The sequence below is a fragment of the Zophobas morio genome, unplaced genomic scaffold, assembly GCF_036711695.1.
Source record: "Zophobas morio isolate AGI-343-1 ecotype UQ-CSIRO unplaced genomic scaffold, CSIRO_AGI_Zmor_V1 ptg000011l, whole genome shotgun sequence".
Lineage (NCBI taxonomy): Eukaryota > Metazoa > Arthropoda > Insecta > Coleoptera > Tenebrionidae > Zophobas > Zophobas morio.
In genome coordinates this window covers 25,469,155-25,541,243 of record NW_026972116.1, presented here as the reverse complement: position 1 = coordinate 25,541,243, position 72,089 = coordinate 25,469,155, and the positions used below count along the sequence as shown (strand labels likewise).

At 30.6% G+C, this 72,089-nt stretch overlaps 1 protein-coding gene across 1 annotated transcript; it reads right to left on the bottom strand.

Annotated features, from left to right (window-relative positions):
* Window positions 1-41,408: 41,408 nt before the first annotated feature.
* Window positions 41,409-71,192, bottom strand: LOC135127385 (uncharacterized). Its single transcript, XM_064053832.1, has 3 exons — window positions 70,202-71,192; window positions 68,091-68,789; window positions 41,409-41,527 (listed from the first exon to the last, which is right to left on the bottom strand). Exons 1-3 carry the CDS (start codon window positions 71,190-71,192, stop codon window positions 41,409-41,411), a joined length of 1,809 nt encoding a protein of 602 aa, XP_063909902.1.
* Window positions 71,193-72,089: the final 897 nt, after the last annotated feature.

The following is a 72,089-nucleotide window of genomic DNA, read 5'->3' as shown; positions in this document are numbered from 1 at the left end:
GAACTCGCCTGTGATGATAATACGAAGTAGGGGGTTTACCGCCGAGCTTTGTAATCAATACTTCCGGATGTGGAGGGTACAGATTGAATCCTAGATATTCAAATTGCGGGTTTTTAGTTAAGGCGGTGTTTAGTGGCATTCTGCGTTCACGGATTAAGCGAAACTTAATTCACTACACTTACAATTTTTTCGGAACTGAATCCTACCGACTGCGCCACTTTTGTTTCGATCGACCACTCCGTCATATTTAAATTTTTTGATAAATTTAAACAAATGAATGAGGCGTTCAAGGAGCTCCAGATGCGGCTGCCACTCCAGTAAAACTAGTGCGAAGGGTTGTGCCCGATTTACCCTTGTGTTTGACTTAGGGTTTACCCATCGCACCTTGTATTTTGTAAACAAAGGTCGCCCCCATTGATCAACATTTCTGGCGTGCCAGGATTAGAGATTTTTGAGAAAGCGATTACGACTAAGTTGTACCAGCCAAGAAACGACACGAGAATAATCCTGTTTTTTTGAACCTGATCCTGTAGTTGGGCAACGTATTCCAGAATTTTTTGTGCCCTTTCGGATTATTTCTGCGATCGTGTTTGCGTCTGCGATTTCGATTTCGTTCAATAAAGAATTTTTTTTGTTTCTAGTTTCAGGTCTGGAATAATCTGAAACCGAGACGGCTGAGAACTTATTTTCTTTGGATTTGAATTGTTTATGCAGAATTTTTTCCATTTAATAATATTAACAACACGATAAATATATTTATGCAAATTGTACAAATAATATATATTATTTATATTGCGACGGTTCTCACGTAGTACACATTTTAAAAATTTACATATTGTGTAAAATATGTCTTTTATATATTAAAAACGATTGCAGGAAAGTGTGAAATATGCAAAATATGCAGAGAACTTATCATCAATCGCTTCTTAAAGAATTTAGTTAGCATATGAATAATATTCGAATGCAAATTTCTAAATTCCGGATTCTAGTTATCACGCACGTCTTCATTTTCATCCAAAATTTCCCGCAGTCGAGATTTTTCGGGCAATTTTTTCTAAATTATGTTTCACTAAACTTGTAATTACCGGCCTCCTAAATCCGCTCCTTTAATATTCGCATAAAAGTCGTCCCATTCCCCGAAACCTAAAATATTAGGCCTTTTACCCCAGGCCGATAAATTATTTTAAGTGGAGAGGATAAAACCTGTATTAAAAGTAAGACAGATGGCTGATATTTCACTTTATCCAGTTTTGCCCGCCGAACTAATTCCGAAACTGCGAGACAGTTCCACTTTCCCCGTTTTTCAGACGACACGTCCGAGCCTGCACTCCAACTTCCTGCAGCATATCGCGAATTCGCAGGAATTTGTAATGCCGTCCTGCATGAAATATTCCCGCGGAACGGCCTTCCACTCGCAGTAATATATTTCTAGAGAAAACTTGTAGGTGTCCCGTTTGCCGCATTTGCAATTGAAATTAGCAATTCCTGAACTTTCGGAAAGTTCGCGCCTGTCATAAATCTGAAGAGATCAGTATGCGTTAACAGTATTGACGTTTACGAGAATTGCGAATGGCAAGGTAAATAAACGTTTAAATAAGACGTTGAAAAATAAGTATTCGGTTCACGGATTTTGTCGCTTCGTCGTTCGAACTTCCGCCGAAATATTAGCTTTTTCTCCCTTGTGATGTATGAACGTTATAAATTCAAACATTTCGGAATTTTATCGGGTCGATGCGAACAAGCAGGTTCGAAATGTCTTTAGTTAGGCATTAAGTGGTACGGCGAGCAATTGGGGAAATTGATACGAGCTGTGCATCAAAAACGAAAATTGGGCCGCTTTGTGCCAATTATTGTTTACTCAGGGAGGGAGAGAAATTTTTCGGGTCTAAGGAGGAATGTTATCGGGTTTTTTAAATAATGTTAAATTTGGTAGTCTGTTTGAAGCGAAGTGGAAGCTAATGCGGATTTGAATAAAATTAGTTCGGCTTTGTGTCATTTCCTGTTCAATTTTAATTTGTTCCAAAATTCAGGTTATTAAGAGTTGGATGCTTGGTCAGAACAAGAATAGTGACTAATTTCGTAATATTATGGGTCATATTCTTTATTCATCTGGGTTTAAAATTGTTTACTTTTTGGTGCCGAATTTAAAATTATTGTAAAAATGGTGGAGGCGCCGGGATAACAATTTATTTAAATTTGTTTATTTCTGTAACTTGGAGATGTTCTTCATGATATAAAGTGTTTTCGAACAAATTGAGTTTTTATACATATCTTGGTATCTGAAAATAATAACAAATAAAAGATAAATTTTAAACAAAATAAATTACTCGTTTCTAACCTACCTGATCTAATTTAATTACCTACTTTGGGCGCTTTTACTCATTATTTCGGTACATACGGCGAAAATAAGCACACAATTCTGATCCTAAGAGGATTTATGACAAGGATAATCCCTTATAAGACCGATTTGATTAATTTTTATTTTTCTTATCAAAATGGTGCAGGTGCCGGGATAATAAATTGTTTTAAATTTAATTAGTATGATAAGTTTGAAAATGTTTTACATGAAATAAAGGAATTTCGAAGAAACTGTGTTTTTTTTTAATTTGTTGGTATGCGAAGAAAATAACGAATAAAGGACAAATGTAAAACAATATGAATTACGCGTTTTTGACAAACCCCTGGTGTTTGTAAAGATTTCTAAAGAACCTTAGGGATCTTCGGTGTTCTATTGTTCCTTTTCTATTTCTTTTTTTTTTGAGAAATTAGGAAGAATTTTGGGGTCTGTGCATTTGAAAAAATCCCGAGGGCACCTACTGTTTTTTCAAGAGATCTGAAAGTACATATCATAGTCTCTGTCTTATTTCTCTTGAAGAAATTACAAACAATCTTCAGCGCTCCTTGTGTGCTTTCTTTTAAGAATTTCAAAGAATCTAGATGGTTCCTCGCGTCTTTGAAGCAATTTGGGAACTTCTGATAGTTTGTTTCGAACTGAATGAATTTGAGACAATTTTGAAGGCGCCTAATGCTTTGTTTTAATAATGTGAAAGAATTTTGGCAACTCTTGGTGTTTTGGTGAAAGAAAAACTATTCCTTGGTGTTTTATTTTTCAAGGAATTTAGGAACCCCTGGTGTCTTTAATTGTAGAAATTTGAATGGATCTTCAGGACTCTGATCTGGAAGAATTTGAATTAACGTTGGGGGTTCCTGGTGTTTTTCTCTTAAAGAAATTTGAAAGAATTAAGCAATTTTCGAAAGAGATACATTAAAAATCTAACGAATTTTCTTACTTATTTTTTTTTTAGTATAATTTTGAGCAGACACTTTCCAAAAATGTTTTGTTTATTTTCCTCAACAAAATTTTGAAATTCTTTACAGTTTAAGGAAACTCCTAATTTCCATGTTTTCAGAAAATTAAAGTCCGTAGAGTTCAAATAGTTTAAATAATCTAAATAGTCCAAAGAATTCATCAAGTCCAACGAGTCCAAAAAGTGTAAAAAATCCAAAGAGTCAAAAGAGTTGGAAGAGTTTAAAGAGCCTAAAGAGTGCAAAGAACCCAAATAACCCAAAAAATTCAAAAACTCTAAACACTGTCAAGGAAATCGAAATAACCTAGAGAGTTCATAGGATATGGAGGATACAAAAATGTATAGTCTAGAAAATTTAGACCGCTTAGAGTCCAAACAATTCAAAGAATGTAAAGGGTCCAAAAAGTCCAAGGAGTTCTAATACTTCTAAGATTTTCAAGAAGTCCTAAGAATCCGTAGAGTCCAAATAGTCCATAGATTTCGAAAAGTCTAAAGAGCCTAAGAAGTTCAAAAAGTCCCAAGTCAAATAATCCATAGAGTCCATAGAGTCCAAACAGTCCAAAGGGTACAAAAAGTCCAAAAAATACGAGTAGTTTAAGAAGCCCAAGGAGTCCGTTGAGGTCAAGGAATCCAAGGAAACTCCACTAAGATTATTTCAAATTTCCTCAACAATAAAAATACGAGGGACTTGCAAAATTTTTTCATATATAAAACGCCAAGAGCTCTCAAAATTCTTCTAAATTCCCCTACGAAAAAACATCAAAATTCCATCACGTCATCTAAAAGATATGTAAAATTATTCACCTAACATCAGGGACTGCTAAAATGCGTCCAGAAATAAAACACCAGGAGTTCCACATTTTTTGAAATTCCTTCAAGAAAAAAATTACCACTAGAGATTACAAGATTCTTTTAAATTCTTTTATGAAAGAAAAACACAGCAGAGTCCCGAGATCATTTCCAATTCTTTCAAGAAAAACGAACAAGAGAGTCCAGGAACAAAAAACACCGAGAGATCTCAAGAATCTCTCAAATTCCTTCAAGAAAAAACGTCCTCTCTAAAAATTCTTTCAAATTAAAAAAAAGGTACCAGGAAACTCTTAAGATTCCTTATAATTTTTTCTAGAAAAAATAAAAACCAGAAACCTCCTAGATCCTTCAAATTCCTTCAAAAAAAAAAAGAAAATCGGGGACCTCCGAAATTCTTATAATTTTTTCTAGAAAAAATAAAAACCAGAAACCTCCTAGATCCTTCAAATTCCTTCAAAAAAAAAAAGAAAATCGGGGACCTCCGAAATTCTTTCAAAATCCTTGAAAACACCAGGACTTCCATGATCTTTTCAAATTCCTTCATGAAAAAAAATTAACATCAGGAACTAAAAAATTCTTTAAATTCCTTTAAGAAAGAAAAACACCGCACACCTGAGACCATTCCTAATTCCTTCAAGAAAAAAAACAGTCTTCAAAGATTCTTTAAATTTTTTAAAAAATTAAGCACCAGAAATCCCCAAGCTTCTTTCTATTCTTTTCTAGAAAAAATAAACACCAAAGATTCTTCAAATTCCTTTAAGAAAAAAGAACACTAGGGACCTCCAAGATTCTTTCAAAATCCTTAAAACACCAAGAGTTCCACAGATCTTTTCAAATTCCTTCAAGAAAGAAAAACACCGTATACCCTCGAGATCATTTCTAATTCCTTTAAGAAAAAAGAAAATCATGGTTAAAAAAAAATTCAGATTTCTCGAAGAACAAAAAATGTCGAGGGTTCCCAAGGTTCTTTCAAATTCCACTAAAAAAACACCGTCCCTAAAGATTCTTTCAAATTTTTCAAAAATAAAACACCAGGAATCTCTGATACGATTTTGGTTGATTTTGTTTGTATACATGAAATTGGCCCGTTAGTTGACAGTTCTCATTGATTCGGGGTATCGATATTTTCCCCTCCCTCAATCGATTTGGGTATTTCAGACCGCGCATGCCACAGAAAGGAAAAAAAAACCAGGAGGGACTCCATTTTTGATTTTTCGAGTCGTTGGGAACGGGTGCAAGTGTTTTCAGGGTATCCAGTGCGAAGGGGCCATTTTTGGAGGTAGAGCCCTTATTTTAGCCAGTTGTGGCATTACTCTTCTCCAAATTGCGTTAGAGACGATTTGAGGCCACCGCATTTGGGAACGAGGACCTGTGTCCTGTGGTTTTGAGACCCCCGAAAATTCACTTTAAGGCCGCACACCATCAGAGGCCTTTTTCTTTTTCGTCTTCGCTTTACTTTTATCGTTGTTTTTTTTTTTCTCCTCTTCTCTACGTGTTGCCATCTTTTTGCGCTCTTGGCGTGGAAAGGTTTTTCTGTGTGAAGTTTGGACGAAGGTCAACTAGCCGCCCCGCCCCACCCCATTTTCTAAGTGAGGACGCCGTGTTGGACTCCGGAAAGAAGGAGAGGCGTTAGTTATAGGGTATTAGGTATTATTTTATTTTCTTGTATTTTTTTTTATTATTTAAGTATATTCGCGTTCGGCATCTTCGCCACCGCCAGGAACGGCACTGTTGCGGTACGGACGCGAAGTACTCATAGGGTTAGAATAGTAACTTATTTAGGTTCTTTTTTTATATTTAGATCGATAGTTTGTACTCAGTCACACAGTCACTCACCTCCCCCCGTTCTAAATAAATTTAATTAATTGTAGGCTCCAATTTTCTTTTATTTTTTTTTTTGTACCATCACCCACGGCCTTCCCGGTTGAGCCTAGTCGCGGTCGAGAGCCACGTAACATCTCTAAGATTCTTCATAATTTTTCTAGAAAAAAAAAAACACCAGAGACCTCCTAGATTCTTCAAATTCCTTCAAGAAAAAAGAACACCAGGGACCTCCGAGATTCTTTCAGAATCCTTAAAAGTACCAGGAGTTCCACAGACCCTTTCAAATGCCTTCAAGAAAAAAAATGAACCCTAGGAACTCCAAGATTCTATTAAATTCTTTAAGAAAGAGAAACACCACGGACCTCCCAGATCATTTCTAATACCCTCAAGTAAAAAGAACACCAGAATCCCAAAAAATTCTTTCAAATTACTCCAAGAACAAAAAAATGACGAGGGCTCTAAAGATTCTTTCAAATTCCACTAAAAAAAACACCGCTCCTAAAGATTCTTTCAAATTTTTCAAAAATAAAACACCAGGAATCTCTAAGATTTTTTACAATTTTTCTAGAAAATAAAACACCAGAGACCTCCTAGATTCTTCAAATTCCTTCAAGAAAAAAGAACACCTCCGAGATTCTTTCAGAATCCTTAAAAGTACCAGGAGTTCCACAGACCCTTTCAAATTCCTTCGAGAAAAAAAATGAACCCTAGGAACTCCAAGGTTCTATTAAATTCTTTAAGAAAGAGAAACACCACAGACCCCCCAGATCATTTCTAATACCCTCAAGTAAAAAGAACACCAGAATCCCAAAAAATTCTTTCAAATTCCATCAAGAAAGAGAATGAACACCAGGAGCTTCGAGATTCTTTTAAATTCTTTTAAGAAAGAAGAACACCGTAGACCTCCGACATCATTTCTAATTCCGTCAAAAAAGCAGAACATCAGAGTCACAAAATTTTTTTCAAATTCTATCAAGAAAAAACACCGCAGACCCGAGATCATTTCAATTATTTTCAAAAATAAAACACAAGGAATCTTTAAGATTCTTTCTAATATTTTCAAAAAAAAATAAACATTAGAAATTGCTTCAAGCAAAAAAAAACAGAGACCAGCGAAATTCTTTCAAAACCCTTAAAAACACCAGAAGTTCCACAGATTTTTTTCAAATTCCTTCAAGAAAAAAATGAATCCCAAGAACTCCAAGATTCTTTTAAATTCCTTTAAGTAAGAAAAAAACCGCAGACCCCCGAGAACATTTCTAATTCCTTCAAGAAAAAGAACACCAGAGTCCTAAAAATTTTTCAAATTCCTCCAAGAAGAAAAAACACCAAAGGGTCTCAAGATCCTTTCAAATTTTTCAAAAATGAAGCACAAGGATCTCTAAGACTAATTCTATTTTTTTCTAGAAAAAATATACACCAGAGACCTCTTAGACTCTTCCAATTCCTTCAAGAAAAGAAACAGCAGGAACCTTCAATATTCTTTCAAAATCCTGAAAAACACCAGGAGTTCCACATATTTTTTTAAATCCTTCAAGAATAAAAATGAACACCAGGAATGTACAGATTCTTTATAATTTTTTCTAAAAAAGATGAACACCAGGGACCTCCTAGACTCTTCCAATTCCTTCAAGAAAAAATGAACACCAAGAACCCCAAGATTATTTTAAATCCCTTTAAGAAAGAAAAACACCGCAGACCCCCGAAATCATTTCTAATTCTTTCAAGAAACAAGAACACCAGGGTTCCAAAAATTCTTTCAAATTCCTCTAAGAACAAAAACTACCGAGAGCTTTCAAGATCATTTCAAATTGCATCAAGAAAAACACCATCTCTAAAGATTCTTTCAAATATTTTCAAAAATAGAACACCAGTGACCTACAACATTCTTTCAAAATCCTTAAAACACCAGGAGTTCCACATATTTTTTTAACTCCTTCAAGAATAAAAATGAACACCAGGAACTTACAGATTCTTTATATTTTTTTCTAAAAAAGATGAACACCAGGGACCTCCTAGACTATTCCAATTCCTTCAAGAATAAAGAACACCAGAGACCTCCAAAATTCTTTCAAAAGTCTTTAAAACAGCAGGAGTTCCACAGATTTTTTCAAATTTCTTAGAGAAAAAAAAAATTAACACTAAGAACCCCAAGATTGTTTTAAATTCCTTTAAGAAAGAAAAACACCGCAGAACCCCGAGATTATTTCTAATTCCTTCGAAAAACAAGAACACCAGGGTTCCAAAAATTCTTTCAAATTCCTCTAAGAACAAAAAATACCGAGAGCTTTCAAGATCATTTCAAATTGCATCAAGAAAAACACCATCTCTAAAGATTCTTTCAAATATTTTCAAAAATAGAACACCAGTGACCTACAACATTCTTTCAAAATCCTTAAAACACCAGGAGTTCCACATATTTTTTTAACTCTTTCAAGAATAAAAATGAACACCAGGAACTTACAGATTCTTTATAATTTTTTCTAAAAAAGATGAACACCAGGGTCCTCCTAGACTCTTCCAATTCCTTCAAGAATAAAGAACACCAGAGACCTCCAAAATTCTCTCAAAAGTCTTTAAAACAGCAGGAGTTCCACAGATTTTTTCAAATTTCTTAGAGAAAAAAAAAATTAACACCAAGAACCCAAAGATTCTTTTAAATTTTATTATGATTCAAATAGAACCAACACACTTGTAAGATCACCAATTACGATCATGTCGTACAATTATAATAGAATATCGAATGAATTTGATGTTTATTTTCACTCACATAGAAATATTTTAAAATATGTTACTGCAGTGTTCGGTTTATAATAGATATGCATTTTATTTTGTTACAGCCTATTTAGTTTTTATATGTAGAATTTTACTTATGTTGTACCTTTATACTTTATGTTGTTATTATAATTTTCCTGTAATTGGGCTTGTCCCGTTGGAGAATAAACCTTATTATTATTATTATTATTATTATTAAATTCCTTTAAGAAAGAAAAACACCGCAGAACCCCGAGATCATTTCTAATTCCTTCAAGAAACAAGAACACCAAAGTCCCAAAAATTCATTCAAATTCCTCCAAGAACAGAAAAACACCGACAGCTTTCAAGATTCTTTTAAATTCCATCAATTTTTCAATCCTGTTTAAAACAGCAGGAGTTCCACAGATTTTTTCAAATTTCTTAGAGAAAAAAAAATGAGCACCAAGAACCCCAACATTCTTTTAAATTCCTTTAAGAAAGAAAAACACCGCAGACCCCCCAAGATCATCTTTAGTTCCTTCAAGGAAAAAGAACACCAAAGTCACAAAAATTCTTTCAAGTAACTTCAAGAACAAAAAACACCTACAGCTTTCAGGATTCTTTCAAATTCCATCAAGAGAAACACCGCCTCTAAAGATTCTTCCAAATTTTGCAATCAGGAACATCTAACATTTTTTCTAATTTTTTCTAGAAAAAATAAGCACTAGAGACCTTCTAGACTCCTCAAAAGCGTTCAAGAAAAAGAACACCAGGGACCTGCGAGATTCTTTAAAAATCCTTAAAAACAACAGAAATTCCACAGATTTTTTTCAAATTCCTTCAAGAAAAAAAATGAACCCTAAGAACTCCAAGATTCTTTTAAATTCATTTAGAGAGTCCTAAAATTTTTCAAATTCCTCCAAGAAGAAAAAACACCAAAAGGTCTCAAGATTTTTTCAAATTTTTCCAAAATAAACCACCAGAATCTGTAAGACTAATTCTATTATTTTGTAGAAAAAATATACACCAGATACCTCTTAGACTCTTCAAATTCCTTCAAGAAAAAAAATGAACAGCAGGAACTTCAAGAATCTTATAAATTCCTTTAAGAAAGAAAAACACCGCAGACCCCCTAGATCATTTCTAATTCCTTCAAGTAAAAAGAACATCAGGGTCCCAAAAATTCTTTCAAATTCCGCCAACAACAAAAAACACCGAGGGCTCTCACGATTCTTTCAAATTCCATCAAGAAAAAACACCGCCTCTAAAGATTCTTCCAAATTTTTTCAAAAACAAAACGCCGGAAATCTCTAAGATTCTTTATAATTTTTCTAGAAAAAAAAACAGATACCTCCTAGATTCTTCAAATTCCTTCAAGAAAAATGAACACCAGAGACCTCCGCGATTTCTCAGAATCCTTAAAAGTACCAGGAGCTCCACAGATCTTTTCAAATTACTTCAAGAACAAAAAAAATACCGAGAGATCTCAAGATTTCTTCGAATTCTATCAAGAAAAAACACCGTCTCTAAAGATTTCTTCAATTACTTTCAAAAATAAAACACTAGGAACCTTTAATGTTTCAAAAGCCTTTAAAAGACTAGTAGTTTCACAGATCTTTTCAAATTCCTTCAAGCAAAAAAAAAATGAGCACCAAGAACACCAAGATTCTTTTAAATTCCTTTAAAAAAGAAAAATACCGCAGACCCCCAAGATCATTTTTAGTTCCTTGAAGGCAAAAGAACACGAGTCACAAAAATTCTTACAAATAACTACAAGAACAGAAAAACACCTACAGCTTTCAGGATTTTTACACATTCCATCAAGAGAAACACCGTCTCTAAAGATTCTTCCAAATTTTTCAACCAGGAACATCTAACATTTTTTCTAATTTTTTCTAGGAAAAATAAGCACTAGAAACCTAGTAGACTCCTCAAAATCGTTCAAGAGAAAAGAACACCAGGAACCAGCGAGATTCTTTCAAAATCCTTAAAAACACCAGAAGTTCCACAGATTTTTTCAAATTCCTTCAAGAAAAAAAATTAACCCTAAGAACTCCAACATTCTTTTAAATTCCTTTAAGTAAGAAAAACACCACAAACCCCCGAGAACATTTCTAATTCCTTCAAGAAAAAAGAACACCTAAAATTTTTCAAATTCCTCCAAGAAGAAAAAACACCAAAGGGTCTCATAGATACTTTCAAATTTTTCAAAAATAAAGTACCAGAATCTCTAAGACTAATTCTATTATTTTGTAGAAAAAATATACACCAGATACCTCTTAGACTCTTCAAATTCCTTCAAGAAAAAAAATGAACAGTAGGAACTTCAAGAATCGTATAAATTCCTTTAAGAAAGTAAAACACCGCAGACTCCTTAGATCATGTTTAATTCCTTCAAGAATAAAGAACATCGGGGTCCCATAAATTCTTTCAAATTCCGCCAACAACAAAAACAACGAGGGCTCTCACGATTCTTTCAAATTCAATCACGAAAAAACACCGCCTCTAAAGATTCTTTCAAATTTTTTCAAAAACAAAACGCCGGGAATCTCTAAGATTCTTTATAATTTTTTTAGAAAAAAAACACCAGAGACCTCCTAGATTCTTCAAATTCCTTCAAGAAAAAAGAAAACCAGGGACCTCCGAGATTCTTTCAGAATCCTTAAAAATACCAGGAGCTCCACAGATCTTTTCAAATTACTTCAAGAACAAAAAAATACTGAGAGTTCTCAGGATTTCTTCGAATTCTATCAAGAATAAACACCGTCGCTAAAGATTTCTTCAATTATTTTCAAAAATAGAACACCAAGATTCTTTAATGTTTCAAAAGTCTTTAAAACACTAGGAGTTTCACAGATTTTTTCAAATTCCTTCAAGCAAAAAAATGAGCACCAAGAACTCCAAGATTCTTTTAAATTCCTTTAATTAAGAAAAACACGGCAGACCCCCAAGATCATTTTTAGTTCCTTCAAGGAAAAAGAACACCAGAGTCACAAAAATTCTTTCAAATAACTCTAAGAACAAAAAAACACCTACAGTTTTCAGGATTCTTTCAAATTCCATCAAGAGAAACACCGTCTCTAAAGATTCTTCCAAATTTTTCAACCAGGAACATCTAAGATTTTTTCAATTTTTTTCTAGAGAAAATAAGCACTAGAAACCTTGTAGACTCCTCAAAATCGTTCAAGAAAAAGGAACACCAGGAACCAGCGAGATTCTTTCAAAATCCTTAAAAACACCAGAAATTCCACAGATTTTTTTCAAATTCCTTCAAGAAAAAAAATGAACCCTAAGAACTCCAAGATTCTTTTAAATTCATTTAGAGAGTCCTAAAATTTTTCAAATTCCTCCAAGAAGAAAAAACACCGAAAGGTCTCAAGATTTTTTCAAATTTTTCCAAAATAAACTACCAGAATCTGTAAGACTAATTCTATTATTTTGTGGAAAAAATATACACCAGATACCTCTTAGACTCTTCAAATTCCTTCAAGAAAAAAAAGGAACTGCAGGAACTTCAAGAATCTCATAAATTCCTTTAAGAAAGAAAAACACCGCAGACTCCCAAGGTCATTTCTAATTCCTTCAAGAAAAAAGAACATCAGGGTCCCATAAATTCTTTCAAATTCCGCCTACAACAAAAAACACCGAGGGCTCTCACGATTCTTTCAAATTCCATCAAGAAAAAACACCGCCTCTAAAGATTCTTCCAAATTTTTTCAAAAACAAAACGCCGGAAATCTCTAAGATTCTTTATAATTTTTCTAGAAAAAAAAAACAGATACCTCCTAGATTCTTCAAATTCCTTCAAGAAAAATGAACACCAGAGACCTCCGCGATTTCTCAGAATCCTTAAAAGTACCAGGAGCTCCACAGATCTTTTCAAATTACTTCAAGAACAAAAAAATACCGAGAGATCTCAAGATTTCTTCGAATTCTATCAAGAAAAAACACCGTCTCTAAAGATTTCTTCAATTATTTTAAAAAATAAAACACCAGGAATGTATAATGTTTCAAAAGTCTTTAAAACACTAGGAGTTTCACAGATCTTCAAATTTCTTCAAGCAAAAAAAAATGAACACCAAGAACTCCAAGATTCTTTTAAATTCCTTTAAGAAAAAAAACACCGCAGACCTCCAAGTTCATTTTTAGTTCCTTCAAGGAAAAAGAACACCAGAGTCATAAAAATTCTTTCAAATAACTCTAAGAACAAAAAAACACTTACAGCTTTCAGAATTCTTTCAAATTCCATCAAGAGAAACACCGTCTCTAAAGATTCTTTCAAATTTTTCAAAAACAAAACGATGGGAATCTCCAAGATTCTTTGTAATGTTTTATAGAACAAATAAACACCAGAGACCTCCCACATTCTTCAAATTCGTTCAAGAAAAAAGAACACTAGGGACCCACAAGAGTCTTTCAAAATCCTGAAAAACAAAATTAGTTCCACAAAACTTTTCAAATTCCTTCAAAAAAAAAAAATGAACAACAAAAACTCCAAGATTGCTTTAAATTCTTTTAGGAAAGAAAAACACCGCAGATCCCCGCAATCATTTCTAATTCCTTCAAGAAAAAAGAACACCAGAGTCCCAAAATTTCTTTCAAAATCCTCCAAGAACAAAAAATACAGAGTGCTCTCAAGATTCTTTGAAATTCCATCAAGAAAAAACACCGTCTCCAACGATTTTTCTAAATTTTTTCAAAAACAAAACACGAGAAATCTGTAAGATTCTTTATATTTTTTTTTTTAGAAAAAATAACACCAGAGACCTCCTAGACTCTCCAAAATCCTTCAACAAGAAAGAACACGAAGAATGTTCCAAATACCCTTTCCAATTCCTTAAAAAAAAAATGAACACCAGGAACTGCACTAGAGTCCTAAAATTTTTTCAAATTCCTCCAAGAACAAAAAACACCAAGGGCGCTCAAGATTCTTTCAAATCCCCTTAAAACAAAATAAAGCACGAGGCAATCTATTTTCTACTTTTTTCTAAAAAAAAAACACCATGGACGTCCAAGATTCTTTTAAATTCCTTCATGAAATAAAATCACCACAAAGAGAGATATTATGATCTGACCTGACCTGACCTGACCTGACCTGACCTGGCCTGACCTGATCAATATTTGTAGCATCTACAATACAATTAAAGTATTTATTGAACCATTTGATCTTAATTTTTTGAAAAAATTTGGATACGTTAATTTTTAATAAAATTCTATAAAATTCTCTAGAAGGTGTAGGCACTCAAAGTATATTTAAGCTGCACCGTGAAACTTGTAATGTATTATTAAAAACATGTGTTATGTATGGGACACTCTGTATCGTAGAAATTCTAAATAATGATGAGATCTCGGGGCCACTGGTGTGTAGCAAATTGACTTTGTCGGTGCACGCGAATGTATTTATTTCAGGGAGTAAGAACTGAAGGAAATATTACGGGCGTGTTTGCAAAGTTGTTTTTTTAGGGAATTTCCCATCACAAAGCTCTCCGCTTTTCCCATTTTCGCGACCCAAAACGGAGATTTGGGACAGGACATTGTGTTGGAGCGATGTAAATAATAGACTTAAATAATTTAGTGCCGTGTAAGTAAATACGGTTACGAAATGGACGCGTGTAACGCTAGTGTAGAATTTATTTTTTGCTTTATTTTACTTCGGCGACAGTACAAAAACAGTAAACTTCCCTTCGGAGACTGAGATAACACAACTCCAGACATATCGCGTGTAAGGAGAAGAAAAAAGCAATTTATTATTGATAACTTATCTCCTGGAGTGATCTTGAGAGAAACTAATACGTGCCATCCGACAATATTTTATCGGAGTTGTTTATTTTGACAAAAACCCCCGAACATATTCAAAAGTCTGAAATCTTGCTAGATTTAATAAAATTAGCTTTATCGCTGTGTTTTCATGCGTTCCTCATTCATTGGAATCATAAATCACGCGAACCACCGCATTAAACTCGGGTATAAAGATATTCGAGCTGTATCAAGGGAGACCCTTTGGAGTTTTTTCGAATGAGGGTTTTTGTGTCCATTTCTGCGCCCGACGAGATTTCCTGCAGAGAAGGGTAGGTGACAACTGTTGGGATTCAATCTATATTCATATTTCCATCTCACCTTCAATTGAAAATTCATTTTCGCGGAACTCTACAGTTGCGGAGATGCGATTCGAGTTGATGTGATAGAAACAAATTTTGCTTTGCATGTTATTTTTGTATTTGGCGCGAAAATAACCCACCAGGAACTGACGGATCGCTTTGAAAGGCGAAAAGACGGAAATTTATTTCTCACTTATAGGAGGAGCTTAACCGGTTTCGACTCGAATTTTCTCGAAATGCATATGTAGCGAATTGGGGATTTTTAAAGCTGAAAATGCTCAAGAAATGTATCTCACACGAATTTTTTGTAAATTTTGTTGTATATGTTTTTTGTATGTTGGTGGATATTTGGACCGTGTTCGATTTATTTGGTTTACAACCGAAACGCCCAGAAGTCGTAAAAGTGGAAAGTGTGTTGGTAACAGAAATTCATTTCAAATTTGGGGTGGGAAATGAAATGTCAATGTGAGTTATCGATAAGTGATGAACAGACACACGTTGGTCACCTCAATTCACGAACATTTGTATTCCAGATGATAATTTTATGTATTATTGTTTACCCTCCATTCAACTGATGATTTATGGTAATGAATGGGATCGATTTTATGAATAGTAAATTAACGTCACGTAGGAGCAATCGTGGATGGACGTAGGCGCAACTCGTGGACAACATTAAATTTGACGGCAGGTTAAGCCAAAATTTCGAAAAATTTAAACACCTGTTCAAAAAATTATAATTATTGAAGTAACTTAGTTGTGTAAATGAAATTTTGTCATTAGCTGCTTTATTATTTGCACAGACAAAAAACTGCCAACTTTCAAATTTTTGTTTTGTGACTTTTTTTTAATTCGTTGTCTGATTGATCATTACAAATTTGAAATAAATTTCAGCAAAAGCTCCAAACAAAAAATATTTAACGAATGCTTTTGAATCAAATCACGACCTTTATGGTATTGATTATACATTCAGAGACCAGTGGTTTTCAATATATTTTTTAATTGAACAGTTTTTGCTTCCCGAGGGAGTACAGGTATCGAGGCTATCGGACGAATGGCCACTTTTATATTTTCTCGACGTTTGTCTGTCTGGTGTGTGTATTTCGATTTCTCGATTTTTCGACTTTAGATGTTTCATTTTTTCAATATTTCAATTTTGAACTTTTTCAATTTTTCCATTCTTCACATTTTCGATTCCTCGATTTTTTATTTTCCAATTTCTCAATTTTCCGATCTTTCATTAATACGATTTCTCAATTTTTTTCCTCTTCAATTTTACGATTTTTAAAATTCTCGATTTTTACTAAATTTTCAGTTTTCCGATTTCTGAAGTATTTCTTTATTTTACCAGTTCTCGACTTCCCAAAGTTTTATTTTTTCGATTCTTCAATTTTTCGATTTTTCAGATTTTTGATTTTCCAGTGTTTTAATTTCTCATTTTTTTGGATATTTCTTTCAGTTTTGAGATTTTTTCAATATTCCCATTTTTGGACTTATCAATTTTTGCACTTTTGGATTTTTTTATTTCGCGATGTTTTACCTTTTGGATTTTCAATTTTTCGTTAAATTTTCATTTTTCAATTTTTTGGAAGTTTTTCGATTTCTCGAGTTTTCAAATGTTTGGATGTTTCAATTGCTCTATTTCATTCATCAATTTTTCTATTTTTAACTTATCTTCTCGGCTTTCGACACCTCGATTTCTCGATCCCCTGATTTTTCGTTTTCTCTATGTCTCAGATTTTGAATTTTTTGATGTTTCTATTTTTGGATTTCTTGGTTTTTTGATTTTTTATGGGCTTTTAAATTTTTCGATTTTCCAATTTTCAGAAGTTCGATTTTTCAGTTACCTATCCGATTTTTCAATTTTTCAAGTTTTTAAATTCTGGAATTTCGACTTTTTAGTTTCTGGATTGTAAAATTTTTGATTTTCGAATGTTTATTTTTTGATTTTGCGATATTTTAATTCTTCAATATTTCTCGATTTTTTATTTTTCAGTATTTTTATTTTTCAATTTTTCAAATTTTGACGTTGCTAAATCTTCAGTTTTCCGATTTCTCAATTAACCTATTTTTGATTTTTCTATTTCTCGACTTTTCTATTTCGATTTTTCAGTTCTTCAATTCTGTGATTTTTCGATTTCTCAATTCTCCAAATTTTAATTTCCCAATTTTTGGATAAGTCTTTCAGTTTTGGGATTTTTCAGTATTTCGTTTCTTCGACTTGGATTTCTCGGTTTTTCGATTTTTACTTTTGGGCTTTTCAGTCATCCGATTTTTCAATTTTTCAGTTTTTAAATCATGGAGTTTCGATTTCTCGATTTGTCGATTTATCAGTTATTAGATTATTAAATTTTAAATTTTCGAATTTTAATTTTTTGATTTTGCGATATTTTAATTGTTCAATGTTTTAAATTTTAAATTTTACACTACGATTTCTCGATTTTTTGATTTTTCAGTTCTTCAATATTTTTATTTTTCAATTTTTCAAATTTTGACGTTGCTAAATTTACAGTTTTCCGACTTCACATTTAATCTATTTTTAATTTTCCCATTTCTCGACTTCTGAAAGTTTCTATTTTTCAGTTCTTCAATTCTTCGATTTTTCGATTTTGCTTTTTGGTTTTTCGATTTCTCAATTTACCAATCTTTTAATTTCTCAATTTTTGGATGTTTCTTTCAATTTTACGATATTTTAATTTCTCAGTGTTTTAAATTTTAGATTTTTCGATTTTTCAGTTATTCAATATTTTTTCATTCTACAAATATTGACGTTTCTGAATTTTCACTTTCCCCTTTGCTCAATTAATCTATTTTTTTTTCTCATTTCTAGACTTCTCATTCATTTTTTCAATTTTTTAGTTCTCCAATTTTTGGATATTTCATTCAATTTTGTGATTTTTCAGTTTTTTGATTCTTAAATTTTTCTCTTATTTTTCAATTTCTCGATATTTGAGTTTAGGGATTTTTTAGTATTTCAACTTTTCGACTTTTCGAGTTTTAGATTTTTCGATTTCCCAACATTTTACCTTTTGATTTTCAATTTTTCAAATTTTGACGTTTCTACATTTTCAGTTTTCCGATTTTTGAAGTAATTTTTTTTATTTTGCAATTTCTCGATTTTCTAAAGCTTTGATATTTTTAAATTCTTCAATTTTTCGATTTTTTAGATTTTTGATTCTTCAATTATTAAATTTTTTTAAGCTTACGATTTTTCGACTTTTTTTATTTTTACGATTTCTCAATCTTCCAATTTTTTAATTTCTCATTTTTTTGGACATTTCTTTCAGTTTTGGAATTTTTCAATACCTATTTCTATTTTTCGACTTTTCAATTTTTGCACTCCTGGATTTTTTTATTTCTGGATGGATTTTCAGTTTTACCAATTTTTCGTTAAATTTTAGATTTTTCAATTTATCGACTGTTTTATATTTCGATTTCTCAATTGTTCAACTTTTTAATGTTTTAATTTTTCAATTTTTAAAATTCTAGATTTATCGATTTCTCGAGTTTTCAGATGTTTGGATGTTTCAATTGCTCTATTTCTCGATTCATCAATTTTTCAATTTTTAACTTTTCTTCTCGCTTTTCGACACCTCGATTTTTCGATGTCTCAGTTTTTGAATTTTTCGAAGTTTCTATTTTTGGATTTCTCGGTTTTTTGATTTTTTACTTTTTTTCAGTTTTTCGATTGTCCAATTTTCAGCTGTTCGATTCTTCAGTTATTCGACTTCAATTTTTCAAGTTTTTAAATTCTGAAATTTCGATTTTTCAGTTTCTAGATTTTTAAATTTTAGATTTTCGAATTTTTATTTTTTGATTTTGGGATATTTTAATTGTTCAATGTTTCTCGATTCTTTGATTTTTCAGTTCTCCAGTATTTCTATTTTTCAATTTTTCAAATTTTGACATTTCTGAATTTTCAGTTTCCCGATTTTTCAATTAATTTATTTTTGATTTTTTTATTTCTCGACTTCTCAGTTTCAGTTCTTCAATTCTTGATTTTTCGATTTTGCTCTTTTGGTTTTCCGATTTCTCAATTTTTTAAATTTTAATTCCTCAATTATTAGATATTTCTTGCAGTTTTGGGATTTTTCAATATTTCGTCTCTTCAACTCTTCAATTTTTCGATTTTTCAGGTTTTTGATTTTTCAATTTTTTAATGTTCCAATTTTTGGATATTTCGTTGAATTTTGTGATTTTTCAGTTTTTTGATTCTTCAATTTTCCTCCTGTTTTCCAATTACTCGATATTTGAGTTTAGGGATTTCTTAGTATTTCAAGGTTTCGATTTTTCGAGTTCTGGATTTTTCGATTTCTCGACTTTTTACCTTTTGAATTTTTCAATTCTTCGATTGTTTTATACTTCGATTTCTCAATTTTTCAATTTTCGAAATTCGAAAATTTTAGATTTTCCAATTTTTATTTTTATGATTTTTTCATGTTTGGATTTCTCGATTTTACAATTTTACGATATTTGAATTTTTCAATGTTTTACATTTTAGATTTTTATATTTCCCAATTTTTCAAGTTTTCTGTTTCTCAATTGTTTCAACATTGTCAGTTTTGGGAACTTTTCAATTTCCGGTTTTTTAAATTTTTCGATATTTAAAATTTTTGAGTCTTAGATAATTCAATTTTTCAGTTTTTCGATCACTCAAAGCTTTTTAACTATGTATCATTAGTGCTAAAATTAAAAGTAAAAAAAAACTACCAAAATTGTGGCCAAAAATAAGTAAAAATTAATACAAAATAGAACACAATACTTCTATTCTAAAATTAAAAACTTTTCGAAGATTTAACACAAAATTTGTTAGGTTTATAATTACTTTAAATTCGGTAGGTTTTTAACAACATTTTTCATGGACAAAATTATTTTCGTAATATCTATGGATTTTCAAACTTTTTGGCTCGAGATTGAGATTGACACTGAAAAAATCTGGTGGTATAGAAAATTTCTAAATAATTGGAAAATTACAAACTTTTCATGTTTTAATAATCATGAAAACATCAAAATATTCAGGTTTACAGGAATTTCAACAGGTTTTGGAAAATCTGAATTTGTGATTGATTATATATTTTCCCATATTTTTTTGAAACCTCTGAACACAAACTTATTTGTCCTATTTCAGTGATTGTTCAGCTTCAAATAACGAGAACAGGCAAAAAGTTGTTGAAAATTGTAGATAGGTAAAGTCTTACAGAAAAAGAAAATTTGAAATGTTTTCAACGATAATTCTAATTTTCTTTAAGAGAATATTTGTTGATTTTTTGTTGAAGAGATACATACTCAACCTTGCAAATGTTCTTAAGATCTGTGAAAATGGATCGACCGAATATGCGATTCCATTACAATTATTTCTATTAGCTTATTTTTAAAGATTTAAGAATGATCCACCATTAACGACAGGACAAAAATAATAAATATTAAAATTTGACATAACAGGAAAATCACAACACTCCCACTAAAAAGTAAAAAATACCTGAAAAGTAGTAACTATGTCGGACTACCAATAGCAACTTTCTTCTTTTCGATATTTGTCATTGTTACTTTTTCAAGTAATTTCCAACCTGTCAAGGACCTGCGACAAAAAACCATCAATACCTTTTTATTTTCATTAAAATGGTCGCTGGCTTTCCACTTTAGCTCTAATATTACTTTTTTGTATACATTTTCCCTGCATAAAAGAGTATTAATTTGTTCAAAAAACTTTAAATGAAAAATTAAAAAACTGATTGATGCTGCAAATTGCCTCATCAATTTTTTTGGACTTCGAACAAAAATCTACAATAAATTGAAAATTAACACCGCACGCTTTCCTATTTCCATGTTCAGCTCCACTTATAAATTAAAAATGTTTCAACCATTCGGTAACTGCATACCTCACTGCGTCAGGTATTCAATTTTTAAATAACTGTGATTTCATTGTTCCGCAAAGGCAACAGTGATAATGAAAATTTAAAAATTTTGCAGCACCGCCAAGCATAAATTTAATCTTATAAAGAATGCACTATTTTGTTCCCAGGAAAATTGCATGCAATTTTTGCAAGTGGCTTAGCAAAAGTTACTCGCAAATTCGACATAATCCACATTAACTGTTTAATTTATCATCATTTGATGTCTAAAACATGGAATCCCTTTGACAACTATAAAGGGACCTTTGTTCTAATCCTACTTTGGCCGTGTATCTGCAAGGGACTAATTTGAATTAGAGCTAATCGTCAGGTTAAGATAGAGAAGAGATAATTTTATCCGCTTTATAGTACACAATATTAATTAGCTAACTTTGTATCAACCACTGAATTCCTAATGCCAACGTTATTTTACACTCACTTTTCCTACCTCAAATCGATGCACTTCTCCAACAATATCGCCCCGATTAATCAAAAAGCACATACACCGTCGTAAAGTCTTGTATACCAGGGCGTCCTTCCTTTTTGCGGCCGCTTCAGGGCTTGACTGCAGAATTTTGCCGAATTTATCGCAACATGGGGAGTGCAAATCCGATGTTTTGACTCGTTCGGTGCCAAGTTTTTTGCTCTTTGTATAGAAAGTTATTCACCAATTGGTGTACACAATAGTTCTGCTTTTGACACTGTCGAGAAATATAATAAATTTTTGCCATTTCGGCGCCATTCACACGGAATACAGTAGACCTGATTTATCGCCTTTTACACACAAGCGCCACTTTTTACCTTTTTCCCAAATTAATTCGCCGGGCAGGGGCGAACGACGTCAAGATCGACCTGATTTTAATTACAAAGCAACAAAAAATTAGATTAACGAAGGCGTTGTGTTGCTTCTTTCGCCCCAAGACGGTCAAAACTGAACTCTACTTCAAGCTAGTTAAAAGAAAAAAATATTTCGTGATGTGGTGGCCACTTTTTACTTTCAGGTAGGGAGTATTGTGGCGGACCATTCTCGAAAATTTTGAAAATTTTTTCGTGTCGATCGCAAAAAGATAATTCCGGGCATGAAAATCCATTTTCGCGCATTTTATAATTCAAATAGCGGCAGCACATGACAGTCGTGCTCGAGTTCGTGTGATTAATGGACACATGTACATAAAGATAACAATACAGTTTTGATTGATGGAATAAAAATCGACGCCTGATAAGCGCACGAGTCCGGTTAATTAAAATTAATACATGCGTGAACAAACCTTCGGCGTTTCGTTTTGTGTCAACCTGTAATTAAAGGAAGAGCATCGATCGGATCTTCCGGGCAAAAACTCCGAATGGACTTTGTGAATAGGGAGTCGGGAAGTTTATCGCACGGTTTTACATTCATCCTTTCTTTGTTTGAAAGCAAGTAGAAACCAGGACAAATGTGCTTGAAATAATAAAGCGGGCTTTAATTTATGGCCGTAATAAATTATGCAGGGAAAAGAAGTGTATGAAACGGTGTAAGCAGCTGCTTTCCTTACTACTCGATATTGCGGAATTATGGTGCGTTAGTGTTTCGGGATGTCGGCGGCACTCCCTTAATAATTAATTTTTGTCAGATGTAGCAGAACACGAATCGGGGAGAGTTTAATTGAAGACGTCTGATTTATGGACGGAGATTCATGAGAAAAATCTACACGTGGAACGGAGGAGGATTAAGAGGGATGGAGGTTTAGCGACCGATAAGAGGAAGACAAGCCGCTGAATACTTTACTTAATACTTTAATAATGACATTTAACAGTTTTAGTGCGCGGAGAATATTAATAATCCCTTTCCCGAGCACACAAAAAATACTAATTCAGGTGCAAATTTCCATACTCGGGGTATATAATAATAATAATAATAATGTATGCAAAATTCTGGAATTATACAAAATTGATACTAAAATCTGCACTTTTCTCAAATGTTCCATGGAATTTTGGAAGACCACTCTCCAAATAACCTTAAATGAGCAAACAATTCAGTCAGATCCAATAATGATCCGAAGAGGAATTTTTCAAGGCGATTCTCTTAGTCCGTTATGGTTCTGCTTAGCAATAAATCCCCTCTCCGATATCCTGAACAGCTGCAATTATGGGTTCAATATAAGAATTAACAAACAAAGAGAAAACAAAATAAGTCACTTGCTGTATATGGATGACATAAAAATATATGAAAGTACACAAAATCAGTTAACAAACCTATTAAATCTGACTGAACAATTTTCCGGTGATATTGGTATGTCTTTTGGTATTGAGAAATGTAAGACCCAAGCAATCAGAAAAGGCGTCCAACACCAAGTACCACATATAACCCAGAATAAGGAAATAATCGAAGCCCAAGGACGAAACGATACATACAAATATCTGGGTTTCTGTCAATCCTCCCACATCAATCATACAAAAACGAAAACACAGTTGAAAGATCAATACCTAGTGAGATTAAAATTAATATTGAAGACACAGTTAAATGGAAAAAATTTAATGAAAGCAGTAAATACATTCTGCGTTCCACTGCTAACATATTCTTTTGGAGTCATTAAATGGTCCAAAACTGATCTTGAAAATTTAAACATCACAACAAGGAAAATCTTCACACAGTATAGAAGGTATCATCCAAAATCGTCGATTGAAAGATTCTCATTACCAAGACAGAATGGAGGAAGGGGTTTCCAGAACCTAGAAAACTTATGTCAGAGACAAATCTCAGATTTGAAGAAGTATTTCTTGAAACGAGCGGAAAGAAATGAAATGTTTCGCACAATCACAAGAGCAGATTTGAACCACACACCCTTAAATCTGTCGAACACCGAAGAAATCAACACCCCCCACACAATAGATAAAATAATAAGTGGGCTAAAACAAAAACAACTACATGGAAAATTCTACAAAGACTTAGAAGAAACTCATGTCAATAAGAAGATGTCATTGATTTGGTTAAAAAAAATCAGGTTTGTATGCCGAAACAGAAGGATTTGTGTTTGCTATTCAAGACCAAGTAATCAATACCAAGAATTACAAAAAATACATCATCAAAGATCCGAACATAAGAAACGACTGCTGTCGCCTCTGCAAAGCAAAACCTGAAACAATCCAGCACATAATCTCTTCCTGCAGCATCCTAGCACAAACTGACTACAAAGCTAGGGACGACAACGCCGCCAAAATCATCCACAAAGAATTAGCAACACTTATGAACTTAATCGAAGATACGACACCGTATTACACTTACATTCCATCTCCGTTCCTTGAAAATAACAAATACAAATTATACTGGGATCGCACAATACTTACAGACTTAAACATTACAGCTAACAGACCAGACATCATACTTATCAAGAAACACACGAACGAAGCCATTCTCATTGACATTGCTGTTCCTAACACAAACAACATTATTCAAACATACCACACCAAGATTTCAAAATATCTACAATTATCGATTGATATGAAATCCATGTTGAATCTTAAAAAAATTTCAATTCTACCCCTAGTTATCTCTAATGTAGGTGTAGTTCCAAATAGCTTAGTTGAGAATTTAACGTCTTTACATTTGAATGATTCAATAATTATCAAAATTCAAAAAGCTGTTTTGTTAGGAACATGTCATATTGTTCGTAAGTTTCTTGAACAGTCTGATCATGTCAGTCAGATTAGATTAGCACCAGTAGGTCAGAGTAGTGTAGGTCACTTTCCAAGTGATGCGCGGATAAATGGTCGGTAGTTACGCTAGACTTTTGGGGATGGGGTGAGAATAGAGAATAATAGCAGACTAATTTGTATGCTGTAATTCTAGAATCTCGAAAGTTGTTCTGTTAATCTAATCAATGCATATCATTACTTGGTCTTAGTACCCGTAATGATAGAAGTCTTGCCTGAATGCCGGTCATTTCCGGGTCAGTGGTGGGTCTTAATGTTTATTAGTACATATAACAAAAGTCGTTGTACAAGTCACAAATTCAATACAAGGCACATTACATACATATGGATTTTTGTAACTTTAAAATCAAGTCAAAACATTGGATGGGGGCACAATTACTGAGGTAGCACTGAGGAATTCATAATAATTGTAAAATGCATTTTTGATGAGATAATCTGATATTTGTCTCTTAAATTGCTTTATACCAAGATTTTGAGTACTTTCTGATAATTTATTGTAAAATTTGACAGAGTAATAATTGAATGACTGGTTTCTTTTTAACCTTACAAAATTTGGAAGAAGTGCCGCGTTGTGACGTGTATTATACGAGTGAATATCTTTGTGTCTCATATGATTATTGATGTTAAGTGTAAGATGTAGCAGTGAATTTAATATATATATATATATATATTGACGGTAGGGTTAATATTCTTAAGGATGTAAAATATGAGCGGCAATCATCCCTATAACCTATGCCAGCAAGAATTCTTATTGCTCTTCTTTGGAGCCTAAATATGCGATTACAGATGCTGGCATGACCCCATGTTAGGATACAGTATCTTAGATGCGATTCACATAAGGCAAAATATGCTGTTCTGAGCACTTGATATGACACTTTATTTTTAAGACTCCTTAACACAAATAAGTTTTTGCTAATTCTATTGGCCAGCTCGTCGCCGTGAACTTTCCAGGTTAGTTTTCCATCCAAATGTATCCCAAGGAATTGTGCTGAAGTGGTGAAATCGGGTGGAACATCGCTATTTTTTAAAGAAAATAACATAGTGGTAGTTTTATTTGCGTTCAAGCTGAGGTCGTTTTGTCTGAACCAGTCCTCAGCCCTCGATTGCGTCTCCTCTCTTTTGACGCAGATAGTCTCCGTCGATGTTGCTTGGTTTATTAGGGTTGTATCGTCTGCATACAGGATAATTTTTGAGTCTATACTAGAAGATAGGTCGTTAATAAAAATAATGAATAAGAGGGGCCCCAGGATGGACCCTTGTGGCACACCTTTTCTGACAGGAAGACAATCGGATAATTGTTCCTCATATTTGACAACCTGGTGTCTATCTTCCAGATATGATCTAATAAGTTGAATGCTAGACGGTACCAAGTTGTAGGCTGTCAGTTTTTTGAGGAGAAGTTTATGCGAGACGCAGTCGAAGGCTTTGGACAGGTCCAGAAAAGACGCAACTGCAATTTTACGATCTTCAAAGCACTGAGATATAAAATTAACTAACTCCTGAACAGCATTACCAGTGGAACAGTTTCTCCTAAAACCATATTGTGAGTCAGAAAGTAAAGCATGTGATTCAAGATAAGTACAAAGTTGCCCAAATAGAATTTTCTCTAATATTTTGCCAAATATGGGAAGTAATGAGATAGGTCGATAGTTAGATGGATTATTAGTATCACCCTTTTTGTATACTGGTACAGTGACCGCTGTTTTAAGACATTTGGAAAAGACGCAATATTTTATGCAAAAGTTAATAAGTTTTGCAAGTGGAGGTATCAGCAAGTCCTTTATATTTTTGACAATTTTCACATTAAGATTAAAGATATCAGAAGAATTACTATTTTTCAGGTTATCTATAGCTTCTCTCACTTTTATGTGTGACACTTCTTTAAAACTGAAACTAGGGCTATTAATCAAGGAGTGAGTAGACTAACTTGCTATATCACAGAGTTCAATATCACAGTCATTATTGCTTTGCGTTCCCAATTTTGAAATTTCATTTATAAAATAGTTGTTAAAATCATCACAGGTCATATCACAGCTTAATTTTTGACTACTAACACTTTTATTGCGAGTTTCGTTGATAATTTTCCACATAGCCTTGACTTTATTACTTGCAGTAGAGACGAATTTTTCATTACAAAGCATTTTCTTTTCATTTATTTTGTCACGATATACTTTCCTAAACGAGTTTTTTGCTGACTTGGTTTGTTCACTCCCAATTAGATTATTTATTTCACATAAATGTTGTAATGTTTCCCGCATTTGAATTAATTCACTATTAAACCACTTTACAGTTTTGTTGTTGTTAGGTTGACGCTTGACTACTTTTAGAGGGAAGGCTTGCCCTACATGACCTTCTATTAGATTTACAAATTTTGTGAACAAGTCGTCAACTGAATTATTACTGCATAGCTTAATGAAGTCCCAGTTGATATTGGACACCGACTCGTACAATTTGAATTTACCAAGAGCAGTAATTGGCCTATGTTTAATAAGCTGTGTTTTTTGTTTGTTTTTAGTAGACGAAATTAACACTTTAATTTTGATGCCTCTATGATCTGATTGGTGTAAATTCCATGGACTAATTTGAAAAAGTGCGTGATCTAGATTTGTAAAAACGTTATCCAGACAGTTGTTATTTCTAGTTGGAAATTCGACTAAGGCCCGCTTTTACAAATCGTGGATAAACATGGGAATAGTTATCCAAGGTATAAATATATCCCGTCATTTAACCCTTGGACAAATCTGTACTGGTTTTACAATACTTTTTATCTGATTGTTAGTTATCCCTCGGTTTACCTAATTTTGTTGTGATGTTGGTAACAAAATGATACGTAAAATGTCAAAAATATTGACACAACAGAAGTGTGTTATCCAAAAGTTTACAGAAATTTTAATAAATATGGGGAGAACAGGTGGAAGTTTTTGATTGTAGTAATGAAGAGATCAGGAGCCAGGTAGGACGAATGTGACGTCCAAAGGGACATTGATATAGTAATCAAAATTACAATTTTATTCCCATTTTTCTCGGTGATGAGATTCATGATTCATGCGTGAATGTGAATTACGCCCACAATGTTCATCTCCTCCTGGATCTTCTTTACAATAATATTACCAAAGCAATTTTTCTCTGATGAAGAAATTTTTCCTTGGATCTGCTTTGTGACAACATTACTCTCACAATTTTCCTCTACAATGTAGAAGTTTCTGATTCTATCATCTTTGCAGCGGCAATCGACAGCTAGGGTTTGGTGACGTAGCGAAGGCTAATGGATTAATAATAAATAATGTGCGTTAGCGATTGTAATACGACTTCAGAGTGTGTCTCGATTTTTTATTATGGTGATTAGAGTGATTAGGAATATTATAAATCTATATTCGTGAATAAAGCAATTTATGTACATGCAACCATCGTAGGTTAACATTTTGGAGGTTATGTTGTTCACTTTGATAAAACTGAAGAAACGAGAGAATAATGTGGATCTACACCTTCTAAAAGAAAAAATAGAGTCAATAGTTTCGAATCAGTTATCAAAATGATGTGGGATAGTGTTATTGTTAATTACTATTCCTTGGATAAAGTCTTATCCCATGTCCACAGCGCGGGTTAAGAAATACCGTTGTTTATCCCTAATTTTATCTATTCCGTAGTTATCCTATGATTGTAAAATCGCTATCCGACGTTTATCCAAGGAATAGAGTTATCCTTGGTTTATCCCTGGTTGGTAAAAGCGGGCCTAAGTGAAAAAGCCCATAAGTTCTCATAAAATCTAATAAGCAGTCTTTTAAGAGGTCTTCTTTGTCAAATTTTACATTAAAGTCACCAGTCAATATTATGTTGTTCTTTAATGTGTTAATTATACCAAAAACTTTTTCTAAAGTACTCAAAAATTTGTTCAGATCTCCAGAGGGTGATCTATAGACATTTATCACATAAATTTCTAGGTTATTCATATAAATTCCAGATATCTTACCATGTTTCTCAATTGAGAGTTGTTCTAGATTTTGGAGACGAGTGCAAGAAACCTCAGCGTTCCTCATAATCATTGTGCCCCCATGTTTCGTTGAGTTTCTGGAAAAATAAGACTCAGTTACAAAATTATTGACACGTATTTGGTCAGCTTCTACTGCCATCAACCAATGTTCACAAAGGGTAAGGAGGGAGAAGTCATCGTCTGCTACTGCTGCCTCAAATTCCACTAGTTTAGCCCTCAGTGATTGGATGTTGATTGACAGAATGTTCAAATAGCCTTCTACCTCTAAGGCAACGCGGTCTTCTTTAGTATCCGATGAAAAAAACGATTGACACAGCTGCCAGGAGGCCAGGTTTCAAGTTTCATAGCTACGTCTTGGTCTTTATGATCAATGGTCACTTTGAAGCTTGAATATAGGTCTGGATATCTTGACTGCAGCTTTTCAACTCCGAAAGTGCATATATTTGACATGCAGAGGTGATCTTCGATATCCTTTGTAGTCGTTGAAGGATTTAGTCGATACACGTGGATGAAGCTTCTTCGTGGGACTGCTTTGAGGGTACTATTATCCACCGAGCATCCAATTATCGGTTTGTTGGATTCTCTGCGATGTCTTTTTTTGATTTTGACTTTATTCCAGTTATCGTCTTCATTCTGCAGTGTCTTATTATTGTCCAAGTTTTCGTTATCGTCCTGAACTGGCTTCTGGAGTTCGCTATAACCACGAAGTGTCTTCTTTACTTTCTTATCTTTATCTCCTTGATTCGGTGTTTTGGCTTGATTAGATGGCGAGTCTTGCGTTTTTTTCTGTTGTTTATCGTTGGTGTTTTTGAGCGGGAGCAGCTTACTGTTTTTGACAATTTCATTAATTTCTTGTGATGTCGTTTCTGGATTATGATTATTGGAAATTCCTTCCTCCTGCTTAATTATGATGTTATTGAGCAAGGTTATTTGCTTGTGGAGTATGTCCAAGTTGGCACATAAACCTTTTATGTGCAAGTCTTTCTCCTTCAGCAGTTTTTTTAGATACTTATTTTCTACCTTTGCGGTGTCAGAATTCTCAATTGCAGAACTAAAGGATTCATCATCCAATTCGTTGTCGGGGTCATTAATTGAAGCAGCAACTTCTTCTTGGGCGATGCTGTTGGTCATTTTCTTCTCTGGCAATGTCGTCGGAGTCACCTTGGAGCCACAGCACATAACCTCACCAGGTGCAATTTCCACAACATCTTTAAGATATTTAATGCACCCTGGATGAAAAACTGCATTGCACTGTACACATTTTGGGCCTTGCGTTGGAATATTGCCACATTTTTTGCACATTTTTGTAGCGTTCGAGTTACTTTTGAGCTGCCCCGTCACGGTCGCCATCTTGATTTTTTATAAATTTTACTTCGAAGTAGATAGCTTATAAAATTGTATTTCCGTTTCCCCGATCCACTTTAGCTTTTCCAACAATGCACTTACCGCTGGCACTAATTAGAAACTGTAATTTCTCTTTTAGTTTTTTTGCTTAAAGCTAGGACGTAGTTCAAAAGAACGTTAGATTGCTTTATCAGCTTTACCAGTCCGGAGTTATACAACTTGTTTGACTCAAACAAGGAGTTTTTCATCGTTGTTCTGTTGCTTTGTTCCCACGCCTTTTACAGTAACCTAAACTGAATTTCCTAAATTTGTAATTAAATTGTGCGATGTACTCACTTTAAACTCGTGTTTTTTAAACTTTGTAAAAATGTGGATTTACGTTCCTACAGATAAGCCTGAAATGTGTGGTAGTTTATTATTATTATTGCAAAGCACGGTCCCTAAGGCATATTAGGATGCGTCCTTTTTCCGAGTCCATTTTCTCAAATTATTTATTCCAACCTCCACCAACTCACTCATTAAAATTTTTGCATTGTTCCCCGAACCCATCCAGTTTGCCCGCAGCAAGTTTGCATTATTAGTAACAGGAACTAGTATCTCAAAGACAAACTGTTTACGTGGTCTGGAAACCGAATCTGAATGGTCGGTTGTGTTGTCTTAGTGTTAAGTTCGGAGGAAGTTTTAAGGCCTCGTCTGGAATAGCGCAAATTGCGTAAGTTCTAAACTTTCCCTTTGCTACGTCGCAAGATAAAAAGACATTCACATAATTAACCCATCACGATAATTAGGGCGACTTTGTACGGTTATTTCAGTTCCTTGTTCGGGAAGCCGTGCTCGGGTCAACTTAACAATGAATAATTCATCTTATTTGTGAAAATAATGGGCGAATGAGCGCACCTGCTACGTCTATACACACCGAAAAACTGTATTATAAACGTGTTTCACAAACAAAGGAAACCAGGGCACGTAGAAATGTTTGTGTTTGGTTCTTTGTTTGCGTTTTTTTGGGAAAAAATTATTACCGGGAGACGGAAGTGCTCCGACATGGATTTTGTGGGGAAAGATTTTGCGCAGGGAGTTAATTCGGGGGTTGTTTTACTTGGAGTAACCCGGGTTGCGCGTATCGTGAATAAGTGCACAAATAAGCTCTTAATTCAGAGGAGAACACTTGCTTGTTTAGGTTTAGCGCATGCCGAAAAACAACATAGTTAACGAGACTTAAACAGCGTCTAGGAATTGTGTGTTATCCGGGAGGAGTTTGGAGGATGTTTAAAATTATGGATTAATTACGTGTTGATAGAGATTTTTGAAAAGAATTCAAAATCTAACACCACAAGATTTACTTTATTTTTATTCCTAGTTATTACGTTAATTGTTACTTTACAAGTGTTATTTTTTTGAGAGAGAGGGATTACGTTTAATTCATTCTAAGTAATCACTCTATAGTCCTTAGTTATCAAACTGATTGAAATTTTGTGATTTTTAGGCGTAAATTATGTCTTCCCCCATCCAAGGTGTTAGAAATTCAAACATCCGAATTTTCAATTTTTTTCTTCAATTATTAATCTCAAAATTTTTTTTAAATACTTTACAATATGTTGTAGATAGTACGAATATTAAAAAAATACAGTTGGGAGTACCGAGAAGGTTTAATTTTCTTAAAAAAGACAATTGGGAGCCCAGAGAAAGATTCACATTCTTAAAAAAATACATTTTGGCCCCCCGAGAAGGTTTTATATTTTTAGAAAAGACAGTCACGGCCCCCAAGAAGATTTCACATTCTTAAAAAAATACATTTCGTCGTGTGATCGAAAACTGAAAAATTGAATTATCGAGGAATCAAAAATTTTAAATATCGAAAAATGAAAAAAACCGGAAATTGAAAGGATCCCAAAACTGATAATGTTGAAAAAATTGAGAAATAAGAAACTTAAAAAGTCGGGAAATCTAAAAATCTAAAATTTAAAATATTGAAAAATTGTGTAATCGAGAAATCCGAACATGAAAAAATCAAAAAAATAAAAATTGGAGAATCTAAAATTTTAAAATTCCGAAAATTGAAAAATTGAAATATAGAAGAACTAAAAACTTGAGGAATCTAAAAACCTAAAATCTTAAAAACAGAAAAGATAAAATATCGAAAAGCATAAAACAATCGAAAAATTTTAAAATCTAAAGTTTGAAAAACGAAAAATCGAAAATCCAAAAAGTAAAAAGTCGAGAAATCGAAAAATCCAGAACTCGAAAAATCGAAACCTTGAAATACTAAGAAATCCCTAAACTCAAATATCGACAAATTGGAAAAGAGGAGAAAAATTGAAGAATCAAAAAACTGAAAAATCACAAAATTCAACGAAATATCCAAAAATTGTAACATTGTAGGTTTCACATTCTTAAAAAAAGACATTTCAGCCCCCGAGAATGTTTCACATTTCAAAAAAAAAAAAACATTTGGGGCCCCTGAGAAGGTTTTACATTTTTAAAATAGACAGCTGTGGCCTCTGAGAAGATTTAGGATTTAAAAAAAAATACATGTCGTCGGCTAAGAACTCGTTTGATCCACAGACCGGAGCGCATTCAGGCTAATATCGACTCTAAGCGTTCAGAATTTCTGCTAGCAATACTAGTGGAACCGTAATGATCCAACAGATTTTTTTCGGGAATGTGCAGTTATTTTTATGTTTTAGAATAGAAGCATTGTGTTCTATTTTGTATTAATTTTTACTTATTTTTGGGCACAATTTTGGTAGTTATTTTTTGCTTTTACATTTAGCATTGATGATACATACTTAAAAAGCTCTGAGTGATCGAAAAACTGAAAACTTGAATTATCTAAGAATCAAAAAGTTTAAACATCGAAAACTTTAAAAAACTGGAAATTGAAAAGTTCCCAAAACTGACAATGTTGAAAAAACTGAGAAATAGAAAACTTGAAAAATTGGGAAATCTAAAAATCTAAAATTTAAAACTTTGAAACATTCAAATATCGAGAAATCCAAACATGAAAAAATCAATAAAATAAAAATTGGAAAATCTAAAATTTTAAAATTCCGAAAATTGAAAAATTAAGAAATCGAAGTATAAAACAATCGAAGAATTGAAAAATCTAAAGTTTAAAAAACGAAAAATTGAAAATCCAAAAAGGAAAAAGTCAAGAAATCGAAAAATCCAGAACTAGAAAAATTGAAATCTTGAAATACTAAGAAATCCCTAAACTCAAATATCGAGAAATTGGAAAACAAGAGAAAAATTGAGGAACCAAAATACTGAAAAATCACAAAATTCAACGAAATATCCAAAAATTGGAACATTAAAAAATTGAAAAATCAAAAACCTGAGAAATCGCAAAAATTGAACTGAAAGATCGAAACTTTGGGAAGTCGAGAAATTGGAAAATTAAAAAATAGATTTATTGAGAAACGGGAAAAGTGGAAATTCAGGAACGTTAAAATTTGTAAAATTGAAAAATATTGAAGAACTGAAAGATCGAAAAATCTAAAATTTAAAACATTGGAAAATTAAAATATCGTAAAATTGAAAAATGGACAAATTCAAACATTAAAAACTCAAAATATTAAAATTCGAAAATCTTAAATTTAAAAGTCGAAAAACTGAAAATCCAAAAAATAAAAAATGTAAAAATCGAAAAATCCAGCAGTCGACGAATCGAAAAGTCGAAGAAACGAAATATTGAAAAATCCCAAAACTGCAAGAAATATCCTATAATTGAGGAACTAAAATTTAGAAAATTGAAAAATCGGAAAACCAAAAGAGCAAAATCGAAAAATCAAGAATTGAAGAACTGAAACTGAGAAGTCGAGAAATAAAAAAATCAAAAATAAATTAATTGAAAAATCGGGAAACTGAAAATTCAGAAACGTCAAAATTTGAAAAATTGAAAAATAAAAATACTGGAGAACTGAAAAATCAAAGAATCGAGAAACATTGAACAATTAAAATATCCCAAAATCAAAAAATAAAAATTCGAAAATCTAAAATTTAAAAATCTAGAAACTGAAAAATCGAAATTTCAGAATTTAAAAACTTGAAAAATTGAAGTCGAATAACTGAAAAATCGAACATCTGAAAATTGGACAATCGAAAAATTGCAAAGCCCAAAAGTAAAAAATCGAAAAACTGAGAAATCCAAAAATAGAAACATCAAAAAATTCAAAAACTGAGACATCGAGAAATCGAGGTGTCGAAAACCGAGAAGAAAAGTTAAAAATTGAACAATTGATGAATCGAGAAATAGAGCAATTGAAACATCCAAACATCTGAAAACTCGTTCAAAATTTCTGCTAGCAGTACTAGTGGAACCGTAATGACGCAACAGATTTTTTTCGGGAATGTGCAGTTATTTTTATGTTTTAAAATGGAAGAATTGTGTTCTATTTTGTATTAATTTTTACTTATTTTTGGACACAATTTTGCTGGTTATTTTTTGCTTTTAGATTTAACACCGATGATACATACTTAAAAAGCTCTGAGTGATCGAAAAATTGAAAACTTGAATTATCTAAGAATCAAAAATTTTAAATATCGAAAAATTTAAAAAATCAGAAATTGAAAAGTTCCCAAAACTGACAATGTTGAAAAAACTGAGAAGTAGAAAACTTGAAAAATTGGGAAATCTAAAAATCTAAAATTTAAAACTTTGAAACATTCAAATATCGAGAAATCCAAACATGAAAAAATCAAAAAAATAAAAATTGGAAAATCTAAAATTTTAAAATTCCGAAAATTGAATAATTAAGAAATCGAAGTATAAACAATCGAAGAATTGAAAAATTTTAAGTTTATAAAACGAAAAATTGAAAATCCAAAAAGTAAAAAGTCAAGAAATCGAAAAATCCAGAACTCGAAAAATTGAAACGTTGAAATATTAAAAAATCCCTAAACCTCAAATATCGAGAAATTGAAAAATAAGAGAAAAAATGAAGAATCAAAAAACTGAAAAATCACAAAATTCAACTAAATATCCAAAAATTGGAACATTAAAAAACTGAAAAATTGAAAAATCAAATACCCGAAAAATCGAAAAATTGAAGAGTTGAAGAACTGAAACATCGAAACTTTGGGAAGTCGAGAAATGGGAAAATTAACAAATAGATTAATTGAGAAACGGGAAAAATGGAAATTCAGAAACGTCAAAATTTACAAAATTAAAAAATATTGAAGAACTCAAAGATCGAAAAATCTAAAATATAAAACATTGAAAAATTAAAAATCCTAAAATTGAAACATGGACATTTCCAAACATCAAAAAATCAAAAAAATAAACATTCGAAAATCTTACATTTAATAATCCAACAACTGAAAATCTAAAAAATACAAAATATAAAAATCGAAAAATCCATCAGCAAAATTTGAAAAATTTGAAAAACAGAAATACTGAAGAACTGAAAAATAAAAAATCGAGAAACATTGAACAATTAAAATATCGCAAAATCAAAAAATAAAAATTCGAAAATCAAAAATTTTAAAATCTACAAACTAGAAAATCGAAATTCCAGAATTTAAAAACTTGAAAAATTGAAAAGTCGGATAACTGAAAACTGAAACATCTAAAAATTGGGCAATCGAAAAATTGAAAAACCCAAAAATAAAAAATCGAAAACCGAGAAATCCAAAAATAGAAACATCGAAAAATTCAAAAACTGAGACATCGAGAAATCGAGGTGTCGAAAACCGAGGAGAAAAGTTAAAAATTGAAAAATTGATGAATCGAGAAATAGAGCAATTGAAACATTCAAACATCTGAAAACTCGAGAAATCGAAAAACCTAGAATTTTAAAAATTGAAAAATTAAAGCATCGAAAAGTAGAAAATTGAGAAACCGAAGTATAAAACAGTCGATAAATTGAAAAATCTAAAATTTAACGAAAAATTGAAAATCCATCCAGGAGTGCAAAAATTGAAAAGTCCAAAAATAGAAATAGGTATTGAAAAATCACAATACTGAAAGAAATGTCCAAAAAATGAGAAATTAAAAAATTGGAAAATTGAGAAATCGTAAAAATAAAAAAGCAAAGTCGAAAAATCGTAAGCTTAAAAAAATTTAATAATTGAAATATCAAAAATCTAAACATCGAAAAATTGAAGAATTGAAAAAAAAAACAAAACTCTGGAGAGTTGAGAAATTGCAAAATAAAAAAAATTAGTTCAAAATTCGAATAACTGAAAATATAGAAACGTCAAAATTTGAAAAATTGAAAATCCAAAAAGTAAAAAGTTGAGAAATCGAAAAATCCAAAACTCGAAAAGTCGAAAAGTTGAAATACTAAAAAATCCCTAAACTCAAATATCGAGGAATTGAAAAATAGGAGAGAAATGGAAGAATCAAAAAACTGAAAAATCACAAAATTGAACGAAATATCCAAAAATTGAAAAATTAAAAAATTGAAAAATCGAAAAATTGAAGAACTGAAGAACTGAAAGATCGAACCTTTGGGAAGTCCAGAAATGGGAAAATGAAAAAATAGATTAATTGAACAAAGGTAAAAAATTAATAAATATTGAAAAATTCAAATATCGAAAAATTGTAAAATCGAGAAATCCAAACATGAAAAACATCAAAAAAATGAAATTGGAAAATCTAAAATTTTAAAATTTCGAAAATTGAAAAATTGAGAAATCGAAGCATAAAACAATCGAAGAATTGAAAAATCCAAAAAGTAAAAAGTTTAAAAATCGAAAAATCCAGAACTCGAAAAATCGAAACCTTGAAATACTAAGAAATCCCTAAACTCAAATATCGAGAAATTGGAAAACAGGAGAGAAATTGAAGAATCAAAAAACTGAAAAATCACAAAATTCAACGAAATATCCAAAAATTGGAACATTAAGAAATTGAAAAATCAAAAACCTGAAAAATCGAAAAATTGAACATTTGAAGAACTGAAAGATCGGAACTTTTGGGAAGTCGAGAAATGGGGAAATTAAAAAATAGATTAATTGAGAAACGAGAAAAGTGAAAATTCAGAAACGTCAAAATTTATAAAATTAAAAAAAACTGAAGAACTGAAAGATCGAAAAATCTTAAATATAAAACATTGAAAAATTAAAATATCGTAAAATTGAAAAATGGACATTTCCAAACATCAAAAAATCAAAAAAATAAACATTCGAAAATCTTAAATTTAAAAATCGAACAACTGAAAATCCAAAAAATACAAAATGGAAAAATCGAAAAATCCAGCAGTCGAAAAATCGAAAAGTCGGAGAAACGAAATATTGAAAAATCCCAAAACTGAAAAAAATAACCAAAAATTGAGAAATTAAAAGATTGGAAAATTGAGAAATCGAAAAATCAAAAAAGCAAAGTCGAAAAATCAAGAATTGAAGAACTGATAAATCAAAACTTTAAGAAGTCGAGAAATGGAAAAAACAAAAACAGATTAATTGGGCAACGGAAAAAGTGAAAATTCAGCACCGTCAAAATTTGTAAAATTAAAAAAATTGAATAACTGAAAAATCGGAAAATCGAAAATTTAAAACATTGAAAAATTAACATATCGTAAAATTGAAAAATGGAAAAATCGAAAAATCCAGCAGTCAAAACATCGAAAATTCGAAGAAACGAAATATTGAAAAATCCCAAAACTGAAAGAAATCTAAAAATTAAGAAATTAAAAAATTGGAAAATTCAGAAATCGAAAAACCAAAAACGCAACTTCAAAATTTGAAAAATTGAAAAATAAAACGACTGAAGAACTGAAAAATCAAAAAATTGAGAATTGGAAAAATCTAAAATTTAAAATCTAAAACAGTGAACAATTTAAAGTATCGCAAAATCAAAAAATTAAAATTTGAAATTCTAAAATTTAAAAATATAAAAATTGACAAATCGACAAATCGGAAAATCGAAACTCCATGATTTAAAATACTGAAAAATTGAAAAATCGGGTAATTGAAAAATCTTAACATCGAAAAACCGAGAAATCCAAGTCCAAGAAACGAAATACTGAAAAATTCCAAAACTGAAAGAAATCCAAAAATTTAATTAAAATTTGGAAAATTGAGAAATCGAAAAACCAAATGACCAAAATCGAAAAATCGAAGAATTGAAGAACTGAACAATCAAAAAATCGAGAAATCGAAAAATCTAAAATTAAATACAACACTAAACAATAAAATATCGCAAATTCAAAAAAATCAAAATACGAAAATCTAAAATTTAAAAACCTAAAAACTGCCAAATCGACACATCGAGAAATCGAAACTCAATGATTTAAAAAATTGAAAAATCGAAAAATCGGATAACTGAAAAATCGAAACATCGAAAAATTGGAAAATCGAAAAATTGAAAAGCCCAAAAGTAAAAAATCGAAATACCGAGGAATTCAGTTCGAAGGAACGAATTATTGAAAAATCCCAAAACTGAAAGAAATATCCAAAAATTGAGAAATTAAAAAACTGAAAAATTGAGAAATCGAAAAACCAAAAAAAGCAAAGTCGAAAAATCTAAGAATTGAAGGACTAAAAAATAGAAACTTTCAGAAGTCGAGAAAAGCGAAAATACAAAATAGATTAATTGAGAAATCGGAAAACTGAAAATTTGAAAAATTGAAAAATGAAAATACTGAAGAAAATTTAATATTTAAAACATTGAACAATTAAAATATTGCAAAATCAGAAAATTAAAATTCGAAAAGAAATCGAATCTGCTTGCTTTAAAAAATTGAAAAATCGAAAAATTGAAAACCCCTAAAGTAAAATTCGAAAAATCGAGAAATCCAAGTCGAAAGAAGTATCTAAAAATTGAGAAATTAAAATTTGGAAAAACCAAAAGAGCAAAATCGGAAAATTCAAGAATTGAAGAACTGAAAAATCGAAACTTTGAGAAGTCGAGCAAGGTCAAAATTTGAAAAACTGAAAAATAGAAATACTGAAGAACTGAAAAATCAAAATATCGCAAAATTAGAAAATCAAAAAACGAAAATCTAAAATTTAAAAGTCTAGAAACTGAAAAATGGAAATTCCACAATTTAAAAACTTGAAAAATTGAAAAGTCGGATAAATGAAAAATCGAACATCGAAAAATTGAAAACCCCAGAAGTAAAAAATTAAAAATCAGGGGATCGAGAAATCGAAGTGTTGAAAGCCGAGAAGAAAAGTTAAAAATTGAAAAATTGATGAATCGAGAAATAAAGCAATCGAAACATTCAAACATCTGAAAACTCGAGAAATCGAAAAACCTAGAACTTTGAAAACTGAAAAATTAAAACATCGAAAAGTTGAAAAAGTGAGAAATCGAAGTATAAAACAGTCGAACTGAAAAATCTAAAATTTAACGAAAAATTGAGAATTGAAAATCCAAAAGGTCGAGAAATAAAAAAGTCCAGGAGTGTAAAAATTGAAAAGTCCCAAAACTGAAAGAAATATCCAAAAAAAATTAAAAATTAAAAAATTGGAAAATTGAGAAATCAAAAATCTGACAAATCGAAAAATTGAAAAAAATCAAAACTTTGGAAAGTCGAAAAATGGGAAAGAAGTACTTCAGAAATCAGAAAACTGAAAGTTTAGAAACGTCAATATTTGAAAAATTGAAAAATCGAGGACAAAAATTGAGAAATCGTATCATAGAAACATCGGAAATTTGAGAAATTGAAAAATAAAAAATCTATAAATCGAAAATTTGAAGAATGGAAAAATTGAAAAAGTCCAAAATTGAAATATTGAAAAAGTGAAATATCTGAAGTCGAAAAATCGAGAAATCGAAAAGTCGAAAAATCTCAATAACCCGTTTATAAACCACATCAATAATAATTCCAATTTTTAAATTTTTCATATTTAAAATGAAAACTGGAAAAATGCAGAAAGAAAAAATTGAAAAACCGGAAAACTGAAAAATATAAAATTGAAAAACGTAATATTGTAATAAAAAATAAAAAAATCAGAACACTGAAAAACCAAAACATTCAATTCCAAAAATTGAAGAAAAATTATAAGGCGAAAAATCGAAAAATTGTAAAAATAAAGAAAACAAAACGAATCGAAAATTTTAAGAAATGAAACATTCAAAGAAGTTCGAAAAAGTTTTAAAATCCAATAACTGAATAATGAAAAAAATCTAAAATCGTAAAATTGAAAAACTGAAAAATTTTAAGTCATAGTTATTATTACGAATTTAAAATGAAAACTAGAAAAATAGCAAAGCAAAAGTTAAAGAAATAAAAAATTGGAAAATCGAGAAACTGAAAAATCAAAAATTGGAAAACGAAAAATTAAAACATCTAAAAGTAAAAAAAATCACATTGAGATACCGAAAAATTAAAAAAGCAAAGAAAAAAACTTAAAAAAAATTGAAATTGAAAAAACAAAAATTTGCAAAATCGATATATTGAAAAATCGAATAATGAAAAAATAAAGAAGATATAAAACCAGAACCAAAAATTATTGCAAATCGATAATTTGAAGAAATGATTAAAAATTGCTAGACTGTCTAAAATATCCAGACATAATACTGGAGGCGCATAGTCTGTCGATTCCACCTTAAAAATCTAAGGTTTTTTGTTTAAAAATTAATATAGTCGACAATTTTTTAAAAAGAACCCATTTTTGGTAGGTACAAATATTATTAATTCATCAATGCAATGGCTTACTGCAAATTTTATTAAAGCGTCAACCAGTTTTTTAATTTTTCACTTAAAGTTATTTTCAGTACTTACATGTTTATTTTTATAGCGTGTCCTTACAGGTTGAAATTACCTGAAAGGTAAGCAGAGATAATGCATATACGAAAATAAGAAAGTTGCTGTTGATAGTTCAACATGGTTATCACATTTCAGCTAATTTTTACTTTTTTGTAGGGAGTATTGTGGTGGATCACAAATTTTAAAAATGAGCAAAATCAGTGTTACCTTGGCAAAGTGCTAATTTTTAGTTCGTACAATACTACTTAAAAAAGTTCTTGTCACATCTGACAGTGAAAAACTAGATCTCGTATTGTTTAATGAATGAAACAACAACAAAAAATCAGAGCTTGTATCCCATTTCATTAAAAATTGTAATAGAATTTGCACGTTAAATCTAAAATTACCGATGATGATTAAGTTTCGTAATTCATTTCCACTGTATATTCATGAACGAAAATAAAATTTAGCTAAAATGGCGGATGCGCCGGGTTATTTTTAATCGCGCCGATGAAGTGATTCAATGTTTTTGCGCCACTTGCAAAAAAATAATTTAGGCTCCGAAATGAGATCGGGGCGCAAAATCAAATTTAATAAAACTCGATTCTGGCGATTTTTTGTGAGTTATTCCGTTCCGCGAGGTCCATGTTAATGAAAGGAAATTAAATTTGACGTCTTATTTAAACTCTTTGAGCGAATTTATAGTTTCCACGCAAATTCCCGTCTGAATATAAACAGCGAAATTTATGTAGACTTGTGAAACGAGTGATCTGTTGGTTTGATAATAATTATTTCTCAAAGTTCGGTACATGCACACAATTCTAATTAAAGTTTCCCTTTCTATTCACGCTTCAATGTAAACTGTGAGACGTATGAATATTCATAAAGTAATGGAACATGTTAAACGTACAGACACATTCCTCTTATTTAGGCGCACAATAACAAAACAACAAGTATTTGTTTGCAAATATTTGCGCAGCGCAAACGCGTCAGACGTTTAATATCTCGTGTGTGCTCCATGTAATTCCGAAAAATGAGTTCTCCGTCAAAACGGGATCAAAACGCACAAAAATAAATATCAATTACGCCGACCGGCGCATTCTGTTTACTCTGAATTTCATCGACATCCCGAATCCATTGTTGCAGATTTTGATTTCCACCGACAAACACGCCGAAGTTGGGTTGGAATAATGCAAAAACGCTGCAGCGGGTGCATTTTGGCCGAGTCGGGCCGTAAAAAGCGTTGATCGTTCGATCAGACGGGTTTATTCAGGAAACAAATAAATTGGAGCTAATAAAAAGTGGAATATCGAGCGGGACCTTTCAGTATGGAAAGTGAATTCGGTAAAAATCAAATCAACTGAAAATAAAACAGGACAGTTTAGTCATAAGCGGGGTACGAAACAAGCGCGCCTTTAGAGTGGCGACATAAAATTAAATGCCTCGTAGAAAATAATAAAAAGTGCGTGTTTTTGAAGAACGCGCGACTTCCGCGTACCATAAACTTATATGAATCGTATAAAGGCGATTCGTTTGCTTTTTTGGGCGCGAGTTGGGGCTGTGCTTGGGAAATGGGGGCGATAAAAGGGAAATTGTTATTCTGCAGACGAGCGATTTTCGATTGAGTTTGGTGGTCATTTACAACTAACTATAATTATTTTTTGGTCATTTCCCTAATTTTTATTTCCCGAGCGTAAGCTAAGGACGTATTGTAATCAAGTCGACCTTTCATGACCCCTAGAGTACGAAGAAATAGGTCTCCCGTTTCCGTCCATCCGTCTGTCTATCTGTCAATCTGTTTAAAATAGTAAATTTGTTCTCATTTTTATGAAATATAATACTCCCGCATTTGTAGTGTAAGATTCCGTGTCGAGTTTTAACTCTATACATCCAGATCTTTGGAAAAAAAATCAAAACTGTATAACAACATTATGGAAATTAACTTTCAAACTGTAAAACCGTATGCTCTGAAATCTTGCAAACATTTTAAATTTATTGTAAGCATGGTAAATTGTTAATAATCGAAGTTTATTCGTTATAACATCCCAAAATTTTGCCGAATAAATTCTATCATAAAAAAATAAAATTGGCTAAAATCAAACCTTATAATTTTTCGAAAAATCTGGTTTATTTATCACTTTTTGACATCTTAACTTCTTGTTTTTACTTTCTGTTTGATTGTACGATTTTTTGATATCACAATATTTGGCTTTCTCATTTTTTTAGTTTTCTGAATTTTCTATTTTTCAATGTTTCGATTTCATAATTTTTCGTTTTCGCAACTTTAATTTTTTCAATTTACCAATTTCTCGATTTTCAAACTTTTTAATTCTTCTTTTCTTCAATTCTTCGTTTCTTCAGATTTTCGGTATTATAATTTTTAATTTTTGGATTTTTTAGTTTCGCAATTTTTAATTTTTCAATTTTTTTATTTTTCCTTTCGTCAATTTTTCAAGTTTTTCTGTGTACTTTGTCATTTCCCTGATTTTTTCATTTTCACTTTCTCATTTTGATATAATTTTTTATTTTTTCAATGTTTGATTTTACAATTTTTTTATATCAAAATTTTTCGTCTTTTCATTTTCACTAATTTTTGAAATTTTCCATTTTTCAATGTTTCGGATTCATAACTTTTCGTTTTTGCAAGTTTCAATTTTTCCACTATTTCAATTTCTCAACTTACAAATTTTGCAATTTTTCATTTCCTCATTTTTCAAGATTCTTGATTTTTAATTTTCAACTTCTCAATTTTTTAATTTTCATTTTCTCAATTTGATATCACTAATTTTTGTGATTTCACATGTGTAATTTTTCGTTTTTCCGTATTTTCGATTATATAATATTTTGATATCACAATTTTCCGTTTTTTCATTTTCTTTAATTTTTTAATTTATCCATTTTTCATTGTTTGAGTTTCATGATTTTTCATTTTTTCAACTTTGATCAATTTTTCAATTTTTCGACTTCCAGATTTTTCAATTTTTCGATTTGCATCTTTCAATTTTTCACTCAGTTTTTCATTTTCAGATTTTTAAATTTTTTCTTAATTTTTATTTTTCATTTTCCGGATTTACTAATTGTCATTTTCTCAATTTGATATAGTTCTTTGTTTTTTCAGTGTTTCATTCGATCTTATACCTTTTCGTTTTTAGTTTTTCTTTGATTTGACAATTTTTTGATATCACAAGTTTTCGTCTTTTCGTTTTCTCAAATTTATGAAATTATCGATTATTCAATTTTCCGGTTTCATAATTTTTCGATTTTAAAACTTTAAATTTTTCCATTATTTCAATTTATCAACATACAAATTTTTCAAATTTTCATTTTTCGATTTTTCAGTTTCTTAATTTTTCAAGTTTTTCTGTTTTATTTTTCAGTCTCCTGATTTTTTAATTTTCATTTTCTCAATTTAATATAATTTTTTGTTTTTTCATGTCTTTTATTTTTTCAATGTTTCTTTCGGTTTTATAATTTGTCGTTTTCCTTTTTTCGTTGATTTTACAATTTTTTATCGTCAGAATTTTTCATCTTTTCATTTTCTCCAATTTTTGAAATTTTCCCCGTTTCGGTTTCGTAGTTTTTCGTTTTTGTAGCTTTAAATTTTTTCGCTATTTCAATTTCTCGACTTACAAGTTTTTCAATTTTTCATTTTTCGATTTTTCAGTTTCTCAATTTTTCATTTCTCGACTTTTCGATTATTATTCGTTTCCTCAATTTTTCAAGTTTTTCTTTGTTATTTTTCATTTTCCTGCTTTTTTAATTTCAATGTTTTCGGTTTGATATAATTTTTTGGCTTTCCATGTCCTTTATTTTTTCAAAGCTTTTTCCGATTTTTTTTCCTCTGCTCTGTAATTTCTCTGTTAAATAAATAAAAAAATAATTTTTCGTTTTTCCTTTTTCTCTAATTTTTCAATGCTTCGGTTTCATGATTTTTCGTTTAGCGGCTTAAAATTATTCCACTATTTCAATTCTTCACTTAACAAATTTTTTAATTTTTCATTTTTCGATTTTTCGGTTTCTCAATTTTTCATTTTTCGATTCTTCAATTTCTCAATTTTTTATTTTTCAAGATTCTTGATTTTTATTTTTCAGTTTTCCAATTTTTTAATTTTCATTTCCTCGATTTTATCACAGATTCTTTTGTTTTTATGTGTTTTATTGATTAATGTTTCTTTCGATTTTCTAATTTTTCGTTTTTCCGTTTTCTTCGATGTTACAATTTTTTGATATCACAATTTTCAGTATTTTCATTTTCTTTAATTTTTTAATTTTTCCAATTTTCAACGTTTCAGTTTCATGATTTGTCATTTTTGCAACTTTAACTTTTCCAATTTTTCGATTTCTCAACTTCCAAATTATTCAATTTTTCAGTCTGCGTCTTCCAATTTCCCACTTTTCGATTTATCAGTTTTTCAGTTTTTCATTTTTCGATTTTTTTCTTGACTGTTATTTTTCACTTTCTCGATTTATTAATTTTCATTTCCTAGATTTGATATAATTTTTTGGTTTTTCATATCTTTTTTTTTAATGTTTCTTCCGATTTTATAATTTTTCGTTTTTCCATTTTCTTCGATTGTACAATTTTTTAATATCGCAATTTTCCGTTCTTTCGTTTTCTTTCATTTTTTAATTTATCTGTTTTTCATTATTTGAGTTTCATAATTTTTCAATTTTTCGAATCGCATCTTTCAATTTTTCACTTTTCGATTTTTCAGTTTCTCAGTGTTTCATTTTTCAATTTTTGATATTTTTTCTTGATTTTTTTTTTCATTTTCCCGGTTTACTATTTTTCATTTTCCCAATTTCATATAATTTTTTGTTTTTCATGTCTTTTGTTTTTTCAATGTTTCTGTCGATTTTATAATTTTTCGTCTTTCTATTTTCTCCAATTTTTGAAATTTTCCGTTTTTCAATGTTTCTGATTTATAATTTTTTGTTTTTGTAAGTTTAAATTTTTCCGCTATTTCAATTTCTCGACTTACAAATTTTTCAATTTTTCATTTTTCGATCCTTCAGTTTCTCAATTATTCACATTTCAATTTTTCAGTTTTTCAATTTTTCGTTTTTCGATTTTCCAATTTTTCGTTTTCCCATTTTTCAAAATTCTTAATTTTTATTTTTAGATTCCCTATTTTTTAATTTTTATTTTCTCGATTTGATTTCACAGATTTCTTGTGTTGCCATGTGTTTTATTTCTTGATGCTTCTTTCGATTTTATAATTTTTCGTTTTTCCGTTTTCTTCGATTTTACAATTTTTGATATCACAATTCTACGTTTTTTAATTTTCTTTAATTGTAAAAATTAAATTCCATTTTTCAACGTTTCGGTATCATAATTCTTCAGTTTTTCACTTTTCAGTATTTCAGTTTCTCGGTTTTTAATTTTTTGATTTCTCAATTTTTTTTTCTTAATTTTTATTTTTCATTTTCCCGATTTACTAATTTTCTTATTCTCGATATTATATCACAATTTTTCGTTTTTTTCATTTCTTGTACCCATTCAATGTTTCTTTCTATTTCATAATTTTTCCTTTATAAATTCTTTAATTTTTCGGTTCCTCGAGTTTCCAGTTTTCTGAATTTTTTTTGCAATATTTGGATTTATCAATTATCCGATTTTCCGATTTCTTTAATTTTCAATATTTCGATTTTACAATTAGGTATTTCGTTTTTTTTCCATTTTTCAATTTTTCCTTTCTTCAATTTTCAAGTTTTTGATTTCCAAGTTTTCATTTTTACTTTTTCGTATTTTATTTTTTAATTTTCCAGTTTTCCAATTTTGTAAATTTCCATTTTTTTGTTCGAAAAGTTGAAAACCCGAGAAATTAAAAACTCGAAAAGTTAAAAATCGAAAAACTGAAAAATTGGAAAAAATGAAAAAACGAAAAATTGCAAAATCGAAAACATGGAATATCGAAAAATTGCAAATCGAAGACCTGAAGAAAAATAGAAAATAATCTGAAAAATTGGAAAGAAGAAAAACGGATCCAATCGAAAAATTGAAATATCGGATAAATGAAAAAGTTTTAAAACCTGATTATTGAAAAATGGAAAAATTCTAAAGTCGTAAAATTGACAGTGAAAAATTTTAAAGATTGTAAATATGAAAACTAGAAAAATTGTAAAAACAAGAAAAATCGGGAAACTGAAAAATCTAAACTTGAAGAACCTTGAAATTGAAAAATGTCACATGAAATAAAAAAAAACATGGAAAATCAGAACATTGAAAAACCAAAACATTGAAAAAAAAACCGAAACGAAAAATTCCAAATCAGAAAATTGAAAAAATAAAGAAAATAAAAAAATAAAAAATTAAGAATTCGAGAAATTTCAAATCGAAAATTTGCAGAAAGAAAAAACAAAAAATTGAAAAATGGCAGAAACAAAAAAATTGAAGAATAATAAGTTAAAAAATCGAAACAATGAAAAATCGAATAAATGAAAACAAAGAAAATAAAAAACCGAAACGAAAAATAACAAATCGAAAAACTGTAGAAATGAACCATTGAAAACTCTAAAAATTGAAAAATAAAAATTGTAAAACACGTAAAATTCTAAAAATTGAAACATCCAAAATAGGAAAATTGAAAAAAACAAAAAAAAAATTAAATTTAAAATTGCAAATCGAAAACGGAGAAACGAAAAAAAAATGAAATTGAAAAAACCAAAAATTATAAAATCGAAGCATTGAAAAATTGTAAAAATAGAAAATAAAAAAATAAAACCAACATTTTCAAATTGAAAATTTGAAGAATTGAAACATTAAAGAATCGAAAACTAACAAAGTAAGAATTAGAGAAATTTTAAATCGGAAATTTGAAAATACTAAAAAAATGAAAAACTGAAAAATCGTAAAAACAAATAATTGAAAGAACAAAAAATTATAAAATCGAAACAATGAAAATTCGAATAATTGAAAAAATAAAGAAGATAGAAAACTGAAACGAAAAATTGCAAATCAAGAATTGAAAAATGGAAATTTGAAATCTCGAGAAACACAAATCCAAAAATTTCAAAATCTAAAAATTGAAAAATTTAAACATGAAAACACGAAAAGTTCGAAATCGAAAAACTGAAGAAACAAAAAAATGAAATAATAAAGCATTGAAAAATTCAAATCAAACAAGCTTTCTACTTTATAGACATTATCAGAAAATAAAAATCGACTTCGACAAATTTTTCGTTTTTCGATTTTTAATTTGTCAGTTTTTCAATTTTCGATTTTTCAATTTTCTGTTTCCATAATTTTTCAAGCTCTTGATTTTTATTTTTCCTTTTCTCGATTGTATATCACAGTTTTTCGTTCTTTCATGTCCTTATTGTTCAATGTTTCTTTCGATTTTATAATTTTTCGTGTTATCAGTCGTTGATTTCAACTCTTAGATTTTCCAGTTTTTAGATTTTTTTTATTTTGCAATTTTTGGATTTCTCAATTATTCGACTTTCCGATTTCTTAAAAAAACGAAATTGTAAATTTTTATGAAAAAAATATGTTAATAACCACAAAGAAAAAGCCCAACAATAAAAAACTTCTGGAGAAACGACCGACATAATATAAATTAAGCCTTTTGAGAAAATTTGAAGTACGTTGTGTAAAATTAGAAAATCGCTACCGAATTCAATATTTGGAAGAAATAGTTTGACTTCAGGCACTTGGGTTATTATTTTGTTAGAGATGTCGGTTATTATTTGCTCATCTTTAAAGTTTTCAGAAGCGATCCACCACAACACTCCCCACAAAAAAAGTAAAAAATGCCTGTTCCATCGTTTTCAATCTTTAATTTTCATTTCAAGTGGTTTATCTACTAAATTATTTGTGTTAAACGAACATGTTATTTACTAATTTATTTTAGCTCATAGAGATATTATCATTATTATTACTGTTAGATCTGTACAATAAAATGTAAGTCACGTGAATAGAACCTAATGGACGAGCGTAAAGCTAGTGGTTACGTAAGTAAACGCTTGATAAATTCTATTCCTGCGCCGTAAAGCCGAATTAGAACCGACGCGAATTCCCCTGCAACAAAAGGAAAAGAAAATTTAAATTCTACGTAAAGTGCATATCTATTACCTTAATTTTTAAACAAGTGCTTCAGTCCCTCGGGCCCTAGATGAAGCTCCTGCAGGATATAAAGTAACAATTGGAAGCAGTCGCGCCCCAGATCCGAGATAAATTGAATGCAAAACAAACACAAACTAATTTCGAAAGGGAAGAAAACTCAAAAAGGAGCCGCTCTTTTGAAGTCTAAACTCAAGAAAAAAGCATCCCGGAACAATGCTCCAAGTTTTGGCACTTTAATTAGCTACATTTCGAAGGGGTTTATGGAGGAATTAAAAAACAAAGAGAAACGTTAATTGAGCGAGTTAAGCCAGCGTTAGCAATATCTCCCAGGAATTGCCATAAATGGACACTCTGCTGGAATTATGTAACAATGGCGACATAATCGGGTGTCAGTACAAGCTGCGACTTATCAGATATCCACCCTAAAATTGCGTGATTCCTGCGCCATACAGAAATGTCATCTATTGTAATGTTCCGGAGTCAATGATTTATAGAGATTGATTCTGGGCGCAGATGGAGTTGACCAATTAAGGCGAGGTCCAGGGAGATTATGAGATTCGGACAGGCGATATTGTGGGTTTTAATATGGGGTTTCTTCGATTCGGAGTTTAATTGCGATCGGCTAAAAAGCGAATTGCAGCAGAGTTGCTTAATGATAATAAATCGGATGATGTGGGGTTGAATAAATCGTAATTAGACGTGGAACGGAATCGGTCGTTGTTTAAAACGATCAAATATTAGACATTTCTTCGAAAATGTTTCCTTTTTTATTGTTCAGACGTTCTAAAAGTCTGAAATATGATCTATTTTGATATATTTTCTTTTATACAAATACCTGACCAGACTTTTGTCTAAGTTAGTGCTATTTCGAGCTAGCTATTTTTTCTTGTAAGCGGCGATTTTCTCCTCGCTTGCTTTGAAAAATAGAGAGTCGTAACTTATCGGTGTGTTGGGTTTTCGGAGTTGACACATTCTTCCTGAAAATAGCTGAAAAGCCAGTTGCATGTCTCACCAGCTCGTCATGCAACTTTGTATGAGTCGGAGTGATGAACAAACTCAATTTTATTTATACTAGCTACAACCCGAGGTAAAATAATACAGAAATTTTAAACACATAAGAAAAATGATTTCGGTTATTAGTTGCTTATTTCAACAGAACTTCCCTCGCCCACGAAGTACAGTCCAATAAATACTCTTCTTTGAAAGATTATTAAAATATTTTGCGATTTTTGTTTTCTGATAACCCCTATAATGTAAAAACACTCTCGCAGTTTATTTGACTTGAATTTTTCAATTATTCAATTTTGCGTTTGCTGTTTCATAATTTTTTCGATTTGCAGTTATTCACATTTTCAAGTTTAAATTTTGTAGATTTTTAATTTTCCAACTTTTGAATTTTTTATTTTTCAATTTTTCGTTTCGGTTCTTTGGTTTTTTATTTTTTTCAGTTATTCGATTTTTCAATGTTTTGATTTTATAATTTTTTGTTTTTTCGATTTTTTAATTTTTCAATTTTTTCTTTCTTCAATTGTTCCATTTAAAATTTCTCGAATGTATTTTTAATGTTTCAATTTTTCAATCCTTTAATTTTCCATTTCTTCAAATTTTCGATTTGCAATAATTTTTGGTTCCAATCAGTTTTTATCTTTTTATTTTTTCAATTATTCGTTTTTTTCCCGGTATCGATTTTGTTCTTTCACTTTTAACTTTCTCAATTTTTCGTTCCTTCCATTTTTCAACTTGGGAATTTTCAATTTTTCGTCTTTTTCGTTTTTTCAAATTTTCGATTTAATATTTCTCGAGTTTTAAATCTTTTATTTATCAATTTTTCGGTTCTTTAATGCTTCAATTCTTCAAATTCTCGATTTGCAGTTTTTTGGTTTCATTCTCTTATTTTCTTTATTTTTACGATATTTCGATTTTTCAATAGGTACTCAAATTTTGTAATTTTTTGATTTTTCAATTTCAGTTCTTTCAATTTTTCGTTTCTTCAGTTTTCAATTCATTTTTTTTTTCTTGTTCTTCACTTCTGCGGTTTTCATTTATAAGTGTTTCAGTTTTCCAGTTTCTCGATTTTCCAATCTCTTGTTTCTTTAATTTTTTGATTTTCTAGTTTTGATTTTAAATATTTAACAAAAATTTGACTTTTAAAACTTTTCACTTTAGCAATTTTACGGTTTTACAATTTTTTCATTTTTCAATTATTGAATTTTAAATCTTTTCAAAGTTTGATTTTTCAATTTTTCGTTTCTTCAAATTTTCGATTCGGTTTATTTTCTTTATTTTTACAATTTTTCGATTTGGAATTTTCGTTTCGGTTTTTTTCTGTATTTTTTCAATGTTTCGGTTTAACAATGTTCGGATTTTCTAATTTTTTTTATTTCAATGTGACATTTTTCAATTTTAGATTTTTCAGTTTCCCGATTGTTCAATTTTTTGTTTCAGCAGTTTTTCTAGTTTTCATTTTAAATATGTAGCCCAATGATAATTACAACTTTTAAAATTTTTCACTTTTTGGGTTTTACAATTTTAGAATTTTTCCATTTTTCAATTATGGAATTTTCAAATTTCTTTATTTATTCGATTTTTTAAGTTTTGGATTTCCAATTTTTCATTTAGTCGATATTTAATTTCTATATTTTTTCGATTATACAAATTTTTAGGTTTTCCAATTTTTCGACTCGATTCGTTTTTCTTCATTCCAATTTTTCAATTTATTAGTTTTTTCGATTTTTAACTTTCTCTATTATCTTCAAGTCTTCGATTTGCAATTTTTTGATATCAGACTTTTCGATCATGCAGTTTTTCATTTTTTCATTTTTTCGATTTTTCAATTTTTTGTAAATTGTAAAACTGCAAAATTAAAAAAATAAACGACGAAAAAGTAAAAATAAAAACTCTTAAAAATCTAAAAACTGGAAATCAAGAACTTGAAAATTGAAGAAACGCAAAACTGAAAAATCTAAAACGTAAAAATTGAGAAACTTAAAAATCGAAAAAACGAAATATTGAAAATGAAAGAAATCCAAAAATTGCAAAATTGAAAAAATAAAAAATTCGAAAATCCAGGAATTGAAAAATCAAAGATTGAAAAATTAAAGAACTGAATAAACGAAAAATTATGAAATAATAAGAAATATTGAATGGGTGCAGGAAATGACAAAAACGAAAAATTGTGATATAACATCGAGAAAATGAAAATTAGTAAATCGGGAAAATGAAAAATAAAAATCAAGAAAAAAATTGAAAAATTGGAAAATTAAAAACTACGATACTGAAAAATTGATACTGAAAGATGCAAATGAAAAATTAAAAAAATTGAAAGTCGAGAAATTGAAAAATTGAAAAAATGAAAGTTGCAGAAATGAAAAATCATGAAACCGAAACATGGAAAAATGGAAAAATTAAAAAAATTAACGAAAATGAAAAAACGGTGAACTCTGATATCAAAAAATTGTAAAATCGAAGAAAACGGAAAAGGAAAAATTATAAAAACCAAAGAAATATTAAAAAATAAGAAACTTAAAAATAGAATAAACCGATATTTAATCGAAAAAATGAACATTAAAAATCGGGAAAATGAAAACTAAAAATCAAGAAACTTGAAAAATTGAGAAACTTAAAAATCGAAAAAATGAAATATTGAAAATGAAAGAAATCGGAAAATCGCATAATTGATAAATCCAAAAATTGCAAAATTGAAAAATTAAAAAATTGGAAAATCCAGGAATTGAAAAATCAAAGATTGAAAAATTAAAGAACTGAATAAACGAAAAATTATGAAATAATAAGAAATATTGAATGGGTGCAGGAAATGAAAAAAACGAAAAATTGTGATATAACATCGAGAAAATGAAAATTAGTAAATCGGGAAAATGAAAAATAAAAATCAAGAAAAAAATTGAAAAATTGGAAAATTAAAAACTACGATACTGAAAAATTGATACTGAAAGATGCAAATGAAAAATTAAAAAATTTGAAAGTCGAGAAATTGAAAAATTGAAAAAATGAAAGTTGCAGAAATGAAAAATCATGAAACCGAAACATGGAAAAATGGAAAAATTAAAAAAATAAAGAAAATGAAAAAACAGTGAACTCTGATATCAAAAAATTGTAAAATCGAAGAAAACCGAAAAGGAAAAATTATAAAAACCAAAGAAATATTAAAAAATAAGACATGAAAATAGAATAAACTGATATCTAATCGAAAAAATGAACATTAAAAATCGGGAAACTAAAAAATAAAAGTCCAAAAACTTGAAAAATTGAGAAACTTAAAAATCGAAAAAACGAAATATTGAAAATGAGAGAAATCGGAAAATCGGATAATTGATAAATCCAAAAATTGCAAAATTGAAAAAATAAAAAATTGGAAAATCGAGGAATTGAAAAATCAAAGATTGAAAAATTAAAGAATTGAATAAACGAAAAATTATGAAATAAAAAGAAGCATCGAATGGGTGCAGGAAATGACAAAAACGAAAAATTATGATATAACATCCAGAAAATGAAAATTAGTAAATCGGAAAAATGAAAAATAAAAATCAAGAAAACAAACTGAAAAATTGAAAAATTAAAAATTAAGATACTGAAAAATATCGATACTGAAAGATGCAAATGAAAAATTAAAAAATTTTAAAGTCAAAAAATTGAAAAATTGAAAAAATGAAAGTTGCAGAAATGAAAAATCATGAAACCGAAACATGGAAAAATGGAAAAATTAAAAAAATTAACGAAAATGAAAAAACAGTGAACTCTGATATCAAAAAATTGTAAAATCGAAGAAAACGGAAGAGGAAAAATTATAAAAACCAAAGAAATATTAAAAAATAAGAAACTTGAAAATAGAATAAACCGATATTTAATCGAAAAAATGAACATTAAAAATCGAGACAATGAAAACTAAAAATCAAGAAACTTGAAAAATTGAGAAACTTAAAAATCGAAAAAATGAAATATTGAAAATGAAAGAAATCGGAAAATCGCATAATTGATAAATCCAAAAATTGCAAAATTGAAAAATTAAAAAATTGGAAAATCCAGGAATTGAAAAATCAAAGATTGAAAAATTAAAGAACTGAATAAACGAAAAATTATGAAATAATAAGAAATATTGAATGGGTGCAGGAAATGACAAAAACGAAAAATTGTGATATAACATCGAGAAAATGAAAATTAGTAAATCGGGAAAATGAAAAATAAAAATCAAGAAAAAAATTGAAAAATTGGAAAATTAAAAACTACGATACTGAAAAATTGATACTGAAAGATGCACATGAAAAATTAAAAAAATTGAAAGTCGAGAAATTGAAAAATTGAAAAAATGAAAGTTGCAGAAATGAAAAATCATGAAACCGAAACATGGAAAAATGGAAAAATTAAAAAAATTAACGAAAATGAAAAAACGGTGAACTCGGATATAAAAAAATTGTAAAATCGAAGAAAACGGAAAAGGAAAAATTATAAAAACCAAAGAAATATTAAAAAATAAGACACATGAAAATAGATTAAACTGATATCTAATCGAAAAAATGAACATTAAAAATCGGGAAACTGAAAAATGAAAATCAAGAAACTTGAAAAATTGACGAAACGAAAAATTGAAAAATTAAAAAATTTGTAAGACGAGAAATTGAAAAATTGAAAAAATGAAAGTTGCTGAAATGAAAAATTATGAAATCGAAACATTGAAAAATGGAAAAATTAAAAAAATAAAGAAAATGAAAAACGGAGAATTGTACAATCGAAAAAAATGGAAAAATAAAAAATTATAAAATCAAAAGAAACATTAAAAAATAAAACAGATGAAAACACAAAAATCTGTGATATCAAATCGAGGAAATGAAAATTAAAAAATCGGGAAACTGAAAAATAAAAATCAAGTATCTTGAACAATAAGGAACCGAAAAACTGAAAAATTAGAGAAAAAGGAAACACGAAAAATTATGAAATCGCAAAAAAACATTGAAAAAAATAAAAGACATGGATCAACAAAAAATGATATCAAATCGAAAACATGGAAATTAAAACGCAGGAAAATGAAAAATTAGAAAGAAAAACTTGAAAAATTGAAAAGTCGAACAATTAAAAATTGGGAAACTAAAACATCAAAAATTAAAAAATTGTAATATCGAAAAATTGCAATTCGCGAAATTGAAAAAACGAAGTTTCGAGGAAACAAAAAATTGCAGAAACGAAGAATTGAAAAATTTGGGAATCGAGAAACTGGAAAATTGAAGAAATTAAAGTTGCAAAAACCAAAAATGATGAAACTGAAACATTGAAATATGGAAAAACTAAAAATTAAAGAAAATGGAAAACGGAGAACTGTGATATCACAAAACTGTAACATCTAAGAAAACGGAAAAACGAAAAATTATAAAATCGAAAGAAACATTAAAAAATAAAACACATGAAAACACAAAATCTGTGATATCAAATCGAGGAAATGAAAATTAAAAAATCGGGAAACTAAAACATAAAAATCAAGAATCTTGAAAAATGAGGAAACGAAAAATTGAAAAATGAAAAATTGAAAAACTGAAAAATCGAAAAATAAAAAATTGAAAAATTTGTACGTCGAGAAGTTCAAATAGTGGAACAATTTAAAGTTGTAAAAACAAAAGAATGAGAAATGGAACATTTAAGAAATTAGTGAAAACGAGAAGACGAAAAATTGTGATATTAAAATATTGTAAAGTCAAAGAAAAAGGAAACACGAAAAATTACAAAATCCAAGGAACAGTGAAAAAATAAAGCACATGAAAAAAAAAAAGAAATCAGGAAAATGAAAAATAACAAAGAAAAACTTGAAGAATTCAGGAAACGAAAAATAGAAAAATCGAAAAATCGCAAGTTGAAAAATAGAAGAAACGAAAAATGGAAAACTGTAATATCGAAAAATTGTAACTCGAAAAATTGTATTTGAAATCAAAATTAAAGATTCAAAACGATGGAACGCACATCTTTACATTTTTGTTGGGAGTGTTGTGACGGATCGCTCCTAAAAACTTTAAAAATGAGCAAACAATAACCGACAAACTCTAACAAAATAACAACACAAGTGCCTAAAGTCAAATTATTTCTCCTCAAATTTTCTCAAAAGGCTTAAATTATATTTTGACGATTGGTTCTCCAGAAGTTTTTTTTTTATTGTTAGACTTTTCCCTTTGTGATTCTTAAAATATTTTTTCATAAAAAAATTACAAAATATTTAGGAATTAGACTTCGAAAACGATATAAGAAACAATAAGCCACACTCTTTACTAAAATAATAGCTCGAATCTCCAAAGTGAAATTATTTGTTCCAAATGTTAAATTCTGTTCCCAGTTTTCCAAATTTACACGAAATAATTCTTAGTCTCTAGAAGTTAGTTTTATTGTAATTTTTTTTTTGTGATACTTCGCATCTTTATTTTTTCATAAAGAGTTTATAAATTAAAGACACATTTTTTACATTTTTGTGGGGAGTATTGTGGTGGATCATGCTTGAAAACTTTAAAAATGAGCTAATAATAAGCGATATTCCGTAAACCTGAGTCTCTAGACAGAAATTATTACTTCTAGTTGTTGAATTCGGGCGTAATTTTCTAATTTTACAAAACATGCCCCAAAATTATCATGTTTATTAAATATATGATTCAGTTTCGCATAAAACTCATGGACCAAGTATTCCATATCTATGTATAATCTCATTAAGAAAATTTGGTTGAACTACATTACTTAAAGTAATTTAAAGAATTATAACATCTTAGCACCAAGTTGACTGAATCGGAGTAGTGTAAGCCATTTTCAGGTGATGCCTGATCGATAATCATCCCAGGGTTCATGGAGATAAAACCAGTTTAGAGAACACTAGACACAATTACTTTTTGATCAGTTTACATTTGGGTGGGCTCTAATTAAACTAAACATTTTATTGAAAACAAACAACTTAAATCAGCTCCTACGGTTTCCGTTAGTGACCGTAGCGTAGCGTTGCTTTCTCTCCCACTTCTTCTCCATCTGCCTTTGTAGCTTTTGTGTGGGAATTAGTCATTTAAATTAATATTAGTCCAGCGCCATGTACGCAATTCATTTACAATAACACCTCTAGCAGAACTACCCCAGCCTGTGTCCGTTCGCAATAGCCAGAACGCACCAATGAGCGCTCTCCAGCGCTAAGAAGTCTTTAAAGGCCATTATTTCGATTAAGGCAAGTCTGTTTCCACTTATCTAAATTAGGCAGACGCAACGGCTCGGAAAGGGTCAGTTTTGAGTCGAAAACTTGGAGAACAACATTTAAATAATAACGACACGCAGGAATTAGAGGGTAGTTGTGTTAGACGCCGCGATAATGATTTTACGCCGGGAGTTTAGAAGAGTTGAATTAAATAAAAAGGTTTTATTTTACCTTACGAGCGGTTTGTTGGAGAGATCCAGCACAATCTCTTTCGCATTAACTTAATTAAAATGGAATGAAACACGAGGCCACGGATACCGACCCTTTACTCATTTAAATAAAATTATGAGGAATAATGAAAGAAGTTGCGCAAAAAGCAGAACCGTCGAAAATAAAACTCAGAAAAATGACTTTTTCGACTCGGGGCGAACTAGCCCCTGAATCATCTAGTAGTAACAGGTTCGGCGGCACGAGGGGATGGAATTTAATTTATAACTACTTTTCGTCCTTCCGGAATTTAAAATACGGCCATCCCGGCTGCTTTGTTTAGAAGCTTATTATGACGTCTGTGTTGCTAAATGCTTTATGAGCACTTTAATTTTCTAGGGGAGTTTATTAAGTGCAAACTAAAGTATTTATCTGTGGCTAGGGTGGATTATACACACCCTATTATTTCGAATAACCACCATTTTGAGTACACCCTTGATAACTGCAAACTCTCTATATATGCTACTTTAACAATTAGTTCGAATCATCCATACAGCTACAAATTAAAGCCGATTACAACATCGTAATCACAATCAAATGCACCAACTTCGTCTCCAACTAGTGTTCACTAACAATTACAATTTGCCGTTGGAAAATAAACCGATAATAATAAACTCGTATTCGACCTCGTTCCGATTGAGCAAAGCACTTTACCTCCAACCGGCTTAAACCCTATAGACGAAAGTCGCTCGAGATAAAAACGTAAAATGGCAACAATACGTCAAACCTCTTGAGTGACACTCGTGACAAAGAGGACTTCCTGAAATAGTTTGGAGCGATAACGAGACGTTCCTGTGTCAAAGAGACGGAAATTATCGACAGGTTTGGACGAAACATTATCCTTTATTAATGTAGTTTACGATAAACGACAAGATTTCCGACCCTCCTGAATGCAGTATCTTCACACTTGAGTAGTATTGGGGACAACACTAGGAAAGTCTTATTCAGAATCGTTTGTAGTCAGCAAACATAAAATACATGTGCTTGAATGTTTCACGGCGGCTGATGTGCTCATATACTTGCTGCTTTGGAGAGGTAGCTTAGGACAGCACTTTGACGAAATTACGAAGACGAATTGAGTTGGCTTGAAATATTCAGTTATTGGGGGGTCACAAGTTGACAGCTCGTTGGTGAGGAGGTCGGATTTCAATATTTTTCTGTCTGGGTAATGAAATATGTAACAAAAATCTAGATAAACAGTGTCTGGATGAAACCAGAATGAGCGGAGGATTCATTATTAATGTTTTCGTCAAAGACTTCATAAAACATCGGAAATTTAAAACTCAATCTTTTTACTTTTTTGTGGGGGGTGTTGTGGCGGCTCGCTCTTCATTTTACAAAAGGTGGGCTTCTTCTTTCTCTGATTCTTAAAGCATTTTTTTCATAAAAAGCAATTAAAGACGCAACGATGTAGCGCTTTTTTTTACTTTATTGTAGGGAGTGTTGTGGTGGATCACCTCCAAAAGTTTAAAAATTAGCAAATAATAATAGGTGATATTTTTTACCAAAATAATGGTCCGAATCTCTAAAGTTAAATTCGGTGGTTTTCAGCTTGCTCCCAGAGTATTATTGATTCTTTTGTTTTTTTCTGTGGTTGCGAAAGAGTATTTTCATGAAAGCTTAACAAAATATTTATAAATTATTGACACTTGAAAACGATGTAAAGCACATTATTTCTCATTTTTTCTACTTTCTTCTCATTTCTTTATTGTTGTTTTCTTTACTTCTTGGTGTATCTCTTTATAGAGTTTACAAAATATTTAGAAATTAAAGGCATTTTAAAACGATGTGACGCACGTTTTTTACTCCTTGGAAACTTTTTCTCATTTCTAATTTCTTCTCATTTATTCTCATTTGTCATTTCGCATTTCGCCTCATTCCTCGTTTGTTATTGCTTCTCATTTCTTATTCCTTCTCACATTTTTTCTGCTTTCTTATTTCTTCTCAATTGTTATTTTTCATCTCTCTTTTCTAAAAAAAAATTTTCATTTCAATCCTTAAATATTTTGACATTGCCCTGCTTGTATATCTATCACTGTTTTAAATTTTTAGTAAACCAAATTAATCAATTTCCTACACTGAGTTCTTTCCATGACTATAATACCAGGTCCACAAATTTGTTAATCGAAAATTTGAGAATAAACCGTTGCAGAACTGCCAGGAACTATTTCTGTATAGTGTTCTTTAACAAATTACCTCAGAGTTTCCGCAACCTTCCACCATCTCAATTTCTAAAAAAAATCAAGGATGTCTTAACCGAAAATAGTTTTTATAGTTTCAATGAATATTTTCAATATAATTTTGAGTAATTTCTTGTTTATCATGTAGCTAGCTCATAATCTACATAAGTATTGTATTGCATGGTTTTTATGTTTATTTTTACTATTACATTCTTGTAAACTTTGGACGAGTGTATAAACTTTATGTTTTTAGCACAATAAAATTACTTACTTACTTACTTACTTACTTACTTACTAAAGTCGTCTTCTTTCTCACTTCTCATTGCTCATTCCGCATTTTGCGTTTGGTGTTTTACACAACACATTTCTTCGAATTTCTCCCCACTTCTCATTTCTCATTTTTCATGACATTTTATTTCTCATTTTTGTTCAGTTCCTATTTTTTCTCATTTATTCGTTTTCATTTTTCATTTCTCATTATGCAGTTTGCATTTCATATTCTTCCAATTTCTTCTAAATGCTGCTAATTGCTTCTAGTTTCTTCTAATTCCTTCTCATTTGTTCTAATTTCTTCTCATTTCTTCTCAGTTCTCATTTTTTTGATTTTACATTTTTTTTAGTTTCTAATTTCTTCTCATATATTCTCATTTGTCATTTCGCATTTCGCCTCATTCCTCGTTTGTTATTGCTTCTCATTTCTTATTCCTTCTCACATTTTTTCTGCTTTTTTATTTTTTCTCAATTGTTATTTTTCATCTCTCTTTTCTAAAGTCATCTTCTTTCTCCCTTCTCATTGCTCATTCCGCATTTTGCGTTTGGTGTTTGACATCACGCACTTCGTCGAAGTTCGTCGCATTTCTCCCCATTTCTGATTTCTCAGTTCTGTTTTCTCATTTTTCATGACTTTTTATTTCTCATTTCTGCTCAGGTCTCATTTATTCTAATTTCTTTTCATTTGTCCGTTTTCTTTTCTCATTTCTCATTATAGAGTTTGCATTTCGTATTCTTCCAATTTGTCCTAATTTCAGCTAATATCTTCGAATTTCTTCTAAATACTTCTCATTTCTTTTCGTTTATCATCTTTCATTCCTTCTTCTTCCACATTTTTCATGTATTTTCATTTCTCATTACTTTTCAGGTCTCCTTTCTTCTCATTTCTTCCTATTTATTCTATTTTGTCATTTTTCATTTCCCATTTCTCTTCTTTCTCATTTTTATTGCTCATTTTTTTCTCTATTTCGCACTTCTCATTACTCATTTTGCATTTCTCAATTCGCATTTATTTTATATTTTTCATTTCTTCTCAGTAATTCCAATCTCATTTCTTCTCACTTGTCATTTCTCATTTTTTATTTTGCATTTCGTCTCATTCCGCGTTTGTTCTTTCTTCTCATTTCTGATTTCTTCTCACATTTCTTCTGCTTTCTTATTTCTTCTCAATTGTCATTTCTAATTTCTCGTTTCTAAATTTCTCTTCTTTCTTATTTTTCATGTGTTTTCATTTCTCATTTCTCATTGCTCATTCCGCATTTTGCGTTTGATGTTTTACATAACACATTTCTTCGAATTTCTTCGAATTTCTCCCCACTTCTCATTTCTCATTTGTCATGACACTTTATTTCTCATCTTTGTTCAGTTCCTATTTTTTCTCATTTATTCGTTTTCACATCTCATTTCTCATTACGCAGTTTGCATTTCATATTCTTCCAATTTTTTCTAAATGCTGCTAATTGCTTCTAGTTTCTTCTAATTCCTTCTCATTTCTTCTAATTTCTTCTCATTTCTTCTCACTTCTCATTTTTCCTATTTTACATTTTTTTCCTTTCTCATTTCTTCTCTTTGTTTTTTCATTTTTTCTCATTTCTTCACATCTGTTCACATTTGTCATATCTCATTACACAATTTGCATTTCTCACTTTGCATTACGCATTTCTTCTAATTTCTTCGTTTTTTTCGAATTTATTCTCATTTTTGACGTCTTTTCGTTTCTCATTTCGCATGTCTCATTACGCATTTCCCATTTAATTTCTGGTTTTCATTTCTTCTCACTATTTCTAACCTCATTTCTTCTCATTTCTCACTTCTTCTTATTCCTGAATTCTTAGCCTTCATTTCCTATCTACCATTGTCATTTTAAAATGCTAAAATTAGAAATGCAACATGAGAAATGAGAAATGCGAAATGCGAAATGAAAAATTGGAAATCCGCAATGGGATATGGGAAATGAGAAATGCGAAATTAGAAATACGAAATGAAAAATGAGAAGTGAAACATAAAAAAATCAGGAATGAGAAATGAAGAACCAAAACTGCGAAATAATAAATGAGGAATAAGAGAAATGGCAGATGAAAACTGAGAAATATATAATGCGATATGACAAATTAAAAACGCGAAATTGGAAACGAGAAATTTGTAATAAAAAATGAGAAATCAGAAATGAACGCGAAATGAGAAAAATGAGAACTGTGGAATAAGGAATGAATGCAAAATAAGAAATAAGAAGAAATGAGGAATGAAAGAGATAAGAAATGAAAAATGAAAAACCCAAATTGAGAAATGCGAAATGAAAACGTGAAACTGGTAACGAGAAATGGGAAAAGCGAAATCAGAAATGAACTCGAAATGAGAAGGAACGAGGAATGATAGAGAATAGAAATTACAAGTGGGAAATGAGAAATGCGAAATGAGTAATTAAAAATGCGAAATGAATGCGAAATTATAAATGAAAATTACGAAATAAATGAGAAACGAGAAAAAATACATGCGAAAAGATAAACACGAAATGAGAAATGAGACTTACAAAATGACAAATAAGGAATGAGAAAAAATGAGAAATGAGAAAGGAGAGACGAGAGATGAAAAATGACACACACGAAATATCAGATAGATGAGATATGAGAGAGGAGATTTGAGAGATGGGAGATTAGGAATGAGAAATAAAAAATTGGAAATAAGAAATGTAAAATACCAAATAAAAAATAAGAAATTTAAAAGGCAAAATGAGGACGAAATGAGAATTTGGAAAAGAAAAAAAGAAATACAAACTGAAAAATGAGAAATACGAAATCAGTAATGAACGCAAAATGAGAAACGAGAGAAAATGAGAACTGAGAAATCTGGAATGAAAGCGAAATGAGAAATGAGTGACGGAAAAAGAGAAAAAACAAATGGGAAATGAGAAATGCGAAATGAGTATTTAAAAATGCGAAATTAATGCGAACTAATAGATAAAAATTACGAAATGAATGAGAAATGAGAAAAAAGAAATGTGATAAGATAAACGCGAAATGAGAAATGAGAATCACAAAATGAAAAATAAGGAATAAGATAAAACGAGAAATGATAAAAGAGAGACAAGAGATGAAAAATGACAAAGACAAAATATCAGATAGGAGATGAGAGATGAGAAACCAGATTTGAGAAATGGGAGATTAGGAATGAGAAATAAAAAACTGGAAATACGAAATCTAAATTCCAGATAAAATATGACAAATTGGAAAAGCTAAATGAGTGGGAAATGAGAACTGAGAAATAAAAAAATTAGATATGAAAAAGAAAAATGAGGAATACGAAATCAGGAATGAACGTGAAATTAAAAACCAGAGAGAAAATGAGAACTGAGAAATCTAGAATGAAAACGAAATGAGAAATGAGAGATGGAAAGTGAGAAATGACAAATGGGAAATGAGAAACGCGAAATAAGTAATTAAAAATGCGAAACGAATGCGAAATTATAAATGAAAATTACGAAATGAATCAAAAATGGGAATTACAAAATAAGAAATAAGGAATGAAAGAAAACGAAAAATGAGAAAAGGGGGATGAGAGATGAAAAATGATAGATGAGAGATGAGAGAGGAGATTTGAGAGATGACAGATTAGGAATAAGAAATGAAAAATTGGAAATAAGAAATGTAAAATACCAAATGATAAATGAGAAATTAGGAATGCAAAATGAATGCGAAGTGAGAAATGAGAAATGAAAAAAAGAAATACGAAATGAATAATGATAAAAACGAAATCAGGAATGAAAGCAAATGAGAAATGAAAAGGAATGAGAATTGAGAAATCTGGAATAAAAGCGAAATGAGAAATGAGCGACGGAACATGAGAAATGAGAGACGGAAAATGGGAAATAACAAATGGAAAATGAGAAATGCGAAATGAGAAATTAAAAATGCGAAATTATAAATGAAAATTACGACATTAATGAGAAATGAGAAAAAAAATGCTATAAAACAAGCGAAATGAGAAATAAACATTGCAAAATGAGAAAAAGGAAATAGAAGAACGAAAAATGTGAAAAGGCAGATGGGAAATAGAAAATGACAGATACGAAATGACAGCTGGTAGATGAGAGATAAGAGACGAGAGTTGAGAGATCAGAGATTAGGAATGTGAAATGGAAAATTGGAAATAAGAAATCTAAAAGTCCTAATGAAAAAAGAGAAATAAAAAGGCAAAATAAGTACAAAATTAGAAGTGAGAAATAAAAAAAATAAATACGAAATGAAAAATGAAGATTACGAAATCAGGAACCAACTCGAAATGAGAAATGAGAAGAAATGAGAACTGAGAAATCTGGAATAAAAGCGAAATGAGAACTAAGAGACGGAAAAGGATAAATAACAAATGCGAAACGAGAAATGCGAAATGGTTGCGAAATTATAAATAAAAATTTCGAAATGTATAAAAAAGAAGAAATGCGATAAAATAAACAAGAAATGAGAAATGAGAATTTCAAAATGAGGAATAAGGAATGAAAAGAAATGAGAAATGTGAAACGAGAGATGAGAAATGAAAAATGACAGATGGGAGATGAGAAATGAAAGACGAGATTTGAGAGATGAGAGATTAGGATTGAGAAATGCAAAATTGGAAACAAGAAATGTAAAATGAGAAATTAGAAAGGCAAAATAAGTGCGAAATCGGAAGTGAAAAATGAAAAAAAAAGACGAAATGAAAAATAAAAAATACGAAAACAAGAATGAACGCGAAATGAGAAATGAGAAGAAATGAGAATTGAGAAATCCGGAATAAAAGCGTAATGAGAAATGAGAGACGGAAAATGAGAAATAACAAATGGGAAATGAGAAATTGAAAATGCGAAATGAATACGAAATTATAAATGAAAATGTTTGTAGTCAGCAAACATAAAATACATGTGCTTGAATGTTTCACGGTGGCTGATGTGCTCATATACTTGCTGCTTCGGAGAGGTAGCTTAGGACAGCACTTTGGCGAAATTACGAAGACGAATTGAGTTGGCTTGAAATATTCAGTTATTGGGGGGTCACAAGTTGACAGCTCGTTGGTGAGGAGGTCGGATTTCAATATTTTTCTGTCTGGGTGATGAAATATATAACAAAAATCTAGATAAACAGTGTCTGGATGAAACCAGAATGAGCGGAGGATTCATTATTAATGTTTTCGTCAAAGACTGTAAAACATCCGAAAATTAAAACTCTCTTTTTACTTTTTTGTGGGGGGTGTTGTGGCGGCTCACTCTTAAATAACCTAAAAAATGGCAAACAATAAGCAATATTCTTTGCTAGACTCATAACGCGACTTCATAAAATCAAATTATTTCTTCCAAATATCGAATTCGTTCAAGAATTTGTATTTTTACCAAACGTGGGCGTCTTCTTTGTCTGATTCTTAAAGCATTTTTTTCATAAACAGCAATTAAAGACGCTTTGCAACGATGTAGCGTTTTTTTTTTACTTTTTTGTAGGGAGTGTTGTGGTGGATCACCTCCAAAGGTTTAAAAATTTGTAGATAATAGTAGTGATATTTTTTACCAAAATAATGATGCGAGTCTTTAAGTGAAATTTTACGCAATTTGTACTGAAATTTAAGTGAAAACAATATTCTCGAAAAATATAAATTAAATTTTGTTCGTCCATTTTTCAGCTTGCTTCCAGACTATTTTTGATCCTTGTGTTTTTTTCTGTGGTTGCGAAAGTGTTTTTTCATGAAAGTTAACAAAATATTTGTAAATTATTGATACTTGAAAACGATGAAAAGCACATCATTCCTCTTTTTTTTTAATTTCTTCTCACTTCTTCTCGTTTCTTTATTGCTGTTTTCCTTACTTCTTGATGTATTTCTTTATAGAGTTTACAAAATACATATTTAAGTATTAAAGACATTTTAAAACGGTGTGAGGCACATTTTTTCTGCTTTTCTATTTCTTCTCAGTTGTTATTTCTCATCTCTCGTTTCTAAATTCTTCTTCTTTATCATTTTTCATGTGTTTTCATTTTGCATTTCTCATTTCGTCTCATTCCTCGTTTGTTATTTGTTCTCATTTATGATTTCTTCTCACATTTCTTCTGCTTTCTTATTTCTTCTCAATTGTCATTTCTCATTGTTCATTCCGCATTTTGCGTTTAGTGTTTCATATTACGCGATTCTTCGAATTTCTCCCCACTTCTCATTTCTCTTTTCTCATTTTTCATGTCTTTTCATTTCTCATTTCTGCTCAGTTCCCATTTATTCTCATTTCTTCCCATTTGATTTCTTCTAATTTCTTCTAATTAATTTATAATTTCTTCTTATTTCTTCTCATTTCTCATTTTTCCCCAGAAACGTAAAAACGTTTCTTCTTTTTTCTCATTTCTTCTCATTTTTTCTGATTTCTTCACATCTCTTTACATTTGTCATTTCTTGTTACACATTTTGCATTACCCACTTTTCATTACGCATTTCTTCCAATTTCATCGTTTTTTTCCAATTTCTTTTCATCTCTCATTTCTCATCTTCTTCCTCATTTTTCTTGTCTTTTCATTTCTTATTTTTTCTCAGGTCTGATTTATTCTCATTTCTTCCTATTTATTCTATTTTGTCATTTTTCATTTCTCATTTTTCTTTCATCTCTTTTCTCTTTTCAGTTCTCATTTCTCTCCATTTATTTTATAATTACCCACTTTTTCTCGTTTTTATTGCTCATTTTGTCTCCATTTCTCATTTCGCACTACTCACTTCGCATTTCTCATTTCCCATTTCTCATTTCACATGTCTCATTACGCATTTAATTTCTATTTTTCATTTCTTCTCAGTAATTCTAACCTCATTTCGTCTTATTTCTCATTTCTTCTCATTTCTCACTTCTTATTCCTTCATCATTTTCTATCTTCCATTCTCATTTTAAAATGATAAATTAGAAATGCAACGTGGGAAATCAGAAATGCGAAATTAGAAATACGAAATGATAAATGAGAAATACGAGAAATGACAGATGAAGAATGAGAAATATCAAATGCGAAATGACTTTCGAAAATTTTGTTGGAAATTGGTCGTATTTTGCATAGATTTGTACTTTTCAAAGGTCGATTCTGGGAAAACCCTTGGAGTTATCGAAGAAATGAAAGCGGGAGTGACTTCTACGGCCCGAAATTTACAAGAAAATATATTTAGTAAAATTTCGAAAATTTCGTTGAAAATTGCTCGAAAATTGGTCATATTTTGCATAGATTTGTACTTTTCAAAACATATTTAGTAAAATTTCGAAAATTTCGTTAAAAATTGGTCAAATTATGCATAGATTTGTACTTTTTAAAGGTCGATTCTGGAAAAACCATTGGAGTTATCAAAGAAATGAAAGCGGGAGTGACTTCTGCGGCCCGAAATCTACAAGAAAATATATTTAGTAAAATTTCGAAAATTTCGTTGAAAATTGGCCGAAAATTGGTCCTATTTTGCATAGATTTGTACTTTTCAAAGGAGATTCTGGAAAAACCATTGGAGTTATCGAAGAAACGAAAGCGGGAGTGACTTCTACTGCCCGAAATCTAGAAGAAAATATATTTAGTAAAATTTCGAAAATTTCGTTAAAAATTGGTCAAATTATAATAAATAAATAAATAAATAAATAAAGTTTATTGCCCAACAGAACTACACATTCCAGTTACAGGACAATTATAAAGAATATAAAAACAATGACAACAATTCAGAATCAAAGAAAATAACAAATTAATAAATTAAATGCATAAATAATCAAAGATCTCAATATAATAAAACATAAGAACAGTAACTTAACTTAAATAAAATTAAAATAGAAATAAATGAATGAATGAATAAATAAAAGCCGAAATAAATACCTACATTTATCTGCAATATCAAAAATCAAACACACAATCTGTAAATCTAGGCATATACATCAAGAAATAAATAACTTAAATTAAAATACAACAGTATGAAAACCATATCTGAAAGTAAAGTGTAAACTACTTAAGCTTAATTCTAACAGTGTCTTTTATAGACTTAAGGCTAGTGTTAAAAATGTCAAAATCGGAATTCATTTCTATTTCTTTTAAAAAATAGCTTATTAGATATATCGGTGCTTTTCTCCCAAAATTAGTTCTAGCAATGCTAGTGTATAGTGTTACAGAATGCCTGCTGCTAGTTCTAGGTACCAGAAAGGACAAAGAATTAGTTAAGGCCCTGCAATCAATTTGATTATTTAATAATTTATATAAAAAGACGATAACGCCAGTAACACGTCTACAAAATAATGAACTCATATCAAATTTTTCTAGTAGAGCTGTTTGCGGATAATTTCTCGTTGGCCATGTTTTCTGTTCCTTAAAATAGAGGTACTTTAAAAATCTGCGCTGTATGTTCTCAAGGCATACTACTTGATAGTTGTAATAAGGAAACCAAGCTAACGCACAGTATTCTAATTTAGAGCGCACCAAAGCATAGAACAAAGTTTTCAAAGCTTGAATGCTAGTGAAATCTTTGCAGTTTCTAATAAGGAACCCTAGTGATCTTTTAGCTTGTGAAGTAATGCTCTCCACATGTTCTGCAAAACTGAACTTATTATCATACAAAACACCTAAATCCAAAATGGAAGAGCATTTCTGTAAGCTGTGATGATTGATTTTGTAATCAAACTCGCATACATTAAGCTTGTGTGTGAACGAAATAATAAAGGATTTATTCTCATTTAAAGGTAAAAAGTTGAGCAATGACCAAGAAACCAAATTATTTATGTCTTTTTGAAGAAGCAAGGAGTCACTATTACCACTAATTTCACGGTATATTTTAATATCATCTGCGAAAATGAGAACTTTTGAGTAGCGAATACAATCTAGCACATCGTTAATAAATAATGTGAATAGCAAAGGACCAAGAGTGGAGCCCTGCGGCACTCCAGCAGCTGTGATGTAACTGTTGGACTTAAATCCATTTACTACCACAAAATTGTTGCGCTTAGTCAAATAAGATTCAAAAAGATTTGTGAGAGAATTAGAGAAACCAATATTCGACAGCTTTCTTAATAAGAGCTGGTGGTTGACTCTGTCAAAGGCCTTTGAAAAATCACCATACATCACGTCCAATTGACCTCTGTTATCCAAAGCCTGAGATATATCTTGGGAATAGCAAGTTAAATTCGTTAAAGTGGATCTGCCCATGGTAAACCCATGTTGGCCCTCATTTACTAACAACTTAGTTTGGAAGGAGATCTGATTAAAAAGAATACGTTCAAATATTTTTGAAAAATTGCACAGCAACGAAATAGGTCTATAATTGCTCACTGCTGAAACATCACCACTCTTGAAAATGGGCACAATCTTGGCGGTTTTCCACTTATCCGGAAAGCATGAAGTTTTTAAAATTATATTAAAGATATGCATTAGGGGCTTAACGAAAACATTAGAACAGTCTTTAACCAGAAAACTGGGAACTTGATCATCTCCAGCAACTTGACTATCCTTAAGTAATTTTATTGCCCTGCTTACATCATCTTCAGAAATAACCACATTAATGCAACTATTACTAATACCTGTAAGCTGACTTGAATGAGCAAAACTATTCAATGAAGGATTATGAAAAGACGAAGAAAAGAATTTAGCAAAGCAATTAACAATATCAGCTGGGTTATCATGAAAATTATGGTTAAGGTGAACTTTATTGGGAATATTGGAGCGCCCCTTTTTTTCTTTGATATACGACCAGAAGTATTTAGGATCACGCAGTAAAGCATGCTGAACATTTTTAATGTAGTTATTAAAATCCCGACGCAAGAGTTGTTTAACAATACGACGTAAAGAACTGAAGTGATTTCGAAGATGACAGGAAGGCTTTCGTTTGATTTCTCTAAACACTTTATGCTTCAGAATGATTTGTTGTCTAAGTTCAGTAGTATACCAACTCGGGAAACTGAATTTGGAACATTTAAACAATGGTACATGTTTATCAAACAATGAGTACAATATTCTGTATAACGTCTCACAGGCACTATTCACATTAGTGGACTCATACAGGACATCCCAATTAGTGGTTAATAGACCATTATATAAAGAAACATAGTCCGCCTTTTTAAAGTTATAAGTTTTTACATCTGTACACATAGACAAATTTTCGTAGGTACCAGTTTTTAAAACCAAATTAATATTAAGCGCAGGATGGTGTCGATCTTCTGGCACAATAGGACAGGTGTCCTGTTCAACCAAACATTTGCCGTAATTGGTAAAAACTAAGTCCAGTAATACCTTATTACAGTTACGAATATTGTTATACTGTGTAAGGTTCAAAAAAGACATCATATTAAATACTAAATTAGATTTTGAATCCTTTACATTATTCGAAAAAGTAGGAGCATTGAAGTCACCAATTATAAGAATATTATCTAATTCAACAGCAATATTTTCAAAACATTCTAAAAATAATTCATATTCTTGAATGGACACATCCGGAGGAATATATATCACAAAAATAAATAAAGAACTACGTCCACAACATAACTTACAAGCAACTATATCAATAAGATGAAAAGCGTCGAAAACTGATAAATCAACACTCGACACAGGAAATTTGTCACTAACTGCTAAGACCACCCCTCCACCTCTTTGCCGATTACTACATGTAAAATTACGATCGGCACGAAACACACAATAACTAGATGGCATAAATTCACAATTACTGATTGATGAGTCAAGCCATGACTCAGTTAAACAAATGACATCATAATCCGAAACATTTAAACAAAAAAATACCTCATTAACTCTCGACCTAATGCTGCGAACATTTTGGTAATAAATAGGTAGATAATCATTACCACAACTGTTGGGCCGGTTTAGTTTAAAGTAACATTCGTCGCTCTCTTCATGATGGAGTTTCTTCAAATTAACTCCGTCCCTGCATTTTTTCCTAAAAAATTCTTCTTTGGAAAATTAAACCGTCTTACACACACACCTTGTGGCCAAAAATCTTCACGTAATAAATTGTCCTTCAGACTAAAGTTTACACCAACTTTAAAGGCATCATATGTTCCCTGCAGCTTAAGATTTTCGACTATGACCTCATCAGTGGACAACTTTTTGGTTATATAAGCTTTGACACTACTAGTCTCAATGTTTTTGACAACTTTTCCGACGTAGAACCATGCTCTTTTAACGTAAGTAGAACGAAATTCACCATCATCTTCTTGCTTCGAAGTTCCAGTTATAGTGGGTACTTGTTTTCTACGATTGCTTCGATTTCTTCTTAGTTCCATCCACGGATTTTCCACTTTGTCATGAAAATTTATTTCGTCGTCCCTACTCACACGAAATTCATCTGTTTGTTTATTGGTAACAGTAGTTGACTCCTTTTTTTGAATTTTCTTTCCACGATTTCTTGCACTGTTCTTGTTATCGTTATCGGTGCTTCTCTCACCTTCAGTGAAAGGTTTATTCAAGTTCACATCAACTTTATCACGAAAATTCGGAAAATGTAATGACTGACTTGGCTTATCAATTGATTGTGTAACGACTGACGACCATTTAGGAACTGTAGATTTTATTTCTTGAGAAGAAAAGAGCTTTGGAGCAAGACTGGGGTTACTTTGTGTCATTAATTTAATCAAGTCCACATTAGTTTCTTTTAAATCTCGAACTTCCATACGCAACAACTCAATTTCATGCATTAATGGCCGAGTTACCTTTTGGATAATCTTTTCAATATCTTCATGGGAAAATTCAAATATTTGCGACTTGTTACTTGCATTATCCACACTTTCACCATTATCGCAACAGATTATTTGCGCATCACCTAGGTACTGCACATTTTTTAATAATTTCACACAGCTGGGATGACTGAGCGAATTGCACTTAACACATTTAAGCCCTGTCACGGGTATAATTTTACATTTCTTACACGCATCCCCAGAGGGATTGTTGGAAACGTCCGCACTCTCCGGACGCATAGCGCAGAATCATATTACAAATTATGCATAGATTTGTACTTTTCAAAGGACTATTCTGGAAAAACCATTGGAGTTATCGAAGAAACGAAAGCGGGAGTGACTTCTACTGCCCGAAATCTAGAAGAAAATATATTTAGTGAAATTTCGAAAATTTCGTTAAAAATTGGTCATATTTTGCATAGATTTGTACTTCTACGGCCCGAAATCTACAAAAAAAAAAAAAAATGAGAAATATAAAATGCGAAATGACAAATTAAAAATGCGGAATAAGAAATAAGAAGAAATAAGGAATGAAAGAGAAAATAAATGAAAAATGAAAAGCCGAAACTGAGAAATGCGAAATGAGAAATAAAAAACCCGAAATGGGAAACGAAAAATCTAAAACTGGTAACGAGAAATGAGAAAAGCGAAATCAGAATTGAACTCGAAATAGGAAATGAGAGGGAACGAGGAATAAGAGAGACGAGAAATGAGAAATGAAAAATGGGAAATGGGAAATGAGAAATGAGAAAAGAGAGACGAGATTTGAAAGATGAGAGATTGGGAATGAGAAATGAGAAATGAGAAATAAAAAATTGGAAATAAGAAATGTAAAATATCAAATGAAAAATGAGAAATACGAAATCAGGAATGGAGAAGAAATAAGCAATGAGAATAAATGAGAACTGAGCAATCTGGTATAACAGCGAAATGTGAAATGAGAGACGGAAAATGAGAAATAACAAATGAGAAACAAGAAATGCGAAAAAATAGATGAGATATAAAAAATGACACATACGAAATGACAGATGAGAGATGAGAGACGAGATTTGAGAGATGAGAGATTAGGAATAAGAAATGAAAAATTGGAAAAAAATGTAAAACACCAAATGAAAAATGAGTAGAAAGACAAAGTGA

What these genes read in the sequence shown, in the direction of transcription:
- LOC135127385 (XM_064053832.1), bottom strand. Translation starts at nt 71,192, where the DNA reads ATGCGTCCGGAGAGTGCGGACGTTTCCAACAATCCCTCTGGGGATGCG. An exon ending in TGAAGATTTTTGGCCACAAG is followed by an intron (nt 68,790 to 70,201) that starts GTGTGTGTGTAA and finishes GTCAGCTTACAG; the next exon opens with GTATTAGTAATAGTTGCATT. An exon ending in TATTAACGATGTGCTAGATT is followed by an intron (nt 41,528 to 68,090) that starts GTATTCGCTACT and finishes CACCCGCTGCAG; the next exon opens with CGTTTTTGCATTATTCCAAC.